The 72,089-nt window shown below is 45.1% G+C and overlaps 1 long non-coding RNA gene across 2 annotated transcripts; it reads left to right on the top strand.

Annotated features, from left to right (window-relative positions):
- Nucleotides 1-18,776: 18,776 nt before the first annotated feature.
- Nucleotides 18,777-53,751, top strand: LOC136594894 (uncharacterized). Of its 2 annotated transcripts, none has more exons than XR_010788626.1 (3): nt 18,777-18,899; nt 53,454-53,536; nt 53,638-53,751. It is a non-coding gene; the product is annotated as an uncharacterized lncRNA (long non-coding RNA). The 2 variants fall into 2 exon arrangements; XR_010788627.1 differs by lacking the exon at nt 18,777-18,899 and adding an exon at nt 51,802-51,842.
- The last annotated feature ends 18,338 nt before the right edge of the window (nt 53,752-72,089 follow it).

Genomic DNA, 72,089 nt, shown 5'->3' with positions numbered 1-72,089 from the left:
ACTGTAACCATGGCAGCAGTCATGTGATCAGTAACTGACCAATCACAGCCAACCATGATAAGTTTGAAAGCGTATGTCCGCCGATCCTGAGATGGGAGGAAGGACATTTACAGGAATATTATCACTGTTTTCCTCAAACTAATGACAATCTTTATTAGTAAAATGGGAGCTCGTCATATCCGTGTGCTGAAGCCGTCTAGGACTTGGTGGGGGGTGATATTTGGGGGCGACATTCACATACATACAGGTTGTCTTTCTTTCTGCCATTTACTATTATTTTCTACAACATCATTTCATTGTACAAAAACTTCAATCCGTCCACCATATTAAGCTTCTCATAGAGATGAACACCTGTAATAATCCGCTTTGCGGTGGTGTCCTTGTTTGGCAGATTTCCTGTTATGTCGCCATTTCCCCCATATGACATGGGGATACCTGAAATCCAGGCCGGGACTCTTGTATAGATATGGTGATTAATGATAATGTCTCTTTACAAGGTGCCTCAATAGATCCTCTTGTAGTTGGCGCACACACGTTCTGGGTGTCCACATCCGCAATCTGGATGTATGATAGCTGCAATTGTATCAGTATATCATCAGTAACCAGATACAGAAGAAGCCACAAACCCCTCCAGTATATCTTTATATATGTCCACTTACGGACACGATAATTCATGGAGTCAGGAAGGACATTTTTTCCTCTAAGTGAGCTAAATGGCTGTTTTTTTTTTTTGCCTTTTTTGACCAAAAGGGAGGGGGGGGGGGGGGGGTTGAAACAGACTGAACTAGAGAGACATGGTCTTCATTCAGCCTAACATACTATATATTTTATGTATAACATCATATATCATCAAGAGGGGGAGAGAGAACCACAAAACTAGCAGCAGTGCACAATGCCAGAGGACATATCAGCAAAAAGTCTATAGAATCTACGGAGAAGCAATGTCTGCAATAGAAGTAGTCAAAGAAGGGGGATAGAGGTAGAGAAACCCCTCGTATATCACCAGCTCACATTGGGAGGGCTTCCTAAGGGGTAACTGACAAAGGACACAGTGTACATATATAGCAAAATTACTAATGGCTAAATTTTACACATCTGAAGTAAGTCCGCAGCGTGGCTGCTCCGAACTGCATCCTAGGTGCGGCAGCAGCGCCTGCCCCATTATAAAGCAATGGAAGAGAGAACTCTGCAATCCTCTGTCACAGTAGCAGCAGGGGATTCCTTCATCCTCGCAGGTAATCCCTTCACCCCCAACGTGCTTAAAGGGATTTCCCCACAAGGATGAAGGGATTCCCTGCCACTTCAGAGTTGTCCTATTGATCTCAATGGGGCCGGCGCTGCTGCCATCACCCCCATTGCAAGCAGAGGGAGATATAGCAGGAAGATAGAACATGCTGCGATGTGTTTCTCTCATAGCATCTCATCGCGGTGCTATGCAGGAAAACATCGCTCATGTGTATTCCCCCATTCAAATGAATGGAGTTCATATTTCTGCGTCTTGTACCACACATATCCCGCATGATTTTGTCGCCTGTGTGAAACCAGCCTTAATGTCTGTTATCTTCAGTCAACTAAAGGCCCTTTTACATGGCATCATAATCCTGCTAACAGCTCATTAGATCAAGCAGTTTGCAGTATAATTGTGCAGTGAAAGACCAATCAGCCATAAATCACTGATCGTATCTTTCATGCAGGCCAAGAAATCATTGTTGGTCTGCCGCTGCATTGGCCATGTGAACAGGCAGTCTTTCATCTATGAACAACCGCCTGTATACTGTAGATGGAGGCAGATGGGTCGGAGTGGTCCCCTCCCACTCGGCCACCATTCACTAAGCGATGATTGCTCCTATTACTGTCCTCACTGTGATGGCTGTCGGTCGCTCGTCTCATGTACAATGTGCTAGATACATCCAACAGAGAAGATCTCGTCTTACGGACGACAGTATGCGATCTCTTCCACAGGGAGTCTCTGGACTCATCGCTCCTCATCTCTGCTCTGCAGCGGGTAAGCTCGTGCAACGGGCATTTACCTAACGGCTAGCCCCCCTGAGATGACCACCTGCAGCTCCCTGCAGGCAACTTTAGGGCGACCTCCGATTACAGGAGAGCCGCAGGCTGAAGCAGTATACCTACTGACAGCCAAATCGGGGACGATTACTCCCTACTGATCCTCCTCAACCTCTCCGCAGCATTTGACACTGTCGACTACAAACTCCTACTCAGTATGCTTCGCTCCATCGGCCTAAAGGACAAGGCTGGGTCCTCGGCCCCCTCCTTTTCTCTATCTACACAGCCCCTATTGGACAAACCATCAGGAGATTTGGCCTCCAATACCACCTGTATGCTGACGACACCCAGCTATCTCTGCACCTTTCCTCCAAAACATCACCAACTGTCTGTCTGCTGTCTCTAACACCATATCCTCTCTCTTCCTAAAACTAAACCTCTCTAAAACTGACTTACTGGTGTTTCCACCCTCCACTAACCGACCTCATCCTGACATCTCTATCTCAGTGTGTGGCGCCACCATAACTCCCAGACAGCATGCCCGCTGCCTTGGGGTCATATTCGACGCCGATCTCTCATTTACCCCCTAAATCCAATCTCTCGCCCGAACATGTCAACTGCACCTCAGGAACATCACAAGAATCCGCTCTTTTCTCACTGTGGACACGCTAAAAGCGCTTATTGTTGCCCTCATCCACTCTCGGCTTGATTATTGCAACTCGTTGCTGATCGGCCTCCCTTGCACCAGACTCTAGCCCCTCCAATCCACCCTGAATGCAGCAGCCAGGCTCATATTCTTGTCCAGCCGCTACTGAGATGCCTCTGCCCTGTGCCGGTCACTGCACTGGCTGCCCGTTAAATACAGATTTCAATTTAACCTTACTACCTTCATCCACAAAGCCCTCCACAGCACAGCTTCCCCCTATATTGCCTCCCTCATCTTAATCCATCAACCAGCCTGGGCTTTCCGCTCTGCTAACGAAACTAGACTGTGCATCCCTCTAATTCGAACTTCTCACTCCCGCCTCCAAGACTTCTCCAAAGCAGCACCAGTCCTCTGGAACGCACTATCAAAGGCTACCCGGGCAATCCAGGACTCGAAAAACTTCAAGTATGCTCTAAAAACGTACCTGTTCAGGGAGGCATACCGCATTCCCTAAACAAACTCCTCTGTACGCCACCTGATAACATGCTCCCTGACCTACTGACTGCAATCCCTGCTAGGCGTCATAAACCGCTCCTGCAGTCATAACGATTCTGCCGTCACACGGCTAAATGTCTGACCATTGTCTGTGTATAGCATCCTTCACTCTCCACCCCGCCATACTGTGCACATGTCCAGCCCTTTACCTTCTGTATCCCCCCTTTACTAGTAGTATGTAAGCTCGTTGGAGCAGGACCCTCACCCCTACTGTCTCCATCAACTGATTACTATGCAACCATGGTTCTGTAACTTTTGTACTTTTGTCTCTTTGTATTCCCCCTGTCTATGTAAGTGCTGCGGAATATGTTGGCGCAATACAAATAAAGATTATTATTATTACTATATTGGTCCCCCCACAGACGAGAGTGACGTGCAGCCAGAGAGCATCTTGTTTTTCCACACAGTCCAGACTTGTTGGCATCTAGTGGTGTTTCTGGGTCCCAACTCCGAAAGGGAGATGGGGGTTATAGGTATGTCTATGGGGCGCCCCTCCAGTCAGCTCTTTTCCATGCCGACCCACTGTGAGTCCGCTCCCTCTCGGGCAGTCTCGGAACTACAAGACATCTTGTGTTTCTAGGAACCTGGACTGCTAGTTCTATCAGCCGTGTCCGTACGGACGTGGGTAGCTTGTCGTCTGGACTACAGGCAAGATACCGGTTGAGACAGAGTCTCTTGCTGACCCTGATGGGTGCAGAACAGATCAGGTTTTTTCCTATATTGCCGACGGAGAGATGGTGGCCGTAAGGAGTACTTGGAACCAGAGCAGTCTCTAATTGCGGATCAGGTTTAGGGAGCTGATCCTCAGCAAAACTAGTTCATCCTATTCCCTTGTGAGACGAATCGTATAGTTAAGTTACCACGGTCAGTGGAGTTCAGGCGGACAGATCCAGAAGCACGCTGCGATCCTCCTGCATTGTTCTCCCTGCAGTATTGCTTGCAGGAGACTGTGAAACAGTCTATGTCGGTACTGTCTGTAAATTCTTTGGGTTCGTCCCTCTCTACTGCTGCTGTTTCCTAAAAGGGACCAGCGAGAGTCCCATACCAGTGTACCCTTGTAGCCTTGCTGCTAGGCAGCTAATCCTTTGGTGCCTAGTGGAGTCAGGCGGTTGCAATGAAACCATTCCAAAGGATAGACGTTTTCGAAAGTCTATGGTTTCATGCTGAAAGTGGATGCTGTGGATGTTGTCTCAGGATCACGGAGCTGAAGGATCTCTTCAGGCAGGTCTCTTTTGGCTTTTCAGCTATCAGTCGCCATCACGAACGGGGGTTGTTGGGTTACCCAGCATCAGGGTCATGCTGCGCTTCAGCTATGCGTCCTGGGGCCAGAGATCAGTCCTGGATCCTCCCACATTCTGGGGGTAGTCCGCTGCGTATACGACTTCTTCAAGATAATTGAACCGGGACCTTCACGCCGCAAGCCTTCCAGCCTTGGTCAACACGGAAAGCCGTTGTAAATTGCAACGAGTGACTTCTTTATTGGCATCTGGAATCGACCCACTTGCTTCCTCGTGGCAGGACTGTGAAGGTGATATTGACAACCTGGGGTATATCGACAACTAGGTCGACTGTTGGAAGGCACCCAACTGCCTGAAGTTTTGGAGCTGATGGCTCCACAGCTCTGTTTTGGATGTCTATTTGTACCGAAGGTTGTCATCAGGAGACTGTCGTTATCAACCTGTATATTCTCTCACTGCCGATGGTATTGGGATCCACTTCAGTGAAGTATTCGGTGGGCACCTTTCTCTGTAGTGCTGCGTCCCAAGGAATGCTCCGGTGGCAAGGGGGCTCGGTCTGACTACGCAAGAGTAACTCTTTCAGGTAGCATTCTTCAGTCGCGCTGGCTCACTGCTGGTAATCCTGGCAACTCCAAGTGGATTCCTGCTTTTCCAAGGTGGAGTACTTGCAATGGCTCTGCTTCGTGGCAGTACAGGGTTACAGTGCCAGGAAAGTTACACTCGCAGGCCGTGTTACGGCTCATATTACTCGGGCGGCGGGTGCCTCGTCGGAAGCTCCTTAACAGGAGTCTTTTTTTCCTCCCGGAGAATGGATGGGACCCTTACTCAGGCCCCTTCATGCTCCTTCTCTGAGCATGCTGGATGCCTAGGCATCCATTAACGCTAGTAGCAGTTTAAGCGCTGATACGCTGCTTTACACCTGCGCCTTCTTATATCGCCCCCCCCCACCTTGGGTACTAAAAGGTCCCAAGGTCTTTGCTGTGTCCCCCAATGATACAGACGAGAAAACGAGATTTTTGTAATAACTTAGCGTGAAATCTCTTTTTCGTCTTGTTCATTGGGGGACACAGCACCCACCCAGTTTGGGTCATTTGAATGCAAGAATACCATATGTGTAATTTTTTTTGTAATTCTTTATTTTTTACAAAGTAAAGGGAGAAAGGTGGGGTTGTGGTGTTTTTATTATTATTTTTTTTTTACTATTTTTTTTGTCCCTTTAGGGGACTTGCATAATTTTTTTTTTCAAATTATTCTAATACTCTGCTATGCCTCAGTTGTTTTGAATGATCGTCCAGTTTTAATCCTAAGTAGTCCAGTATTAAGATCAGAGGGGCAGCAGGTGACGGATGTGGGGCAAACTCCCCTCGAAGGGCATCCCAGACCTCGCATGCTCCTCCCAAAGGAGATCAAAGGATGACTTTCTGAATTTTTTTTTTGTGATGGGAGCCATAGGTCCCTGAGCAGGGATGTTCCATAAGAGGCTTGAGCTAAATGACTTACGATTCAATTTTGCGAAGAAATAGTTAATTCCATCAATCTGATTGGCTGGATTGACTTATAATATTGGGACACATCGGGTAAGTTTATTCTCCCACTCTGTCAGGAGACGGTGAGCTATACACGGTCTTTTATGCTTCCATGTGAACCTAGAAAAGCTTGACTTGGGATTCTGGGAGATATATCGGGAGCATTTGTAATTTATGAAGAATTTTGGGGACCATGTAGGTTTGTAGAAGGATCTTCTCAAACCAGAAGAGCACCGGTAGATTATAAATTTGTAAAAGTGAGGCTATTTCTTTGAGGAGGGGTGGAAAATTTTTGTCATAAAGGTGTGCTAGATTTTTAGCAATCTTGATCCCCAAGTAGTCAATGCAAGTTTCACCCCAGGTGTATTAAGTTGATGTTTGACGTTTTTTTTTTTGCAGTATCTGGGGGTAGAGTTATGTTGAGCGCAGTTGACTTTGAGATATTTACTTTGAAATGTGACACAGAGCCATAGGTTTGTAGAATGCTATTGAGATTCAGAAGGCCTTGTTCTGAGTTAGTTAGAATAAAGTGTCATCCACAAAGGCCTCAGAGTTAAGCGAAAGGTGATTTAGACTAATTCCCTCAATACCCCTACTCCGCCGTAGTAGTTGGAGAAGAATTTCTAATGAGAGGATGAATCGGGTCGGGGAAAGAGGGCATCGTTGACGTGTTCCTTTAGTGATGGAGAAGGGAGGTGAAAAGGAGTCGTTCATTTTAGCGTAGGGGTTGGAGTATAATGTAAAAATGGCTTTAATTAGAGATGGTGGGAATCTGAATTTTTCCAGGACTGACCGCATGAAGTTCCAATCTACTCTATTGAACGCTTTTTCAGCATCAATTTCAGTAAGATTAGTGGGATTTTGTTGTTTTGTGCGTATCTTATTACATGAAGGAGCTGTGCAGAGTTATCTTTTTTCCTTTCTACCAGTGAGGAAACCCAATTGTTCATCGTTAATCCATTTGGGTATGAAGATGTTAATCCGCCTTGAGAGGAGTTTCGCTCATATTTTGATGCCTAAATTTAAGAGGGAAATGGGTCTATAACTTCCACATAGGAGCGAGTCTTTCCCTTCTTTGTGTATGAGGGTGATGAAGGCTTCCTGTGTTTGTCTGGGTAGCCAGCATTCCTTCAAGCCAAAGTTAGACTCTTTATACAAGCCTTGTAACAATGACTGGGAATTCAAAACAAAGACAGACTCGATGTACATAGAGCTGTTTCAGGGTGTCTGCCCTTCATCAGTGTACGGTAGGAATCTGTGGAGGTATTATTCCGTCTCCCTTATTTGCATATTACCCAGAGGAGCATGAATGGCCTTTTGAGTCTCCTCACTCTCTGTCTGGGTGCTCTCCCTAAGGAGAAAAGATAGCGTTTCTGACCCCTGTCTGGGTAGCTGCGCACATTGCAGCAAAGCATTAAGTGACAGAGCCAGATATGGAAGGATTGTTTCCTGGAATTTTTAGTAATGCGCTAAGGGAAGTCCCTCCGGTCCCGGACTCTTGTGTAGTGGGAAGCTATTTAGTATGGATGTTGACTCTTCCAGGGAGATTGGAGAGGCCAGAGAGGCCGCCTCATCGTGACTCAAAGGGAGATCAAGCAAAGCCAACACACTCCAGTTTTTTGTCTTTCATTTCTTCCAAGTGTCTGGTGAGGTCAAGTTGTTCAGCTTTGAAGATTTGAGCTATCATCGTCGTTTCCTTGTGGGTCTTTCCCATCGGGTCATTTATTTCTGGGATGTGTTTTTCCTCTAGCTTCCTTTATTAAGGAGGACATAAGCCGACCTCCTTTGTTACCGCGTACATGAAGTTGGTGTTTGTAGTACAGAAGAGATTTTGTAAATCTACTGTTTAAAATATCTTTAAGCTTTTCTCTTAATTCAGTTCATTTCACCTTTTTTTGTTTCGACAGCTGTTCTAAATGAGAGATTTCAGTCAGAATGACTTCTTTCTGCTTGTTTTTTTGTTTTTTTCTGTGCGGCTCCTATAGCTATGAATATGCCCCTGATACATGCATTGTGCGTTCCCCACACTAATGGGTGTTTATCTGGAGTCTGTGTGTTTTCCTTAAAAGTTTTTTAGTTGGTTGGTTATGTTTTTAATTGCTTTTTGATTGTCTAGAAGAGACTTGTTCAGCCTCCAGCTCCAGGCCTTGTGGACTGTAACTGGACATGGTCAGGGACCGTTAAGTTTCCCATAGTAGATTTTTTAATTTGCTAAATCAATGAGGAGGAAATAAGAATGTGAGGTTTAGGGTGAGATTAAGGTCTGAACCTGCTACTATTTTGCCTTCTGCAAAGAGTGAAAGTTTCTTCAGGGCGTCTGTAAGCCGGGCCACCTGATTTTTGTTCGGGACATCTAGGTTTACCAATGTGACAGTTTCTGTTAAAATTTTGCCTTTTAAGAAAAGCCTTTATCCCCTTTATCAGACAGATGGCCATCTAATACAGATGGGACGGAGGAGTGCAGCGCTACAGCCACCCCCTTTAGCTGCGCTGGTAGGGTGGTTGCTAAAATACCACCTAACAAAGGGCCGTTGCATTCCAGAGGGTTTCCTGGAGAAACACAATAGACGTTTTTAGCTTCTTTAGGAGGCATATTACTCGGCTTCGTTTTTGTGGGGTATTTAGACCTTTAGTGTTTATGGCTGTGACGGTAAGTCCATTTATCATTTTAGTTTTCAGGTGAAGACTAGCGCCGGCGTAGGATGAGTCGGATGAGTATGTCGGGCCGGGACAGCCCAGCCTGCTTACCTCTCTTCAGGAAATCAGGGGTTTAGTTGGGGGTTAAACGGGGAAGAAGGGTAAAACCGTTATAAACTCGAGACAATTTTAAAAGTCTGACGGACTGCAACGTTTACTCACAGTAACACAGTCAGAACGATGGGTTAAAGTTGGAACCATGGTGGTGCGCACCAGCTTGATGCAACCAGCCACTACCCTAACTTAAGACACTTTTATTGTATTTTATTGTTAGTAATGCTGTATTTATTCTAATCTATTGTATTAAACAGGTCAAGTGTACTTAGAAGTTTAACGATTGATATTGAGGGAAGAGAGACTAGGTGCATCTCGGCCACAGGGGCAGGGCATACCAGCAAGGGCTGGGGAGTGCAGGGGGGGTGGTATTCAGCCCCACCTCCGCACGCTTAAACCATCTATGGCAATCATACGCGCAAGGGTCGTGTGTCTGCCAACCATAAACAAACTATGAACATAACTACTAGAATAGTACTAGCAGATTGATCCATTGACCTATAATGCGTATAAGGGGGAGGCCAGATCCAGGCAACATCCCTTCAATTAGTTGAGATCAAAGCAGACAGAAAAGTACATAAGATAAACTCCAGTATGACATAGCAGTGGTCATTCAAATATAAAACGTAAACAAGAAATATTATGATGAGGACTGTTATATATAATCAATAGTAACAGAGTACCAACAGCGTCACTTTTGTCCACATCAGTGGTAGGACTTACTGATTGCAAGAGCCGCTAGGGATCTGAACTTATTCCCAAGACGTATTCCAAAGAGCAAGAAGAGGCGGCAGCATCCAAGTTTAGCAAAGTAGAAAATGTTCTTTATTCCCCCATGACAATAAAAGTTGACAGCAACGTTGCTATCCTTGGGAAGTCTTGTTAAAGATCAGGTCCTGCAGTAAAGATGGTAATGATGCCCCGTCGCCAGTATGGGTGGAAGGTTGAGGAGCTTCAAGTGGCATGTGGTGACGAATACAAGACAGGCTGATCTCCTATTTTTTGGGAGATTTGGAGCAAGATATCTCCTTCCAAGGCGTCTCCATTACTGTTTTTGGGCAGGCTTCCTTTTCTCTCAGCGACATCCAGGAGGCAATGTGGATCGGTGTTAGGCCCGGGATAGGCCAAGCCCTTTCCAGATCGGCCGGGGTGTGTATGATGATGCTTTTGCCATCTTTGTGAAATGTTAGCCCAAATGGGAACATCCATGCATGTTGTAGATTTTTGGCCCTGAGGGCTTTCAGAAGCGGTCTCATTTGCCTTCTTTTAGCTAATGTAAAAGGGACTAAGTCTTGATACAGCTGGATAGTCGATCCTTGGTAGTTTAATGGGTCTTTTTCTCCAGTAATATTGCTTGTGTATCATTTAAGGAAAGGAGCATGAGCACCCGTCTGGAGCATGAGACTCAGGTGGACCCTCGATCCTGATATTGGTGCCTCCGACTTCTGTTCTCTTGTCTTTGATAGGATTTTTACTCATTATGGTTGTATTTTCTTTCTCCCTAGGTGAGAACGCTCGACTGCGATGTGTGGAGGTATTCAGCCCCGGAGTGTATCTGATGCTCTTTGTTTAGCATGGGGCGCTGTTTGCGGTCTGCGCTGGCAGTTAGACAGAAGTCTCCATGTTGTTAGCAGGATCAGACTCCACCGCCTGGTTCCCGCAGCTGTTACTGCACCAGCTCTCCTCTTGCTCCCTCCGGCCGGCAGTGCCTGCTTCCGGCTGGTGATGGTTCTGCTGAGAGAGCTTGTAAGGGACAAGTTAACTGTAATTGTGTAGGGAAGCGTGCTAAATTCTCTGGTTTGTGCCGTTTCCTGCGGAGCTCGCTCTCTGTGCGTCTACGCAGTATGGTGGTTTGGCCACGCCACTTGTGATGTGGTTTTTAACACAGAAATTACGCAGATTTTTCCCTGTTTAAAATTTGCATTATTTCTGCTATGTGAGAACGAACCGTGAGGGGCATTCTGTGAGACAAATAGGGGAGTGCAGAACCATAAGGGCCATCATGTGTTATGAGAGGGAGGAAAACCATAAGTGGCGTTCTTTGTCACGAGGGGGAAGGCCATGAAGGGTCATCCTATGTGATAAGTGGAAGGAAACCATATATGAGGGACAGCGCTCCAACAATCTCCACACCAAATGTATAGAAAAGGGAACAGGACTTACCCGGTGTCAGTGTGATGACCATACACTAGGTCCCCCACTGACCCCTCCACGTCCTTTATAGCATATGAAAAATGCACAAAAAGATCCACAAATCCTTTCCTTATATCCTGAAAAAACAGGAGAGCCGCCTGGCCAGTCGTCCCTCCTCCTCGAGAAGGTCAACCTGTGGGATAATGCAGAAAGGGACAGAACAAAAAAGGAGCTCGGCGCTCCAGCAGGAAAGACCCGATGTAATCCTCCGAATCAGCAGTAATGGTCTTTATTCCATAATAACACAGTACAAAGCGTTTCGTCACAAGAACCGCGACTTTCTCAAGTACAATGAACTTACACTTCTTTCATCTATTTATACAAAATTTAGAGACTCCCATATCGGCCGCCCTTTAGAAGAGCTCTTTCTATCGGGTAAGATATAAGTTCCAGAGTAGAATATATATAATCACTATTTTGTCTTTGGGGGGTTCTTAAAGGACTTCTTATAGTTTCAGGTATAGGGATAGGGCTCTCATTAATAATAGTACTACACACAATGGTGTCAATGGTAACCATAGAATGGAAATTAACCTCTGGATTGCATAAAGAATTGTCCACAGTTTGTGATAAGTTACGTTTAGCTATAGGTTCTTCTGATATTCTAAAGTTACTCCACCCCGTTTGTGTCATATTATCTCTATTTGTCCTATTGTTACCTTTGGGTAATTTGTCTATTTGTCTTAATCTAAATCTACTACCTTGTTCTCTATGGAAAAATTTAGATTTTTATCTTTACCATAATCTACTTCTCTTTCATTCTCTCTATTATTCTCAGTCCTTCCTACATGATCATACCTTTTGTCTTTCCTTTTCCAGTATGGATTCCTATTGGAGTGATTATAATTAGTATATACCCGAGTTTACCCTAACCAAATGCAGGGGAAAGAATGCAGAAGTTCTCCTTTCATTAGGATCTTCAATAATCATATCTCTAGATCTATGTGACCTCTGAGGTCGGCTACTTTGTACTTTTTTCTTTGTAAAATCCTTAGAGAGTCCAGATTTGGTATTGAAATCTCTCAAATCACGGATTAGTTTTTTCATCTTACACATACATATATTCTTTTCAGTTCTATACATATGGTTAATAGCATACAGTATTTCTTCTCTACTGCTGTGCATCCCAAAATCTAGGACTGATTTAAAACCAGAAATAGACAAGTCTATTCTTTTTGCAATCGACTTATCTAACATTAATGATGAAAAAGTGCCCAACATTAGACTCCATTCACCAGAGAATTCTTCATCCCTGGGAAATCTGACCCTATAGGCACTCTCAAGCCTCTAGGGGTCAAATGATTCTCTCTATAAACCTTAAGAAATATCCAATCCAATGTATGTCTCCATGTATCATATACAGAGCCTTTCAGAGAATAGGCTTCCTTGGGTAAGGATGAGCCAGAAGTTTCAATAGTCCATCCTAAATCGCCCTCAAACACATGGAGGATAGATGTCACATAGATTCCTTCAAGATCCTTATTATTTGCCACAAACAATATTTATGGATATATGAGTTTCTAAATGTTGTTTAAATAGATGAAAGAAGTGTAAGTTCATTGTACTTGAGAAAGTCGCGGTTCTTGCAACGAAACACGTTGTGCTGTGTTATTATGGAATAAGGACCATTACTGCTGATTCGGAGGATTACATCGGGTCTTTCCTGCTGGAGCGCCGAGACCCTTTTTTGTTCTGTTCCTTTCTGCATTATGTGATAAGTGGGGTACCATGAGAGTGCTGTGTGATGTGGAGGGGACAGAACCCTAAGGGGTTTCAGCAGTCTGTGAGAAAGCGTGGTACATGCAGTGGTCTGTGGTAGGAGAGGCTGGTGAACAGTGTGTGAGATTATTTATTAGGGTTAGCCGCTGGTTGGCACTGTTAAAAGGGGGCAGCAGAATTTGGGGTTTGCGCATATGTTGCGCATGTGCTGGGGAAGCGTGGAGCTAAAGAGGTCTGTTGCAAATTCTGCAGAAACAAATGATGGCTGGAAGAAATTGTCAAATTGTTCTGGGCCGACTACAGATGAAAACCAAAAGTGAACAACACTAATCAGATATGACATCACCTGTGATCCCTGGAGGTAATTGTGCTGTAAGACTGGGTTCACAAGAGACGGATTTGCCATAGAAATTCCATGCGGAAATTCTGTGCGACAAGTCCGCCTGCGGCACCTAATCCCAGGATTAGCCAGCCATCTGTACGAGATTGTGCAAAAATCTCGTCCACATGGGGCAGCCAATCCGTTGCGGCAAAACTGGGCCGAACTGGAGATGCGGGGCAAAATTGACAGCCGCAGCATCTCAATTCTTTTTTTTTTTTCCCCCACTGCAGCCTCACTCCTCTCTATGGGGAGAAAAAGCCGCAGCGGAATGCCAGCAGCCAGGGCAAAATGCCGCAGGCATTGGAGCTGCGGCTCTCCCACAGAAATCTTGCAGTTTTTCGGTGCGGCCAAACTGTGAGATTTGCAGACAGATGCAGACAGCAGAGGCCGGAGGAGGGGGACGCAGGTAAGTAATTGTGTTGTTTTTTTTAATGTATATAACGGGCAGCACTGCAAGGGGGCTAATAGGCATTCTTATTACCACAAAAGGGACACAAACGACATTATTACTATAACAACACCAGGAGGAGTATTATTAATAAATACGGGCCAGGGGCATTATTACTTATAGGGATTATTTGCCCATTTTTTTACTGTTGAAGTTTGCTCTGGACAAGTCATCCATAGTAGATAGATAGGGTCTACTGCTGTCCATCAGCTATTCATCCCGCCTGTTGTCCAGTGCAGCGGGCCAAATGTTGTCATAAGATGATGGGGAAGAAAGTGCGAACGCTGGCTTTATTTATTGAAATCAATGTGAGAGCCACACTGAGGCTTCACTTCCTGCTTCTCTTCTGCCAGTACTACCTCCCTGTGCTCTTATTACAGCATCCGGCCTGCTATACTGAGCAGAGGGCTGATGGACGGGGTTCCCTAGCGGCAGACCCCGTCCATCAACTGCTACTGATCTATACAGAGCATAGGCCATCAGTGAAAAAATGGGCAGACAAACCCTTTGAAAGGGGGCCGGGAGAGTCATTATTACTAAACGGACACCAGGAGGGGCATTATTACTGAGTGGTGGCATAACAGGGGGAACAAATTCTGTGTGGGGAGCATTAATATTGGCACTACTATGTGGGGATTACAATGAGCACAAAAAGGAGCTTAAATTACTAAGTGGCAGATATGGCATTATTACTGTCTGGAGCAACATGAATGGTGGCATTGTGTAGAGATATGGAAAGGTAAAATTAGAGTTAAAGTTGTCTGTCAAATTCTGCAGAGACAAATATGTGTGAAGGAGAAATCATGATTGTGGTCTGAGCGGGATGGAGAAGAAAAAGAAAAGTGAAACACCCCAATTAAAGGGGACATCACCAGTGATTAATGGAGCTAATATACTATAATCACTTACACAGCCTGTCGAGATCCATTATACTGGTGCTGTGAACTGGTATCTACCTCTCTATGGCCACAGTATGGGTGTAACATTGGTCCTTGTATACTTTTTTTCAGTAACACTTTAGGGGTATTATGTGGTCACAGTCTGTAGGTATTTTTTGGCTGTCATATATTGTTATTAGTTATATTAATCCTTGTAGTGGTTTTATTCAGTACCTCCGGTAGCTTAGAGGCGGGAGCTGTCACAATCCCAACCCCGGGGCTTTGCTCTACAGGGCCAGTGTGTTTTCACGGCCCTGCAGAATGAAGCCCAAACACCCAGGACATGAAAACAATAAGGGGTTAAGAGAAGCCAGCCGATGATGATCATTGATGTGGTGGAGGCCTAAAGGGTAGAAATAGGCTGCACCTTAATATATACCTGCAGCTCTAACATGTTCTGTGCTTCGTAGAAGATCTGCTGCAGTGAGCTATCCACGCCGCATAGATTTCTCCCCTCCTACAGTCAGCAGTGCTGCAGCTGGCGGTTTGCTGACGCCTGCCTACTTGTGTTCATCCCACTTGCTGCTAATTTGGCCCCAGCTACAATATGGGCCCACTTTATAGTTTTATTCCAGGGCCATTTTGTGTACCAAACCCACTCACACAGGGAGACATACAGATGACCAGTCAGCAATTTTATGCTTGTTGAAAGTCAAGGATCAGCGGACAAATGAGCGTTGACTTGTTTGTTGGCTGATGGTTGTACTTCTTACACTCCCCAATTGTGGGACAAGCCGTGTAAAAGTTCTTTACTTGGGAGGTGAGAGCTGTCACGTCTTGCTGCATGCTCAGCAGTTAACGATATAGATGGCCACTGGAGCCCTAGGCTTTATACACACACGGTGGGCTGCATACAGATATAGTATTGGGGGTCGTGAAAACACATATGGCTGCCTACTAAGGGATTTTCCTCTTAGGGAATAAGTCGTCATGGTCTCCAAGGTTTCAAAACATGATTATTGTGTAGAGATGTAGTAGAGCCAAGCGAGTTATCAATATTAAGGCTATGGTTACACGGCAGCATGGGTCACATGACCAAAGATCTTTGTGTAACCCTTCCACTTCAGTCTCTCATTAGTGCCAATGCGGTTGCAGCACATGTCACAAATTCTTGCCACCTGCAGCTCGCAAAACAATAGACACCAAGACTGGAACTTTTGTCGATCTGCGGCTCGCAGCAACTTGCCACCCGTGCCGCCACGTGGCCCTAGCCTTAATCGCACAACACGTTGGTGTGTTCAGTGAATTCAGCTCTGCTCCTTCAATGTATTTGTCTTCTCCGCAGTCGTAATCACTGGTTGCAAAGCAGATAATGGTCCTTATATTGTCCACAGTTGGTGTGCAGCTCCTGACAGCAGCGTGCTGGCACATTGTCCCGAATCTCTGCTTTTTTGTGATGACTGCCTCCTTGAATCCTTTATTCTGATGGTTGTTGGAGTCAATCTTACACTTGTTTTCATCAGAGATCATCATTGATGCAACAAGTCTACAGAATCCCTGCAGACCAACGTACAGAGACAGCAAAGTGGTCATCTTCCACGCAAACCCACCGCTCCCAAGAGGTCTTCTGTCCCAGTCCGTTTGGTCATATTATACATAGGAAGATAATTTGCTGTGTGGTGCTCAGCCAATCAGAGCCAGCGTTTCCTGGAGGCGGGGAATTTCCAATCCCCAGCCAGAAGACTTGCCTGAAGACAAGTGTCGGGGATCGGGGAGAAGATGCAGTGGAGCTGACAGCGCTTCTTAGGTGATGTAAGTGTTTTTGTTTTCTGCAGCTAGGGCTTAGTTTAGGGCTCTTCCAATAGGATTTCCTACTGTAAAAGGTTCATCACACCGCACATTTTCATACGATGCAACAGAGAGGAAGGCTCCTTAGGAAAACATGGGCTGCAAAACATCACAAGTTGCGGGCATTTCGCGAAGCCCGCAAGGTTCTTGACTCGCAATGTCGCATGCTACAAAACATCAAAAATGCGAAGAAACCCAAAGGAAAGAGATCAGAGGTGGGCAGGAAATATAATGTCACTCGCAGTCACCAATAACATGGTGGATCAGCCATCTGCAGCCGGCGGCTCTCCTGCTGTTCTTTAACCGCAGTGTGATGGGAGTTACATATCACAGTCCACTTTATGTAGTAGTACAAGTACATTGTTAGGGTTTTATATCATTGAAGCTTAATTTATATAAAACCCTAACAATATACTTGTACTACTACATAAAGTGGTCTGTGATATGTAACTCCCATCACACTGCGGTTACAGAACAGCGGGAGAGCCGCCGGCTGCAGATGGCTGATCCACCATTGTGTAACGAAAGTTCTACAATTTGTTTACTAACTCATTGTGTCAGATCATCGTTTTGCTGTCAGTAAAGGGGAACATTCTTCTTTACATCCAGTTCGGAAGGGGTAACATCACTCCTTAGGTAGAGAGCACCAAAAAGGTGAGTGAGGAGATGCATAAGGCCATCCATGCTCCTCTGGGCAATATGTACATAAGGAAGATGGAACAATACCTCTGCAGCGTCACCTATTGGATGGCAGCATTCCTTCAAATCAATGCTTAACCCTTTATATAACTATATATTACGGGTCAAGCATTCATTTAAAAGAATGCTGCCATCCAATAGGTGGCGCTGCAGAGGTATTGTTTCATCTTTCTTCTTTACATCCAAAGACTAAAAGCATGTACAAACGTAATACTTTCCACAGCTGTGTATGCAGTCTACTCAATCCTCTGTGTCCTAAATGTCAGTATCAATCTATCTTCTGTGCTGACAGTTTGCTACAATGTATCATCTTGGGGTCCAGACTTGGATTGCAGAGGATTGTATAGACTGAATTTAACTGTAGCAAAGCCTCAACTGTAGGAAATGTTGCGTTTGCACGGGTTTCAGCCTCTGGTTTCCAATCATTTATACCAATAACGTAGTGCAATTTACTTAAAGGGGTTGTCCATGTGTAAACTATTGCTGTCCTATCCTTGAGCTAGGCCACCAGTAGTAGATTGATGGGGCTCCAACTGATCAGCTATTCAGCGGCCGATGCTCACCTGCTCTCATATGACTTCTGCAGGAAGCAGACAGCTCTGTTCCCACTGCAGTGGGGAGGTTTGGTATTTAAGGCTATTCATTTCAATGGGAACTTAGCCTGCAATATGAGGCCGGGCCACTGCTGTGGAAACAGAGCTGTCTGCTTCTTGTAGAGATTAGCTAGTGTACAAGCATATCGTCCCAGCAAACAGCAGATTGGTGGGGGTCCGGGCAGCAGACCCCACTAATCTACTATTGATTGTCTATCTTAAGGACAGGTCATCAGTGGTTTACAACTGGACAACCCCTTTGTCTTCTCTTCTATTTCTACAGATTGAGGCCAGAAAAGAACAAATTTCATAAACAAAGAAGGCGCTGAAAGAAGCTGAGGGAAATGACCTGGAGAAGCTGGTGTAGTATGTAGGATGCCCTAATTGTCATCATAATAGGGTTACGATTGTGGTGTGCACCATGTAAATGAGCGTGCAGCTATTTCTAATGGAATTTTTCCTTCCAGATCCCCCTGTGTATTAATCCTTAGGATTCCGTATATCAGCTACCATTATGATCAGTTCATACGAGCTGTAATGACGACATGTGATGCTGGGAGGAAAATTCATCAAAACTGGTGCAGGTGAAAACTTTGACTGTGGGGATCCAACCACTGGGACCTCCACTGATCTCAAGAACTGGGGTCCTTATGGTCCCACCACAGCAGAGATCTTGCATGTCTACTATTAATTCATTTAAATGACAGCACTGGAGATTGCTCGGCGTTTATACAATTTCAGCATTGTCATTGAATGAATAGAATGGTACTGCACATGCGCAATCTCCTCTCCATTCATGTAGGGATTTTCAGAAACTCTATTTTCGGGCTGGGTGGGAGTCCAAGCGGTTGGACCACCACTGCAGTTATAAGGTTATTCCCTATCCAGGAGACGCGGGATAACTTTAGGTCTTGATACAATTCCTTTAAACGAAGGACTTAGATTCCTCCTTTCTACTGGAATCCATTACTGGGTTGGCCTCAAAGAACTGCAGTTGAGTTATTCCAAAAAGCTGTTGGCAAACCACCCTCAGCGTAAGGTCAGATGTAGAATACGCATTTACTGCTGCTGAATTGTGTGCGGTAAATCTGCGGTGTGTCACAGTACAAGCAATGTAGATGGGACTTCACAAAATCTTGGCACTACTTAGTGCAGATTTTGCCACTGCGGAAAATCAGTGTCAGATCCGTAATGTACGGCTTTACCCTAACAGTCACTTGGAGAAATCTTTCTATGGATGCGGCACCTGATGACTTCCTTTCATCTTAGACTTCTGGAAAGCAAGAAGAAAGTTGTCGTGAGAATGGAAGAGCAGCTGCTGAACTTGGAGGTACAGGAGACTGACAGAGAAGACAAGAAACAGATGGCCTCGTCCTCCAAGCTGAACTATCTGGATCCCCGGATTTCTATGGCTTGGTGAGTTCTTTTATTTCTTGTGGAAAGTTTGCATATTTTTCATGTCTGCAATTCAATTACGTATTGCATGTGTTTATGATGAAGGCTATCGCTGGTCTCACACCTTAGACAGTAGTTGACCAAATGGTTGCCTGGGTGACAGCTATTCCTTCTGACACACACGTAGGAAGTGCTATGTTGAGATCCATCATGCCTGATCGCACTTACCCTTGTCAGGGTAGAGTTGGGACATCCCCGTACACATGAAATAGTAGTCTGGTCCTGCTAAAATTGACCTTCACATAATATGTATGGGAACATTTTAAAGGGAATCTGTCACCACCTAAAAGCACCATAAACTAAGTTCTACTACTCGTAGGGTAGGTTCCGAGGGGCCCAAGAATGATATAATTACCTAGCTCCCTGTTCCCCTGCTGTTCCCCATGGAAGTCGGCACCAGCGGACTCATCTCTACAGCTGTGTGTCCACTTCCATAGAGAGCAATATGTATTTCCTTGCACAGTCTGCAGACATGAGTCTACTTGTGCCACTTCCACATATGATGGCGCAGAAACAAGCCGGGTGAGTTTAAAAACGACACCCCCGGACTCCTCAGAACCTGCCCTGTAAGCTCTATAATTTAGTTTAGTTTGGTTGTCCGGCGCTCATAAGGATAACGTAAAAACGGTCCGATAAATGGAAAACTTACTTAGATGGGAGCTCTCATGTCCTTGAGACCTCCCCAAATGGACTGCAGGCCAGGTAAGTTTATCCAAAACAATTGTCATCCAGAAAGGGGGATTTTAATTGACCAAATAGCAATAAATACAGGTAGGTAGACAAATCACTGGGTACAGGTAATAAAACAGACGATGCAACGTGGTTCAGGGCGGTATGTGCCCCTTTATCAAGCATACTAAAGAGGGTAACAGGACTTACTTTTATACTAGTTGGTATTTCCTTCATAGGGGAGTGGTGTACTGGCGCTGTTCTCGCGGTACGTCCCACATTGATGATGCCACGCATCATAACATGGTGACGCTGGCGTCCGTTACTGCTAGCCTTATATGAACGAGGTGTCTCCCCGAGCTTGCTCGCCTGGGTGCTGTCGCTGCATGTAGTTGTGATGTAACTATTGATATCAGACATATGGAACATTATCCCGAGTGGACGCTCTTAGTTCACGTCACACGGCGCCATGGAATGATGCTGCGTTCCAGCGTGCATTCCACTGAACATTGAGTGGCGTCCCTGGAGCGTCATGAACTCTAAACGGTGCGTTCCAGCGGGGTGTGTATATCTCTTAGCTATTTAGCCATCCTGAGAGTTAAAACTTGTACTGTTGTTGTTTGTACAGCATTGATAAGTAAAACAATATGTTTAATACCGGTATGGTCCATTCCTGGTCCAATAACTATAACATTGTTAAAATGCTGAGGATTTGGGAAACATTAACCTTTTCCCGCTATAGGATGTACAGTTACGTTCTGCGGGGTCGGGGTATGTATGAAGAGAGATCGCACGGCTATCTCTTTTAATACATCTCAGATGCAGGCTGCTTATTACACCCGACACTCGGCGGCAAGAGTTGCAATCGTCCAGGTGGCCGATCCCGGCTGTTACCCATTTAAATGCCACTGTCAATTCTGACAAAGGCATTTAAATCCGCCGAATGATCGCAGGGAGCCGTGCGGGTGTCATGGCAGCCCGGGGCCTTCTGAAAGGCCCCGTAACTGTCTTGGCAGTATGCCTGTCAAGCTATCCCCATGGGGGGGCTTGATAGACTGCCTGCCCAATCGCAGTATGATGTAATGCTATTACATTACATCATACTGCAGGAGCGATGGAAACATCACATGTTGTGGTTCTCTGTGGGGACCATAAAAAAAGCAAAAATAACAAAGTTTTACTAATTTTTTAACAACAAGTAATATAAGTTTTTAAAAAAACACCTTCTGCCATATTTTCAATAAAAGAATCTAAATAATGAAATAAAACTACATATTTGGTATCGCTGTGTTCGTAAAAGTGTGATTTATCAAAGTAACGCATTATTTACCCCGCATGGTTAACGTCGTCCAAGAAAAAGAAAAAAAAGAAAGTAAGCGATTAATGTACTTTTTTGGACACCCTGTCTCCAAGAAAAAATGCAATAAAAAGCGACTAAAAGGTCGTATCTGTTCCCAAGTGGTACCAACGTAAACTACAGGAAGTAGCAAAAAATGAGCCCTCGCACAACTATGTCGACGGAAAAATAAAAAAGTTATCGCACTCAGAAGAAAATAATATCAAAAAATGAAATGTCTTTGAATAAAAATACAAGTAGTACAGCAAAAAAAAACATACAAGTTTGGTATCATAGTAATCGTACTGAGCCATAGAATAAAGGTATCGTCTCATTTTTTTGCAGTTTTTGCGCCGTAGAAACAGGACACACCCAAGGATTTTTTTTTACGTTTTTCAGTTCATTATTTGGTACATTAAATAGTACCAATAAAAAATGCACCTCACCCCGTAAAAAACAAGCCCTCATACAGCTATGTCAATGGATTCAAAAAGGAGTTAATATTTTTTAAAAGGGATGATAAAACGAAAATAGGGGGAAACAAAGGCCGCGTCATTAAGGGGTTAAATATGAATAGTTGTAACATACAGAACCATTGAATATAAAAACTACACATAACTAATTACATATATTATTAGATAGGTATATATTATTGGGATTTATAACCTAACCAAAAAACCTAATTAATAGACTGATATAGAAGGATCACAAAATGACGCATGGCTAATAAAAATACATTTTAAAAAATGGACAATTTAGAATTCAGTAAAAAGTCAATATAAATGCAAAAAAGAATACTCAAATTTTTTTCCAGTAGTTTATTGAAACCATTTGTCGCCAGGCAGTCCAACCCAAATATCCCAAACCTTTCTTTCTCATCTGTATCATTGGGGGATACAGCAAAGACCTTGGGCATAGCTTCTGCCAGTAGGAGGGGACACTAAGCATAAAAAGTATTAACTCCTCCCACTAGCTACATCCCTCCTGCAGGCATAAGCTAGCTCAGTTTTATGGGCCTACTGAAACTTCTGCAGCCGCGGCAGGCTGGTTAGCTGTCGTGGCAGGTCTGTGGGCCTCATGAGTGGCGCCCCCACTCTGGTGTAAGGGGTGGCCGGTTACTAAATTAAAATAAATAAATAAAAAAGGGGCTCCTAGTTGGGCCTTCTGTGCAGTAGCCGTTTTGCCGCTACTGCGTGGTCTGTGTTCCATCAGCGGTCATTTTTAATTTTTCGCCGCCGTTCCAGCATGCCTTAATCGCTTTCCTTTACCGCCACCTCGCACCCTGGGTTGCACGAGACGGAAATTTCATTTGACAGTCAGCCGCCAGGTTCTATAGCCGTGGGCCGACATGTTTCTATGGCTGCGGTCCATTTTGTTTATATTGCCGCTGCAATGTGCCCTATTTATTAAGCGGCATGTAGGCGTAGCGCCAAGCAGCCTGTGAGGTATGCCGCTGTGTGGCGCGACGTGCGTTATTTTGCTACCGTTTGGCATTCCATACTGTGTGCCTGATGTGTTTTGCCACCATGCGACTTATCTATAGGTTTTGCTGCGCAGCTTGATATTCGGTCGCGCGTGTCTCCTGTATAATGCCGCCTGCGGTCTTTTTTGCTGTCAATGGCGGAGACCAGGAGGCAGCCTGTGTGTGTTCCAAAGTCGCCAGTGTTGGGCAATGCTGTGAGGTAGCTTCTCCTCCCCCACCCCAAACACTATGGCCCCCTACTACTACGCCATAGTCACGTTTCCTCCTTGCCCAATCCAACCTCAGCGTGATTCTGGGCTTGCTGTCGCCTGTAGTTCCTCCCATACCTGCAGTTCCCTGCAGCTAGCCACACCGCAGATGTTGGATTCCAGTATAACACATGGACAGGGAGGGCCAGAGCCACCGTCCAAGTACGCTCTCGCTAAAATACGAGATTTACATCCAGACGGAGAATATCTTGTGTCACGGACAACAGTGCTAGAACTGGTTGTCAGCTTAACTCCAGGCTTGCTGAGACCTGTGGTACCTTCCATATGGACAGAGTACTGGCACAGGGAGTCTTGGGACACATCGCTCCTCGTGTCTGCTCCACACCAGGGTGAGCCTTGCCTGTCAGTAGCTTCCCTGTTGTCCCTCCTGCAGTTGCCTGCAGGCAGACGTACCGCAGTGTCCGAGCTCAGGATGACACGCGGACAGCGGCCGGCGAGCGCCACTTACTAAGTACGCTGTCTACAGTACAAGATTACATCCAGCAGAGATTATCTCGTCTTCTGAACAAGAACGTTCAAACTATTTGCCGGCATTACTCCGGCCTTGTTGAGACCTGTGGTAACTTCCTTATGGATGGACACATAGTTTCCCTCGTCTGCTCCAGACTGGGTTGAGCATTACCTGTCGGTAGCTCCCGTTGCCCCTCCTGCAGCTCCCTGCAGGCAGCCCTGACGCAGTGTCAGAGTCGCCTTGGCTTTCGTCTGGCCCTCTTGTCAGTTCAAGTCGTGCCCTTCGTGGGCGCCTCACACTGACTCCGCTCCGCGGCGGTACAGGATCACCATGTCAGACACATTCTAGCCGTGTTCCGGCACATGTTACTCGGACAGCAGGTGCCTCGTCTGAAACTCTGCATTGAGAGCTTTCTCCCGGTGGGGGGTTGGGACCGCTGCTCCGGCTCCTTTATGCTCAGTCTCTGAGCTTGCTGGATGCTTAGGCTTCAGTTAACGCTGGTCGCGGTGAAGAAGCTGGTTATGCTTCTTGACACCTGCGGCTTCTTTTATTTTCCCATCCCCTTGGGTACTGCTCTAGAACATCCCAAAGTCTTTGCTGTGTCCCCCAATGATACAGATGAGAAAACAAGATTTTTGTAAGAACTTCTCATAAAATCTCTTTCTCGTCTTGTTCATTGGGGGACACAGCACCCACCCAGTCTGGTATTAGAACGGTAACGTATGCTTCTCTTGGTTGGAGTGTTCTCAGTTCGGTCGCACTTGGTGTTAGATTGATTATTGTTATTTATTATCTATTATCATATCCTACTGGCCGCTCCTACTGCTTGCATACAAGCTGAGCTAGCATGATGCTTGGAGGGGGTTATAGCTCGTGGGAGGAGTTAACACTTTTTATGCTTAGAGTCGCCTCCTAGTGGCAGAAGCTATACCCAAGGTCATGCTGTATCCCCCAAAGAAAAAGACAAAAAAGAGATTTTATGATAAGTTCTTACAAAAATCTTGTTTGTTTTTTTTTGTTTGTTTTTTTTAAACCTTGAGAAATTACCATATGCTCGAATAATCAAGTTCCCACCAGGCGTCAGTGCTGACACTTATGTTCCTTATGCTTGGTTTCTCTGTGCGACAGCAGAGTGCCGACCACAACTACATTTACCCTTATAATATCCAGGTGGATACAGAATTACATGTCTAGTGTTAATAAGTTCCCCACTAGGGAATTATTTTGTACATTGGTTGCTTAGTACCGTCCAACCAACTGGTTTTGCCAATCCTAGATGGTTGGAGTCCTTTTACTTCGGCCAAATTTTTGACCAGATGTAACAAGTTCTGATCCCGAAGCAGGTTGATCGGCATTTGTATACTTTTGTTTTACACATGCCGAATATCTCTGTTAGGCCTTAGTCACACGGGCGTTTTTTACCGCGATTTGCGGATCGCATGACGGATGCACATCCGCAAATCACGTGACCGGGGCCGAAAAATCACCCAAAAAAACTGCTCCTAGCCGCGTTTCAATAGAAACGGGCCGGAGCTGTCCAGCGCATTGAATTCAACGGAGCCGGCAATACAGCCGGCTCCATTGAAAGCAATGCGCTGCGGGCGATCGCGGGATGAATTGTCGGAAAGGGCTTAAATATATAAGCCCTTCCCTGCAATTCATCCAGAAATGTGTAAAAATAAAAAAAATATATATACTCACCTTGTCCCGGCAGACGGAGTTCAGCGCGGCCGGCCTGCAGTGGGTGTGAGTGGGTGTGAGTGAGAGCTGCCTCTGATTGGCTCAGCGCTGAGCCAATTAGGGGCAGCTCTCACTCACACCCACTGGAGGCCGACCGCGCTGAACTCCGTCTGCCAGGACAAGGTGAGTATATATTTTTTTTTTAGAAGTTGGAATGAGTCTTGTGTGACGCAGACAGCAGAGTCCGAGAGATGGGAGAAGAGACGCACGTCAGTATGTGCTTTTTTTTTTTCCAAATGCATATAACAGATAGCACTGCAAGGGGGTCTAATGGGCATTATAACTGTAAGAGGGTCACGAGGGGCATTGTTACTAAATAGGGAGGAGGCTCCTTCTGTATCCTGAATGGCCCCTGTGATGAGATCATGGGGTACCGTTCGGTAACCAGGATAGCTTTGGGCCTTGTGAAGGTCTCCCAGGATTGCTATGGATTTCTTCCTTTCAAAGTCCTGCATGTGGCAAGGCTTAATAGGAAGACATTAAAGGGATTGTCCAACTTAAGCATGTTAGAAAAGAGCAAACAACCCGAACCACTTAAGCTTTTCTGACTAATAATTACACCAATCTTTACCCAGTACCCAATATGAACCAAAAATATACTGTACAGACATTAAATGCTGCATAGACCAAATGCATTCAGGAAAGTGGGGTTCAGTTACTTTCTCTAATGAGGATGTGGGACACATGGGTGGAGAGGGTGCATGAGAAATATGGAGGCAGCCACCGCTTTAAATATATCAAAAAACAGATTTACTCTGCACTTCCTACCAACAAATTGAACGCGCAGGTTCATATATGCCGTGGCTGCGACAATACAAGCAGCTGCAGCACTACTGCAAGTAATTAATATCTGAATTTAAATGACATTATTGTTATATCTACTGACACATAAACTCGTGAGGTTCTTAGCACACATTTTGATCAAAACATGTGAGCCCATCTGCCACGACAAGGCGACCTCTTGTAGATGGGACCTACACTACACTAACCTCTCTTTGGGCCTATTGGGCTAACCCCTTCAAGTTCTCACTGTGGCAGGGAGAGGAAAACACATTACAATATTGATACTTTTGGTAACTTATGATCTAACTGATGCTTGGGGTCTAAGTTGAAATCCATTTTTCCATCAGTGTAGATTTCTGATGGCTTGTTTTTTACAGGACGATTTTTATTTTTCAATTAGTGGACCATAAAATGTATTGAAAAACTTCCTGCAGATTTTTAAGTGAAGTTAAATGGAAAAAAAGCAATTACACTATTTTTGTCTGTTTTTTACAATGTACACATTGCATCAAAAATGAGATGATGACTTTATTCTGTGGGTCGGTATGATTGTGATACTAAATTTAAATAGCTTTTTGTTGGGCGACATTTAAAAAATGAAATAGTTTTTTAAAAATAATTTTGAGTTTTTTTATTTTTCTATTGCTGCAGCTGTGTGGAGGCTTGTTTATTGTCATTGACCGACGGTTTCTATTTCTACTATTTTGGAGTATGAACGACTTTTTGACTGCTTTTTATAATTTTTTTTAGTAAATATATATATATATTTTTATTAAAAAATACTTTTTCACTTATTTTGAAATCTTTTTTTTAGGCCGCTCAGGAGACTTGAACTTGTGATCATTGGATCACTTTAAAAAAAAAAAAATCCGGCCTCCTCCACCCCTTAATAGCCGGCCATCACTCACCTCATTTCCCCATCGCTCATTACAATACTGTGATGGACGGGAGGAAATGCAATTACCAGTAAATGTGAAATAATCATAGACATGTGCTACGATGTCACTAAGAAAAAAAAAAAATCCGGCCTCCTTCCACCCCTTAATAGCCGGCCATCGCACACCAATGTGTTTCCCCCTCACCCGTGGCAGCACCATCAGCTGCTGCTGTCATTGGTTGGGGGAAATCCATCTACTGGTAAAAAAACAAAAGCAATTTTTTTAAGGTGTTTAGTATAATGCACATGCCTATGATTCTACAGGGCGCAGATGTTGTGGCGCCTGTACTTACCGCCAGCTGGGTGGTACTGCTGGCACACTCCTAAGGGGTCCCTCGGCGTCCTTCCTCTTGATGTTCTCTCGGGGGCTCAGGAGGGCCGCTCGCTCTGGTGGTGGTAGAGCCGGTGTCTAAGAGGGTCTTCAAGGTGGAGAATGAAAACCCTCTGAACATGGCCTGTTCTTTAGATGACGGATGGAAGTCCTTGGCCTCTGCTGCTTCCACGGCGTCCAGATGGAATGGCTCTAGATGTTCAATTTCTGTTGATTTACTTACCTCAGGGATGTGCGGTGGGGGCACCCTCAGGGATTCCACAGAGATCCAGTCGATTTGCTGGAAGAAGCGGTGCTTTCGGATGTCTCCGTTGACTCCGAGACGCTTTGCTGGGTTTTTCTTAAGGAGCTGAAATAAGAAATGTAGTTGTGATTACAGACTATAATTACAAGAATCTGACTAGAAAAGACAATAAAAGCATCACAAATTATTCCAACACCATTAGCAAAAAGAATAAATAAAAGTGACCTGCTCACCTGTAAGATGATGTTCTTCGCTCCGGAGGTGGACTCATTGAAGAGTTTGTGATGATACTTACGCTCACCGGTAATCATCTGATTCATGATGACTCCAAATGAAAACCAATCGACGGCGGCGTTATATTCCTCTCTGGCGTCCATCTGCCATAAACAGAAAACAGTTAGTAAGCTGGTAAATACGTTCTACATCATCTGCTGTCTCCACGATCCACAACCCAAGAACATGATTACATTTATGTAAAAAAAATGGTAGGAAGAGTCTATTCCTCTCACCTCAGGAGCAACATAGTCTTCGGTTCCAGCATAATCGTTGGCCGTTCGGTCTCCATACATGTTCTCTAAGGCCAGACCGAAATCGGTGATCTTCACGTGGCCCGTCTCAGCCACCAGGATGTTCTCGGGCTTCAGATCTCTGTGGATGATCCCCATGGTGTGGAGGTGCTGGATGCCGCACACCATCTCCGCAGCGTAGAATCTGGTGCTGTTGACATCAAGCCGTCCCTTCACCTGCAGGAGTTGGTCCAGGTCCCCGCAGCTCAGGTACTCCAATCCAAGCAGAACGTGTGTCTGTAATGTAGAAGAGATATGTAAGAGGTTGGTTAATAGGAAGATATACTACAATGTCCACATCTACGGGGCACATAGCGGTGGAGTTTGGAGATGTGTGATAATAACTATACCTTGGTCTGAAATGCAAATTCTGCATGGACGAGGAAGGGACTCCCAGACGTCAGCTGCAACACGCGGTGCTCCACCATCACATCCGCCAGCTCCACTTCCGCTAGCAGGGCTCTCTTCTTGATGACCTTTACAGCAAACTGCTGGCACGTAACGGTGTCTTCTGCCAGCACGACTTCCCCGTAGGCTCCCCGGCCGAGCACATGGTGGAATCGTAGTCTCTTTCGGATGGTCTTAGAGGTGGTGCTTCCTGATCTTGTTGGCCGAACACCACTGGGTCCTCCTAACAGGGGGCAGAATAGTAGAAGTGATGATGTACCATGCGCTGCACATTATTCACACTGACCGGAATAATGCACATGTGTAATGTATATGTGGTGTAGATAGTTTTGAATATATATAGAAGCAACAACTGTTACCTTAAGGGCGGCTTCACACGACCGTATGTACAAAAACGAACACCCCAGTACAACATATTTTTGCATGAAGAAGATTGTTGAGGTTGATTTACACGCGTGTCTGCGCACAGTACTGTACTTATTGCACACGTGGTGCCAGTTTACATGCGTTCCTTACACCCTCTTCCATGGATTAACCAGCTATTTAGCCTAATGAGATCCAAATGTGTTCTTTTTGTTACGTTTTGCACTGTGTTTCACGCGTCGTCTAGAGTCTTTGCACATCACCTGTGGAATTCTATGGGGACCTTTGGTGCAACAAAGATAGAGAGGGGCCTAATTTTTTGTGCAGTTTTATGTCCAGCAAGATGGCGCACCACCGCACTACCACCGAGCTGTGAGAGACAATCTCCATGGCGCTCTGCCAGGATGCTGGGTAGGATGGAGAGGTGCTGTTGAATTCCTTCCCCATTCCCGTGATGTAACACCCCTCGATGTTAATCTGTGGGAAACCCTAAAGTATGTGATATATCATAGAAAGGGTATGCGGTATGCCTCCCTGAAGAGGTGCGTTTTTAGAGCACGCCTGAAATTCTGCGAGTCCTGGATTGCCCGGGTAGCCTTTGGTAGTGCGTTCCAGAGGACAGCGGGAATGAGAAGTTCAAATTAAAGGGGTTGTCCCGCGCCGAAACGTTTTTGTTTTTTTTTCAACAGCCCCCCCATTCGGCGCGAGACAACCCCGATGCAGGGGTTAAACAAGAACACCGCACAGCTCTTACCTGAATCCCCGCGCTCCGGTGACTTCTTACTTACCTGCTGAAGATGGCCGCCGGGATCTTCTCCCTCGGTGGACCGCAGGGCTTCTGTGCGGTCCATTGCCGATTCCAGCCTCCTGATTGGCTGGAATCGGCACGTGACGGGGCGGAGCTACCAGGAGCCGATCTCCGGCCCCATTGAGAAAAGAAGAAGACCCGGACTGCGCAAGCGCGTCTAATCTGGCGATTAGACGCTGAAAATTAGACGGCTCCATGGAAACGAGGACGCTAGCAACGGAACAGGTAAGTGAAAAATTTCTGATAACTTCTGTATGGCTCATAATTAATGCACAATGTACATTACAAAGTGCATTAATATGGCCATACAGAAGTGTATAGACCCACTTTGTTTCGCGGGACAACCCCTTTAAGGGGGCGCTCAGTCTGGTCGTTAGCAGAGGGGAGAGCCCGAGCTGGGTGATGGATTGAGATGAGAGAGGCAATATAGGGGGGCGCTGCGCTGTGGAGGGCTTTGTGGATGAGGGTAGCGAGTTTAAATTGTATTCTGTATTTAACGAGCAGCCAGTGCATAATAATTCTATGTACATAGTAGATGATGCAGGAATATAACACACAGCGGTGTTGTGCACATTATGTTCTGCCATAGAGGGATATATGAGGTGTGACCGCTGCCGGGACACATGCTTGTAGGCACCTGAAGGGAGCGGCACTTTGTCTGGATTGCACTTCCATGAAAACCCCATCACCAAAATCCACATTAAACCGCGTATCATCAGTGCGGATCTAAAGCCGACTTCACCCCTTCGATTGAAAAGGTGAAATCTGCATCAGATCTGCATAAAAAACTGCAGAATTTGATGTGGTTTTTAATGCAAATTTTGGTGCAGATTTCCCACTACAGAAACTCTGCACCATTTCCATGATGTGTGACTGAACCCTAAAACACATTTTAACCTCCAAAGGTTCTCCGCTGTAAAGCATATCCCGGTGTAAACGTCCTACAGACCGGCGGCCAATAACATCACAGCTGCTTATTGTTCTAGAACTTCTTAGAGACTTTCCTTCCCGTTTATAAACAGATTACAGTTACAAATGTCAGGGGTCATTCACACAGCGTATTCAGCTTCAGTCCGTGAATAACACAGCATTTTCACAGTTTAGGTAAGCTGTCCAGACAACGCGATATAGGCAGTACAATCCCACTCTGGGACCCTGTATCCCACTTTTTCCCGGGACCCCAGCGGGACAGCCTTTTTCAATTTTTCGGGACGTCTGGTCACCATTACAGTGATTACCAGCCGGGTTGCCGCAGCTTCCCAGCTGGTAATTACTTTGCTGTGCCGCTGCTGGATTCCACTGACTGTAGTGTGTGCTTCCAGGATCTTATGTCCCCATCTCCCCTGACCTCTTCTCCTTAGTTCCGCAGGAGAAGAGGAGAGGGGAGGAGGTGCTGCTGCGGGCACTGAGAAGAGGAGCAGTGGCTTTCTTAAGACCAGGAGAAGGTAAGTATATGGGGCGGCTCTATTACTACTGGGGATACTGTATGGGGTCATGAGCTTCATCGCTCATCATTTATGTAGCAATAAAGATCAGCGATGATCGGCTGGATGACGTGATGGGGGTTAGGGTCGCAGATTCACGCAATACTTCCGCTGTGCTAGCGTGACGGCAAATAGAGCATGCCACGTTTTCTTTCACACTGCGAAATTCCGCGGTGGAATTCCGCATCGTGAACATTGAGCTATTAGGTTCAATAGAACCTAATAGCTCTGGGGTAATACCGCGGATTTCCGCCGCATAAAACGCGGCAGAAATTCGGGCGTGGGCATTATCCCTTAATCGTAGCTTCAGGATGTCCAAAGTGCGTCAGCTGTTCTCTGGTGTGCGTACATCTGCTGGGCCGTCATATTAATGGGTTTAAAACTAGGCATTTCATCTGTTCCTTGCACGCTGGTCATGTGACTTTAGTTACTATAAAAGCCTGCTTATGGTGGTGGATAATATTTTTTCTGAAGGAGGCAAATGTAAGCCTGGTTCTGGGACTGTGGCTATATAGTAAGTTTGGTGCTGGCAATGTCTAGGTCAGTGGTTCCCAAACTTTTTTAGCCATGGAGCCCTTTTTGAATGAAAAATTTCTCGTGGAGCCCCAAGGTGTGGTCTGGGGAGGGGTTGGGGGCGGGGCTTATTACAACATATGATTTTTACCTCCATCATTAGAAAAAGTACATTATAAAAGGCGGTTTAAAAAAACAACTAGGGAGGAACGCTGGAGTGCTGGAAGGGCTATTGATATACATTATATTTAAAATTAATATGCTGCAGAATTAACTCCCCCACCGCATGTCAATATCCACACGGGTTTTGTGCTCATTTTTTCCACAGTGTGTGGATGAGATTTTTAAAATGTCATCCACTTTGCTGCTACTGTAAATTCTGCAGCAAATCCGCCTCGTGTAGTAATAGTGACTCCTTATATTGGTGGTCCCAGTAGTACTGGTAGCAGCATGCCCTATATTGACCCAGTAGTAATAGCTTCCCCCATATTGGCCACAGTAGTAATAGTATCCCCTAATGCAGACCCAGTAGTAATAATGTCCCCTATTGCGGCCCCAGTACTAATAGGCTGCCCCATTGCGGAACCAATTGTAATAGTGATCCCCTATATTAGTGGACCCAGTAATAATAGCAATCCCTATACTGGCCCCAGTTGTAATAGCATCCCTTATATTGGCCACAGTGGTAATAGTGACCCCCATTGTGGCCCCAGTAGTAATAGGCACCCTCAATGCGGACCCAGTAGTAATAGTGTCCCCTATATTGGCCCTAGTACTAATAGTGTCTCCTATATTGGCCCCAGTAGTAATAGTGACCCCCACTGCGGCCCCCATAGTGATAGGCTCCCACAATGCAGTCTCAGTAGTAATAGTGCCCACCTGTTGCAGCCCCAGTAGTAATAACATCTCCTATATTGGCCCCAGTAGTAATAATGACTCCCATTGCCACCCCAGTAGTAATATCATCCCCTTTTTTGGCCCCAGTAGTAATAGTGTCCCCTATATTGGCTCCAATAGTAATAGCGTCTCTTATATTGGCCCCAGTAGTAATAGTGATCTATATTTTGGCCCCCGTAGTGATACGTTGCCCCATTGCCATCCCAGTAGTAATATCATCCCCTTTTTTGGCCCCAGTAGTAATAGTGTCCCCTATATTGGCTCCAATAGTAATACCGTCCCTTATATTGGCCCCAGTAGTAATAATGACCTATGTTTTGGCCCCCGTAGTGATAGGTTTCCCCATTGCCATCCCAGTAGTAATAGGCTCCCCCATTGCGGCCCCAGTAGTGATAGCACCCCACATTGTCACCACAGTAGTAATAGAGTCCCCAATTGCCATCCGAATTGTTATAGGGTCCCCTATTGCGGCCCTAGTAGTAATAGGGTTCCTCATTTCCGCTATGCTCTTTAGATGCAGGGATATGTTTAGCAGTGTAGATTACAATAGGAGTGATTGGGACAGCCATGGGCCCCCTTCCCTTGGAGTCTCGGGTCGCCCCTATTGTAATCCGCCATTGATCCCAGCTCTAATTACCCCTGTAGCGGTGTCTCGACAGCCTGTACTAAGGAAATCAGCATGCAGGACCTGTGGTCGGCATAGCAACACGGATCACATGACCGGAGACGGCTCATTGATACGTGTTGCTACGCCGACTTCAGGTCCTGCATGCTGATTTACTCTGTACAGTCTACCCAGACACTGCTCCAGGGGTGAGTATAGCGGGGACCTAGACCCTCCATCGGAGCTGCTAAGAAGCTCTTGGGGCTCTGCGGAGCACACTTTGGGAAACCCTGTTCTAGGTAATAATCTTGGTTCTTGTATGGTATTTATTTAGTAAGCTTACTTCTGTTATTGTATCTATGTAGTAAGCTCGGTTCTGGTACTGTGTCTATATAGTAGGTTTGGTGCTGGTAATGTCTATATAATAAGCTTGCTTCTGGTCTTGTATTTATGGAGTAAGATTAGTTCTGTTATGACATCTATACAATGAGCTTGGTTCTGGTACTGTATTTATACAGTAATCTTGTTTCCGTTGTTGTATGTTCCCATTGGAGATAAGCCTTGCCAGTGGTGTTTGGCAGCAGCCTATGGTACTTCTACATGGGATAATTTTCAGGTGATGAAGCGTTCTTATACTCGTCCCAGCAATAATTGTTCCTTTGCTTTTACACAGGAGTGATGATGGCTTAGTGACTGAAGGCGGAGCGGGCCGGCGATCGCTTCCATCCCCCTCCACTGACAGTAAACAGACAGTCATTCATAGATGAGCAGCTGCCTGTTTCCACGGGCCGATTGCAGTTAGTTTTTATACCTACAAATACCGAACAATAAACGAATGAATTATTGCTTGTCGTTCAGTCGCCGGCAGCATTTACAGCGAACGATTATCTTCAGGTTACCACGATCCAGCGACAATCTGAACAATAATCGTTCCACATAAAAGGGCCCAAAGTTCTTCTTCTCCCCAATGGAAACTCCTCCACTCTCTGCCGAGTGTGTACATGTATGGGGAAGTTGGGAGTGATAGCTATCGTCTTAATGAGGGTTTGCCTGACTAACAGCAAAAAACAGATTAATGGTAAAAGGGACGGTATGGTGGAGAACGAAGCAATGGGTGATGGGTAGAAGCCAAGGGGTTAATGTAGTTCTTGTAGTCTCTCCTGTGTTTGATGCCATATATTACCAATCATGTAGCTTATAGACATAGATTTCCTTAGTGGCAGACCAGCAGACAGAGGAGGCTGTTGTTTAACATACATTACTAACGTCCATAAATTAAGGGCACTTTAGATAAAACACACCGGAGTAAATGGTTGTATTTATTTCACTCATTTGTATAGCACATACATACTCCACAGCGCTGTACACAGTTATCATTTACATTGGACTTTGTCCCCGTGGGGGCTCACAATCTATATGAACACATGGCGGTAGATATGAATCCTGGACGCAGTGCTTAAAGGAATTGTCCAGTTGCAAACTATTGATAGACCCATTTGCAGGATAGCAGATCAGCAGGGATCCGCTGCCCAAAATCTCTACCGGTCAGCTGTCTTCTGTGTCAGTTCACACATACACGGAGCTGAATTCTGGAGGTAGCAGACAGCTCCGTTACCACTTCAGTGGCTAAGTTGCCATTAAATTAAATAGCAGCTTTGCCTGTAATACTAAGTCCAGCCACTGCAGTGGGAACGTAGCTGTCTGCTTTTTGCAGAAATTTGCTAAATGCATGTGCACATCGGCTCAAAAAAACAGCTGATTGGTGGAGATCCTAGGTGGTGGAGCCCATTAATCTGTAATTCGTAGCCTTTTCTGCAGATAGGCCCATCAATATTTTGCAACTAAACAACCCCTTTAAAAGTAACAGTAGTAGTAATACTCCTATCTGTAGGAGAATACTAAAATAAGAAAAGCCTTACAAATGTTGTATTTATAGTAATGACGCATTTTCTCATTTTTACAGTCTTTTGAGTTCATGTAGTTGTTTTGGCGAATGGCCGCCTGTATTCTGCTATTGCTCCTTAGTGGAGGTATTCACAGACCTCTGCCGCACTTACAGCGGGGTCATCACTTGTCTGTAAACTCCACTAATCTCTGTGGCTGTCATGTTGTATCCAGTAGCACAGTGGGCGGGCGGCGATGGCGCTGTGATCACCTCTGTTGGGGAGCAACGGATGGATATACACATTTCCTTATACCCACAGTAAGGCTGCGTTCACAAGTCGCTGATTTGGTGAAGATTTTGTCACAGATTTCTGTGTGGATCTGCAGCAGATTTCATCCTTTTAATTGCCTTCAAATCGCATGGGTGAATTCTGCGGCAGATCTGCAAGAAAATCCGCAGCTAATCCGCAACGTGTGAACACACCATAAAAACACGTCATCTAAACATGAACTGGAAGAAGACAACTGACCAAAAACTGTACATTTCAGAAGCAGATTAATAAATCACAGTAATATCTGGTATTTTCCATAATACAGTGTACATAAATACAGTATAATACAATGTACATAAATACAGTATAATACAGTGTACATAAATACAGTATAATACAATGTACATAAATACAGTATAATACAGTGTACATAAATACAGTATAATACAATGTACATAAATACAGTATAATACAATGTAACATTTGTATCACTTTCCCCTCTTTCTCCCTGGCAGACAACATATAAATCCTCAGACATGGCGGGTACAGTGTGTGGGACCCTGAGGGTGCGTTCACAACCAGCAGATTTGGTGCCGAAAACCACACCAAAATCTGTGTCAAACCTCATGCCAAAATCCGCCTCACAATCTGTACCGTTTACATGGATTTGGACACATATTTTGTAGCGCATCTGCACCAATATCTGCCACATGTGAACGCTTCCCAGACCTCCAGCGGTACCTGAGCCTCCCGGGTCTTCTTTCTGTATCTTTACAGGTGGATCCTTTTCTTCCTCTGAAGAATCCAGATGCCTCTTCTTGGGTTTCTGCTTCCCTCTGAGGCCTTTCTTCACCGAATCAGTCGGTGGAACGATGGACTTCATGGCCCTTGATGTTGTCTTCCTCTTCTTCCTCCTTTGGCCTTTGGTTGAAGCCATCTCTGAGTCCAAGACACGTCTTGGTCTTTTCTCTCCTTTCTCCCTCCGAATTTGCTCCATAAAATCGCTCTGCCCTGGTCCAGCAGACATCGCCTCCTTCTCCATCGCCAGTCTCCAACACTCTCAACTGCCCACTGCCGTGACAACACAATTGCCCTGACTGTAACCATGGCAGCAGTCATGTGATCAGTAACTGACCAATCACAGCCAACCATGATAAGTTTGAAAGCGTATGTCCGCCGGTCCTGAGATGGGAGGAAGGACATTTACAGGAATATTATCACTGTTTTCCTCAAACTAATGACAATCTTTATTAGTAAAATGGGAGCTCGTCATATCCGTGTGCTGAAGCCGTCTAGGACTTGGTGGGGGGTGATATTTGGGGGCGACATTCACATACATACAGGTTGTCTTTCTTTCTGCCATTTACTATTATTTTCTACAACATCATTTCATTGTACAAAAACTTCAATCCGTCCACCATATTAAGCTTCTCATAGAGATGAACACCTGTAATAATCCGCTTTGCGGTGGTGTCCTTGTTTGGCAGATTTCCTGTTATGTCGCCATTTCCCCCATATGACATGGGGATACCTGAAATCCAGGCCGGGACTCTTGTATAGATATGGTGATTAATGATAATGTCTCTTTACAAGGTGCCTCAATAGATCTTCTTGTAGTTGGCGCACACACGTTCTGGGTGTCCACATCCGCAATCTGGATGTATGATAGCTGCAATTGTATCAGTATATCATCAGTAACCAGATGCAGAAGAAGCCACAAACCCCTCCAGTATATCTTTATATATGTCCACTTACGGACACGATAATTCATGGAGTCAGGAAGGACATTTTTTCCTCTAAGTGAGCTAAATGGCTGTTTTTTTTTTTTGCCTTTTTTGACCAAAAGGGAGGGGGGGGATGAAACAGACTGAACTAGAGGGACATGGTCTTCATTCAGCCTAACATACTATATATTTTATGTATAACATCATATATCATCAAGAGGGGGAGAGAGAACCACAAAACTAGCAGCAGTGCACAATGCCAGAGGACATATCAGCAAAAAGTCTATAGAATCTACGGAGAAGCAATGTCTGCAATAGAAGTAGTCAAAGAAGGGGGATAGAGGTAGAGAAACCCCTCGTATATCACCAGCTCACATTGGGAGGGCTTCCTAAGGGGTAACTGACAAAGGACACAGTGTACATATATAGCAAAATTACTAATGGCTAAATTTTACACATCTGAAGTAAGTCCGCAGCGTGGCTGCTCCGAAACTGCATCCTAGGTGCGGCAGCAGCGCCTGCCCCATTATAAAGCAATGGGAGAGAGAACTCTGTAATCCTCTGTCACAGTAGCAGCAGGGGATTCCTTCATCCTCGCGGGTAATCCCTTCACCCCCAACGTGCTTAAAGGGATTTCCCCACAAGGATGAAGGGATTCCCTGCCACTTCAGAGTTGTCCTATTGATCTCAATGGGGCCGGCGCTGCTGCCATCACCCCCATTGCAAGCAGAGGGAGATATAGCAGGAAGATAGAACATGCTGCGATGTGTTTCTCTCATAGCATCTCATCGCGGTGCTATGCAGGAAAACATCGCTCATGTGTATTCCCCCATTCAAATGAATGGAGTTCATATTTCTGTGTCTTGTACCACACATATCCCGCATGATTTTGTCGCCTGTGTGAAACCAGCCTTAATGTCTGTTATCTTCAGTCAACTAAAGGCCCTTTTACATGGCATCATAATCCTGCTAACTGCTCATTAGATCAAGCAGTTTGCAGTATAATTGTGCAGTGAAAGACCAATCAGCCATAAATCACTGATCGTATCTTTCATGCAGGCCAAGAAATCATTGTTGGTCTGCCGCTGCATTGGCCATGTGAACAGGCAGTCTTTCATCTATGAACAACCGCCTGTATACTGTAGATGGAGGCAGATGGGTCGGAGTGGTCCCCTCCCACTCGGCCACCATTCACTAAGCGATGATTGCTCCTATTACTGTCCTCACTGTGATGGCTGTCGGTCGCTCGTCTCATGTACAATGTGCTAGGTACATCCAACAGAGAAGATCTCGTCTTACGGACGACAGTATGCGATCTCTTCCACAGGGAGTCTCTGGACTCATCGCTCCTCATCTCTGCTCTGCAGCGGGTAAGCTCGTGCAACGGGCATTTACCTAACGGCTAGCCCCCCTGAGATGACCACCTGCAGCTCCCTGCAGGCAACTTTAGGGCGACCTCCGATTACAGGAGAGCCGCAGGCTGAAGCAGTATACCTACTGACAGCCAAATCGGGGACGATTACTCCCTACTGATCCTCCTCAACCTCTCCGCAGCATTTGACACTGTCGACTACAAACTCCTACTCAGTATGCTTCGCTCCATCGGCCTAGACTGTGCATCCCTCTAATTCAAACTTCTCACTCCCGCCTCCAAGACTTCTCCAAAGCAGCACCAGTCCTCTGGAACGCACTATCAAAGGCTACCCGGGCAATCCAGGACTCGAAAAACTTCAAGTATGCTCTAAAAACGTACCTGTTCAGGGAGGCATACCGCATTCCCTAAACAAACTCCTCTGTACGCCACCTGATAACATGCTCCCTGACCTACTGACTGCAATCCCTGCTAGGCGTCATAAACCGCTCCTGCAGTCATAACGATTCTGCCGTCACACGGCTAAATGTCTGACCATTGTCTGTGTATAGCATCCCTCACTCTCCACCCCGCCATACTGTGCACATGTCCAGCCCTTTACCTTCTGTATCCCCCCTTTACTAGTAGTATGTAAGCTCGTTGGAGCAGGACCCTCACCCCTACTGTCTCCATCAACTGATTACTATGCAACCATGGTTCTGTAACTTTTGTACTTTTGTCTCTTTGTATTCCCCCTGTCTATGTAAGTGCTGCGGAATATGTTGGCGCAATACAAATAAAGATTATTATTATTACTATATTGCTCCCCCCACAGACGAGAGTGACGTGCAGCCAGAGAGCATCTTGTTTTTCCACACAGTCCAGACTTGTTGGCATCTAGTGGTGTTTCTGGGTCCCAACTCCGAAAGGGAGATGGGGGTTATAGGTATGTCTATGGGGCGCCCCTCCAGTCAGCTCTTTTCCATGCCGACCCACTGTGAGTCCGCTCCCTCTCGGGCAGTCTTGGAACTACAAGACATCTTGTGTTTCTAGGAACCTGGACTGCTAGTTCTATCAGCCGTGTCCGTACGGACGTGGGTAGCTTGTCGTCTGGACTACAGGCAAGATACCGGTTGAGACAGAGTCTCTTGCTGACCCTGATGGGTGCAGAACAGGTCAGGTTTTTTCCTATATTGCCGACGGAGAGATGGTGGCCGTAAGGAGTACTTGGAACCAGAGCAGTCTCTAATTGCGGATCAGGTTTAGGGAGCTGATCCTCAGCAAAACTAGTTCATCCTATTCCCTTGTGAGACGAATCGTATAGTTAAGTTACCACGGTCAGTGGAGTTCAGGCGGACAGATCCAGAAGCACGCTGCGATCCTCCTGCATTGTTCTCCCTGCAGTATTGCTTGCAGGAGACTGTGAAACAGTCTATGTCGGTACTGTCTGTAAATTCTTAGGGTTCGTCCCTCTCTACTGCTGCTGTTTCCTAAAAGGGACCAGCGAGAGTCCCATACCAGTGTACCCTTGTAGCCTTGCTGCTAGGCAGCTAATCCTTTGGTGCCTAGTGGAGTCAGGCGGTTGCAATGAAACCATTCCAAAGGATAGACGTTTTCGAAAGTCTATGGTTTCATGCTGAAAGTGAATGCTGTGGATATTGTCTCAGGATCACGGAGCTGAAGGATCTCTTCAGGCAGGTCTCTTTTCGCTTTTCAGCTATCAGTCGCCATCACGAACGGGGGTTGTTGGGTTACCCAGCATCAGGGTCATGCTGCGCTTCAGCTATGCGTCCTGGGGCCAGAGATCAGTCCTGGATCCTCCCACATTCTGGGGGTAGTCCGCTGCGTATACGACTTCTTCAAGATAATTGAACCGAGGCGGGACCTTCACGCCGCAAGCCTTCCAGCCTTGGTCAACATGGAAAGCCGTTGTAAATTGCAACGAGTGACTTCTTTATTGGCATCTGGAATCGACCCGCTTGCTTCCTCGTGGCAGGACTGTGAAGGTGATATTGACAACCTGGGGTATATCGACAACTAGGTCGACTGTTGGAAGGCACCCAACTGCCTGAAGTTTTGGAGCTGATGGCTCCACAGCTCTGTTTTGGATGTCTATTTGTACCGAAGGTTGTCATCAGGAGACTGTCGTTATTAACCTGTATATTCTCTCACTGCCGATGGTATTGGGATCCACTTCAGTGAAGTATTCGGTGGGCACCTTTCTCTGTAGTGCTGCGTCCCAAGGAATGCTCCGGTGGCAAGGGGGCTCGGTCTGACTACGCAAGAGTAACTCTTTCAGGTAGCATTCTTCAGTCGCGCTGGCTCACTGCTGGTAATCCTGGCAACTCCAAGTGGATTCCTGCTTTTCCAAGGTGGAGTACTTGCAATGGCTCTGCTTCGTGGCAGTACAGGGTTACAGTGCCAGGAAAGTTACACTCGCAGGCCGTGTTACGGCTCATATTACTCGGGCGGCGGGTGCCTCGTCGGAAGCTCCTTAACAGGAGTCTTTTTTTCCTCCCGGAGAATGGATGGGACCCTTACTCAGGCCCCTTCATGCTCCTTCTCTGAGCATGCTGGATGCCTAGGCATCCATTAACGCTAGTAGCAGTTTAAGCGCTGATACGCTGCTTTACACCTGCGCCTTCTTATATCCCCCCCCCCCACCCCACCTTGGGTACTAAAAGGTCCCAAGGTCTTTGCTGTGTCCCCCAATGATACAGACGAGAAAACGAGATTTTTGTAATAACTTAGCGTGAAATCTCTTTTTCGTCTTGTTCATTGGGGGACACAGCACCCACCCAGTTTGGGTCATTCGAATGCAAGAATACCATATGTGTAATTTTATTTTTAATTCTTTATTTTTTACAAAGTAAAGGGAGAAAGGTGGGGTTGTGGTGTTTTTATTATTATTTTTTTTTTTTTACAATTTTTTTTGTCCCTTTAGGGGACTTGCATAATTTTTTTTTTCAAATTCTTCTAATACTCTGCTATGCCTCAGTTGTTTTGAATGATCGTCCAGTTTTAATCCTAAGTAGTCCAGTATTAAGATCAGAGGGGCAGCAGGTGACGGATGTGGGGCAAACTCCCCTCGAAGGGCATCCCAGACCTCGCATGCTCCTCCCAAAGGAGATCAAAGGATGACTTTCTGAATTTTTTTTTTGTGATGAGAGCCATAGGTCCCTGAGCAGGGATGTTCCATAAGAGGCTTGAGCTAAATGACTTACGATTCAATTTTGCGAAGAAATAGTTAATTCCATCAATCTGATGGATTGACTTATAATATTGGGACACATCGGGTAAGTTTATTCTCCCACTCTGTCAGGAGACGGTGAGCTATACACGGTCTTTTATGCTTCCATGTGAACCTAGAAAAGCTTGACTTGGGATTCTGGGAGATATATCGGGAGCATTTGTAATTTATGAAGAATTTTGGGGACCATGTAGGTTTGTAGAAGGATCTTCTCAAACCAGAAGAGCACCGGTAGATTATAAATTTGTAAAAGTGAGGCTATTTCTTTGAGGAGGGGTGGAAAATTTTTGTCATAAAGGTGTGCTAGATTTTTAGCAATCTTGATCCCCAAGTAGTCAATGCAAGTTTCACCCCAGGTGTATTAAGTTGATGTTTGACGTTTGTTTTTGCAGTATCTGGGGGTAGAGTTATGTTGAGCGCAGTTGACTTTGAGATATTTACTTTGAAATGTGACACAGAGCCATAGGTTTGTAGAATGCTATTGAGATTCAGAAGGCCTTGTTCTGAGTTAGTTAGAATAAAGTGTCATCCACAAAGGCCTCAGAGTTAAGCGAAAGGTGATTTAGACTAATTCCCTCAATACCCCTACTCCGCCGTAGTAGTTGGAGAAGAATTTCTAATGAGAGGATGAATCGGGTCGGGGAAAGAGGGCATCGTTGACGTGTTCCTTTAGTGATGGAGAAGAGAGGTGAAAAGGAGTCGTTCATTTTAGCGTAGGGGTTGGAGTATAATGTAAAAATGGCTTTAATTAGAGATGGTGGGAATCTGAATTTTTCCAGGACTGACCGCATGAAGTTCCAATCTACTCTATTGAACGCTTTTTCAGCATCAATTTCAGTAAGATTAGTGGGATTTTGTTGTTTTGTGCGTATCTTATTACATGAAGGAGCTGTGCAGAGTTATCTTTTTTCCTTTCTACCAGTGAGGAAACCCAATTGTTCATCGTTAATCCATTTGGGTATGAAGATGTTAATCCGCCTTGAGAGGAGTTTCGCTCATATTTTGATGCCTAAATTTAAGAGGGAAATGGGTCTATAACTTCCACATAGGAGCGAATCTTTCCCTTCTTTGTGTATGAGGGTGATGAAGGCTTCCTGTGTTTGTCTGGGTAGCCAGCATTCCTTCAAGCCAAAGTTAGACTCTTTATACAAGCCTTGTAACAATGACTGGGAATTCAAAACAAAGCCAGACTCGATGTACATAGAGCTGTTTCAGGGTGTCTGCCCTTCATCAGTGTACGGTAGGAATCTGTGGAGGTATTATTCCATCTCCCTTATTTGCATATTACCCAGAGGAGCATGAATGGCCTTTTGAGTCTCCTCACTCTCTGTCTGGGTGCTCTCCCTAAGGAGAAAAGATAGCGTTTCTGACCCCTGTCTGGGTAGCTGCGCACATTGCAGCAAAGCATTAAGTGACAGAGCCAGATATGGAAGGATTGTTTCCTGGAATTTTTAGTAATGTGCTAAGGGAAGTCCCTCCGGTCCCGGACTCTTGTGTAGTGGGAAGCTATTTAGTATGGATGTTGACTTTTCCAGGGAGATTGGAGAGGCCAGAGAGGCCGCCTCATCGTGACTCAAAGGGAGATCAAGCAAAGCCAACATACTCCAGTTTTTTGTCTTTCATTTCTTCCAAGTGTCTGGTGAGGTCAAGTTGTTCAGCTTTGAAGATTTGAGCTATCATTGTCGTTTCCTTGTGGGTCTTTCCCATCGGGTCATTTATTTTCTGGGATATGTGTTTTTCCTCTAGCTTCCTTTATTAAGGAGGACATAAGCCGACCTCCTTTGTTACCGCGTACATGAAGTTGGTGTTTGTAGTACAGAAGAGATTTTGTAAATCTACTGTTTAAAATATCTTTAAGCTTTTCTCTTAATTCAGTTAATTTCACCTTTTTTTGTTTCGACAGCTGTTCTAAATGAGAGATTTCAGTCAGAATGACTTCTTTCTGCTTGTTTTTTTGTTTTTTCTGTGCGGCTCCTATAGCTATGAATATGCCCCTAATACATGCATTGTGCGTTCCCCACACTAATGGGTGTTTATCTGGAGTCTGTGTGTTTTCCTTAAAAGTTTTTTAGTTGGTTGGTTATGTTTTTAATTGCTTTTTGATTGTCTAGAAGAGACTTGTTCAGCCTCCAGCTCCAGGCCTTGTGGACTGTAACCGGACATGGTCAGGGACCGTTAAGTTTCCCATAGTAGATTTTTTAATTTGCTAAATCAATGAGGAGGAAATAAGAATGTAGTCTATTCTGTGGTATGTATCGTGTACGGGGGGGAATATAAAGAGAAGTCCCTATCTAAAGGGTTTGATGTTCTCCAACCAGGGGCGTAACTATAGTGGGTGCAGGGGATGCGGTTGCACCCGAGCCCAGGAGCCTTAGGGGGCCCATAAGGCCTCTGTTCTCCATATAGGTAGCCCAGTACTATTAATAAAACATTATAATTAGGGGCCCTGCTACACATTTTGCATTGGGGCCCAGGAGCTTTAAGTTACGCCTCTGTCTCCAACCATCAGAGAGCTGTAGGTTCTGCAGCATTTTATGGAGTTTTCTACATGCTTCTTGTAAGTTCTGAGACTTCTCCAAGGAAGAGTCCAATATGAGGTTTAGGGTGAGATTAAGGTCTGAACCTGCTACTATTTTGCCTTCTGCAAAGAGTGAAAGTTTCTTCAGGGCGTCTGTAAGCCGGGCCACCTGATTTTTGTTCGGGACATCTAGGTTTACCAATGTGACAGTTTCTGTTAAAATTTTGCCTTTTAAGAAAAGCCTTTATCCCCTTTATCAGACAGATGGCCATCTAATACAGATGGGACGGAGGAGTGCAGCGCTACAGCCACCCCCTTTAGCTGCGCTGGTAGGGTGGTTGCTAAAATACCACCTAACAAAGGGCCGTTGCATTCCAGAGGGTTTCCTGGAGAAACACAATAGACGTTTTTAGCTTCTTTAGGAGGCATATTACTCGGCTTCGTTTTTGTGGGGTATTTAGACCTTTAGTGTTTATGGCTGTGACGGTAAGTCCATTTATCATTTTAGTTTTCAGGTGAAGACTAGCGCCGGCGTAGGATGAGTCGGATGAGTATGTCGGGCCGGGACAGCCCAGCCTGCTTACCTCTCTTCAGGAAATCAGGGGTTTAGTTGGGGGTTAAACGGGGAAGAAGGGTAAAACCGTTATAAACTCGAGACAATTTTAAAAGTCTGACGGACTGCAACGTTTACTCACAGTAACACAGTCAGAACGATGGGTTAAAGTTGGAACCATGGTGGTGCGCACCAGCTTGATGCAACCAGCCACTACCCTAACTTAAGACACTTTTATTGTATTTTATTGTTAGTAATGCTGTATTTATTCTAATCTATTGTATTAAACAGGTCAAGTGTACTTAGAAGTTTAACGATTGATATTGAGGGAAGAGAGACTAGGTGCATCTCGGCCACAGGGGCAGGGCATACCAGCAAGGGCTGGGGAGTGCAGGGGGGGTGGTATTCAGCCCCACCTCCGCACGCTTAAACCATCTATGGCAATCATACGCGCAAGGGTCGTGTGTCTGCCAACCATAAACAAACTATGAACATAACTACTAGAATAGTACTAGCAGATTGATCCATTGACCTATAATGCGTATAAGGGGGAGGCCAGATCCAGGCAACATCCCTTCAATTAGTTGAGATCAAAGCAGACAGCAAAGTACATAAGATAAACTCCAGTATGACATAGCAGTGGTCATTCAAATATAAAACGTAAACAAGAAATATTATGATGAGGACTGTTATATATAATCAATAGTAACAGAGTATCAACAGCGTCACTTTTGTCCACATCAGTGGTAGGACTTACTGATTGCAAGAGCCGCTAGGGATCTGAACTTATTCCCAAGACGTATTCCAAAGAGCAAGAAGAGGCGGCAGCATCCAAGTTTAGCAAAGTAGAAAATGTTCTTTATTCCCCCATGACAATAAAAGTTGACAGCAACGTTGCTATCCTTGGGAAGTCTTGTTAAAGATCAGGTCCTGCAGTAAAGATGGTAATGATGCCCTGTCGCCAGTATGGGTGGAAGGTTGAGGAGCTTCAAGTGGCATGTGGTGACGAATACAAGACAGGCTGATCTCCTATTTTTTGGGAGATTTGGAGCAAGATATCTCCTTCCAAGGCGTCTCCATTACTGTTTTTGGGCAGGCTTCCTTTTCTCTCAGCGACATCCAGGAGGCAATGTGGATCGGTGTTAGGCCCGGGATAGGCCAAGCCCTTTCCAGATCGGACGGGGTGTGTATGATGATGCTTTTGCCATCTTTGTGAAATGTTAGCCCAAATGGGAACATCCATGCATGTTGTAGATTTTTGGCCCTGAGGGCTTTCAGAAGCGGTCTCATTTGCCTTCTTTTAGCTAATGTAAAAGGGACTAAGTCTTGATACAGCTGGATAGTCGATCCTTGGTAGTTTAATGGGTCTTTGTCTCCAGTAATATTGCTTGTGTATCATTTAAGGAAAGGAGCATGAGCACCCGTCTGGAGCATGAGACTCAGGTGGACCCTCGATCCTGATATTGGTGCCTCCGACTTCTGTTCTCTTGTCTTTGATAGGATTTTTACTCATTATGGTTGTATTTTCTTTCTCCCTAGGTGAGAACGCTCGACTGCGATGTGTGGAGGTATTCAGCCCCGGAGTGTATCTGATGCTCTTTGTTTAGCATGGGGCGCTGTTTGCGGTCTGCGCTGGCAGTTAGACAGAAGTCTCCATGTTGTTAGCAGGATCAGACTCCACCGCCTGGTTCCCGCAGCTGTTACTGCACCAGCTCTCCTCTTGCTCCCTCCGGCCGGCAGTGCCTGCTTCCGGCTGGTGATGGTTCTGCTGAGAGAGCTTGTAAGGGACAAGTTAACTGTAATTGTGTAGGGAAGCGTGCTAAATTCTCTGGTTTGTGCCGTTTCCTGCGGAGCTCGCTCTCTGTGCGTCTACGCAGTATGGTGGTTTGGCCACGCCACTTGTGATGTGGTTTTTAACACAGAAATTACGCAGATTTTTCCCTGTTTAAAATTTGCATTATTTCTGCTATGTGAGAACGAACCGTGAGGGGCATTCTGTGAGACAAATAGGGGAGTGCAGAACCATAAGGGCCATCATGTGTTATGAGAGGGAGGAAAACCATAAGTGGCGTTCTTTGTCACGAGGGGGAAGGCCATGAAGGGTCATCCTATGTGATAAGTGGAAGGAAACCATATATGAGGGACAGCGCTCCAACAATCTCCACACCAAATGTATAGAAAAGGGAACAGGACTTACCCGGTGTCAGTGTGATGACCATACACTAGGTCCCCCACTGACCCCTCCACGTCCTTTATAGCATATGAAAAATGCACAAAAAGATCCACAAATCCTTTCCTTATATCCTGAAAAAACAGGAGAGCCGCCTGGCCAGTCGTCCCTCCTCCTCGAGAAGGTCAACCTGTGGGATAATGCAGAAAGGAACAGAACAAAAAAGGAGCTCGGCGCTCCAGCAGGAAAGACCCGATGTAATCCTCCGAATCAGCAGTAATGGTCTTTATTCCATAATAACACAGTACAAAGCGTTTCGTCACAAGAACCGCGACTTTCTCAAGTACAATGAACTTACACTTCTTTCATCTATTTATACAAAATTTAGAGACTCCCATATCGGCCGCCCTTTAGAAGAGCTCTTTCTATCGGGTAAGATATAAGTTCCAGAGTAGAATATATATAATCACTATTTTGTCTTTGGGGGGTTCTTAAAGGACTTCTTATAGTTTCAGGCATAGGGATAGGGCTCTCATTAATAATAGTACTACACACAATGGTGTCAATGGTAACCATAGAATGGAAATTAACCTCTGGATTGCATAAAGAATTGTCCACAGTTTGTGATAAATTACGTTTAGCTATAGGTTCTTCTGATATTCTAAAGTTACTCCACCCCGTTTGTGTCATATTATCTCTATTTGTCCTATTGTTACCTTTGGGTAATTTATCTATTTGTCTTAATCTAAATCTACTACCTTGTTCTCTATGGAAAAATTTAGATTTTTATCTTTACCATAATCTACTTCTCTTTCATTCTCTCTATTATTCTCAGTCCTTCCTACATGATCATACCTTTTGTCTTTCCTTTTCCAGTATGGATTCCTATTGGAGTGATTATAATTAGTATATACCCGAGTTTACCCTAACCAAATGCAGAGGAAAGAATGCAGAAGTTCTCCTTTCATTAGGATCTTCAATAATCATATCTCTAGATCTATGTGACCTCTGAGGTCAGCTACTTTGTACTTTTTTCTTTGTAAAATCCTTAGAGAGTCCAGATTTGGTATTGAAATCTCTCAAATCACGGATTAGTTTTTTCATCTTACACATACATATATTCTTTTCAGTTCTATACATATGGTTAATAGCATACAGTATTTCTTCTCTACTGCTGTGCATCCCAAAATCTAGGACTGATTTAAAACCAGAAATAGACAAGTCTGTTCTTTTTGCAATCGACTTATCTAACATTAATGATGAAAAAGTGCCCAACATTAGACTCCATTCACCAGAGAATTCTTCATCCCTGGGAAATCTGACCCTATAGGCACTCTCAAGCCTCTAGGGGTCAAATGATTCTCTCTATAAACCTTAAGAAATATCCAATCCAATGTATGCCTCCATGTATCATATACAGAGCCTTTCAGAGAATAGGCTTCCTTGGGTAAGGATGAGCCAGAAGTTTCAATAGTCCATCCTAAATCGCCCTCAAACACATGGAGGATAGATGTCACATAGATTCCTTCAAGATCCTTATTATTTGCCACAAACAATATTTATGGATATATGAGTTTCTAAATGTTGTTTAAATAGATGAAAGAAGTGTAAGTTCATTGTACTTGAGAAAGTCGCGGTTCTTGCAACGAAACACGTTGTGCTGTGTTATTATGGAATAAGGACCATTACTGCTGATTCGGAGGATTACATCGGGTCTTTCCTGCTGGAGCGCCGAGACCCTTTTTTGTTCTGTTCCTTTCTGCATTATGTGATAAGTGGGGTACCATGAGAGTGCTGTGTGATGTGGAGGGGACAGAACCCTAAGGGGTTTCAGCAGTCTGTGAGAAAGCGTGGTACATGCAGTGGTCTGTGGTAGGAGAGGCTGGTGAACAGTGTGTGAGATTATTTATTAGGGTTAGCCGCTGGTTGGCACTGTTAAAAGGGGGCAGCAGAATTTGGGGTTTGCGCATATGTTGCGCATGTGCTGGGGAAGCGTGGAGCTAAAGAGGTCTGTTGCAAATTCTGCAGAAACAAATGATGGCTGGAAGAAATTGTCAAATTGTTCTGGGCCGACTACAGATGAAAACCAAAAGTGAACAACACTAATCAGATATGACATCACCTGTGATCCCTGGAGGTAATTGTGCTGTAAGACTGGGTTCACAAGAGACGGATTTGCCATAGAAATTCCATGCGGAAATTCTGTGCGACAAGTCCACCTTCGGCACCTAATCCCAGGATTAGCCAGCCATCTGTACGAGATTGTGCAAAAATCTCGTCCACATGGGGCAGCCAATCCGTTGCGGCAAAACCGGGCCGAACTGGAGATGCGGGGCAAAATTGACAGCCGCAGCATCTCAATTCTTTTTTTTTTTTCCCCCACTGCAGCCTCACTCCTCTCTATGGGGAGAAAAAGCCGCAGCGGAATGCCAGCAGCCAGGGCAAAATGCCGCAGGCATTGGAGCTGCGGCTCTCCCACAGAAATCTTGCAGTTTTTCGGTGCGGCCAAACTGTGAGATTTGCAGACAGATGCAGACAGCAGAGGCCGGAGGAGGGGGACGCAGGTAAGTAATTGTGTTGTTTTTTTTAATGTATATAACGGGCAGCACTGCAAGGGGGCTAATAGGCATTCTTATTACCACAAAAGGGACACAAACGACATTATTACTATAACAACACCAGGAGGAGTATTATTAATAAATACGGGCCAGGGGCATTATTACTTATAGGGATTATTTGCCCATTTTTTTACTATTGAAGTTTGCTCTGGACAAGTCATCCATAGTAGATAGATAGGGTCTACTGCTGTCCATCAGCTATTCATCCCGCCTGTTGTCCAGTGCAGCGGGCCAAATGTTGTCATAAGATGATGGGGAAGAAAGTGCGAACGCTGGCTTTATTTATTGAAATCAATGTGAGAGCCACACTGAGGCTTCACTTCCTGCTTCTCTTCTGCCAGTACTACCTCCCTGTGCTCTTATTACAGCATCCGGCCTGCTATACTGAGCAGAGGGCTGATGGACGGGGTTCCCTAGCGGCAGACCCCGTCCATCAACTGCTACTGATCTATACAGAGCATAGGCCATCAGTGAAAAAATGGGCAGACAAACCCTTTGAAAGGGGGCCGGGAGAGTCATTATTACTAAACGGACACCAGGAGGGGCATTATTACTGAGTGGTGGCATAACAGGGGGAACAAATTCTGTGTGGGGAGCATTAATATTGGCACTACTATGTGGGGATTACAATGAGCACAAAAAGGAGCTTAAATTACTAAGTGGCAGATATGGCATTATTACTGTCTGGAGCAACATGAATGGTGGCATTGTGTAGAGATATGGAAAGGTAAAATTAGAGTTAAAGTTGTCTGTCAAATTCTGCAGAGACAAATATGTGTGAAGGATAAATCATGATTGTGGTCTGAGCGGGATGGAGAAGAAAAGGAAAAGTGAAACACCCCAATTAAAGGGGACATCACCAGTGATTAATGGAGCTAATATACTATAATCACTTACACAGCCTGTCGAGATCCATTATACTGGTGCTGTGAACTGGTATCTACCTCTCTATGGCCACAGTATGGGTGTAACATTGGTCCTTGTATACTTTTTTTCAGTAACACTTTAGGGGTATTATGTGGTCACAGTCTGTAGGTATTTTTTGGCTGTCATATATTGTTATTAGTTATATTAATCCTTGTAGTGGTTTTATTCAGTACCTCCGGTAGCTTAGAGGCGGGAGCTGTCACAATCCCAACCCCGGGGCTTTGCTCTACAGGGCCAGTGTGTTTTCACGGCCCTGCAGAATGAAGCCCAAACACCCAGGACATGAAAACAATAAGGGGTTAAGAGAAGCCAGCCGATGATGATCATTGATGTGGTGGAGGCCTAAAGGGTAGAAATAGGCGGCACCTTAATATATACCTGCAGCTCTAACATGTTCTGTGCTTCGTAGAAGATCTGCTGCAGTGAGCTATCCACGCCGCATAGATTTCTCCCCTCCTACAGTCAGCAGTGCTGCAGCTGGCGGTTTGCTGACGCCTGCCTACTTGTGTTCATCCCACTTGCTGCTAATTTGGCCCCAGCTACAATATGGGCCCACTTTATAGTTTTATTCCAGGGCCATTTTGTGTACCAAACCCACTCACACAGGGAGACATACAGATGACCAGTCAGCAATTTTATGCTTGTTGAAAGTCAAGGATCAGCGGACAAATGAGCGTTGACTTGTTTGTTGGCTGATGGTTGTACTTCTTACACTCCCCAATTGTGGGACAAGCCGTGTAAAAGTTCTTTACTTGGGAGGTGAGAGCTGTCACGTCTTGCTGCATGCTCAGCAGTTAACGATATAGATGGCCACTGGAGCCCTAGGCTTTATACACACACGGTGGGCTGCATACAGATATAGTATTGGGGGTCGTGAAAACACATATGGCTGCCTACTAAGGGATTTTCCTCTTAGGGAATAAGTCGTCATGGTCTCCAAGGTTTCAAAACATGATTATTGTGTAGAGATGTAGTAGAGCCAAGCGAGTTATCAATATTAAGGCTATGGTTACACGGCAGCATGGGTCACATGACCAAAGATCTTTGTGTAACCCTTCCACTTCAGTCTCTCATTAGTGCCAATGCGGTTGCAGCACATGTCACAAATTCTTGCCACCTGCAGCTCGCAAAACAATAGACACCAAGACTGGAACTTTTGTCGATCTGCGGCTCGCAGCAACTTGCCACCCGTGCCGCCACGTGGCCCTAGCCTTAATCGCACAACACGTTGGTGTGTTCAGTGAATTCAGCTCTGCTCCTTCAATGTATTTGTCTTCTCCGCAGTCGTAATCACTGGTTGCAAAGCAGATAATGGTCCTTATATTGTCCACAGTTGGTGTGCAGCTCCTGACAGCAGCGTGCTGGCACATTGTCCCGAATCTCTGCTTTTTTGTGATGACTGCCTCCTTGAATCCTTTATTCTGATGGTTGTTGGAGTCAATCTTACACTTGTTTTCATCAGAGATCATCATTGATGCAACAAGTCTACAGAATCCCTGCAGACCAACGTACAGAGACAGCAAAGTGGTCATCTTCCACGCAAACCCACCGCTCCCAAGAGGTCTTCTGTCCCAGTCCGTTTGGTCATATTATACATAGGAAGATAATTTGCTGTGTGGTGCTCAGCCAATCAGAGCCAGCGTTTCCTGGAGGCGGGGAATTTCCAATCCCCAGCCAGAAGACTTGCCTGAAGACAAGTGTCGGGGATTGGGGAGAAGATGCAGTGGAGCTGACAGCGCTTCTTAGGTGATGTAAGTGTTTTTGTTTTCTGCAGCTAGGGCTTAGTTTAGGGCTCTTCCAATAGGATTTCCTACTGTAAAAGGTTCATCACACCGCACATTTTCATACGATGCAACAGAGAGGAAGGCTCCTTAGGAAAACATGGGCTGCAAAACATCACAAGTTGCGGGCATTTCGCGAAGCCCGCAAGGTTCTTGACTCGCAATGTCGCATGCTACAAAACATCAAAAATGCGAAGAAACCCAAAGGAAAGAGATCAGAGGTGGGCAGGAAATATAATGTCACTCGCAGTCACCAATAACATGGTGGATCAGCCATCTGCAGCCGGCGGCTCTCCTGCTGTTCTTTAACCGCAGTGTGATGGGAGTTACATATCACAGTCCACTTTATGTAGTAGTACAAGTACATTGTTAGGGTTTTATATCATTGAAGCTTAATTTATATAAAACCCTAACAATATACTTGTACTACTACATAAAGTGGTCTGTGATATGTAACTCCCATCACCCTGCGGTTACAGAACAGCGGGAGAGCCGCCGGCTGCAGATGGCTGATCCACCATTGTGTAACGAAAGTTCTACAATTTGTTTACTAACTCATTGTGTCAGATCATCGTTTTGCTGTCAGTAAAGGGGAACATTCTTCTTTACATCCAGTTCGGAAGGGGTAACATCACTCCTTAGGTAGAGAGCACCAAAAAGGTGAGTGAGGAGATGCATAAGGCCATCCATGCTCCTCTGGGCAATATGTACATAAGGAAGATGGAACAATACCTCTGCAGCGTCACCTATTGGATGGCAGCATTCCTTCAAATCAATGCTTAACCCTTTATATAACTATATATTACGGGTCAAGCATTCATTTAAAAGAATGCTGCCATCCAATAGGTGGCGCTGCAGAGGTATTGTTTCATCTTTCTTCTTTACATCCAAAGACTAAAAGCATGTACAAACGTAATACTTTCCACAGCTGTGTATCCAGTCTACTCAATCCTCTGTGTCCTAAATGTCAGTATCAATCTATCTTCTGTGCTGACAGTTTGCTACAATGTATCATCTTGGGGTCCAGACTTGGATTGCAGAGGATTGTATAGACTGAATTTAACTGTAGCAAAGCCTCAACTGTAGGAAATGTTGCGTTTGCACGGGTTTCAGCCTCTGGTTTCCAATCATTTATACCAATAACGTAGTGCAATTTACTTAAAGGGGTTGTCCATGTGTAAACTATTGCTGTCCTATCCTTGAGCTAGGCCACCAGTAGTAGATTGATGGGGCTCCAACTGATCAGCTATTCAGCGGCCGATGCTCACCTGCTCTCATATGACTTCTGCAGGAAGCAGACAGCTCTGTTCCCACTGCAGTGGGGAGGTTTGGTATTTAAGGCTATTCATTTCAATGGGAACTTAGCCTGCAATATGAGGCCGGGCCACTGCTGTGGAAACAGAGCTGTCTGCTTCTTGTAGAGATTAGCTAGTGTACAAGCATATCGTCCCAGCAAACAGCAGATTGGTGGGGGTCCGGGCAGCAGACGCCACTAATCTACTATTGATTGTCTATCTTAAGGACAGGTCATCAGTGGTTTACAACTGGACAACCCCTTTGTCTTCTCTTCTATTTCTACAGATTGAGGCCAGAAAAGAACAAATTTCATAAACAAAGAAGGCGCTGAAAGAAGCTGCGGGAAATGACCTGGAGAAGCTGGTGTAGTATGTAGGATGCCCTAATTGTCATCATAATAGGGTTACGATTGTGGTGTGCACCATGTAAATGAGCGTGCAGCTATTTCTAATGGAATTTTTCCTTCCAGATCCCCCTGTGTATTAATCCTTAGGATTCCGTATATCAGCTACCATTATGATCAGTTCATACGAGCTGTAATGACGACATGTGATGCTGGGAGGAAAATTCATCAAAACTGGTGCAGGTGAAAACTTTGACTGTGGGGATCCAACCACTGGGACCTCCACTGATCTCAAGAACTGGGGTCCTTATGGTCCCACCACAGCAGAGATCTTGCATGTCTACTACCAATTCATTTAAATGACAGCACTGGAGATTGCTCGGCGTTTATACAATTTCAGCATTGTCATTGAATGAATAGAATGGTGCTGCACATGCGCAATCTCCTCTCCATTCATGTAGGGATTTTCAGAAACTCTATTTTCGGGCTGGGTGGGAGTCCAAGCGGTTGGACCACCACTGCAGTTATAAGGTTATTCCCTATCCAGGAGACGCGGGATAACTTTAGGTCTTGATACAATTCCTTTAAACGAAGGACTTAGATTCCTCCTTTCTACTGGAATCCATTACTGGGTTGGCCTCAAAGAACTGCAGTTGAGTTATTCCAAAAAGCTGTTGGCAAACCACCCTCAGCGTAAGGTCAGATGTAGAATACGCATTTACTGCTGCTGAATTGTGTGCGGTAAATCTGCGGTGTGTCACAGTACAAGCAATGTAGATGGGACTTCACAAAATCTTGGCACTACTTAGTGCAGATTTTGCCACTGCGGAAAATCAGTGTCAGATCCGTAATGTACGGCTTTACCCTAACAGTCACTTGGAGAAATCTTTCTATGGATGCGGCACCTGATGACTTCCTTTCATCTTAGACTTCTGGAAAGCAAGAAGAAAGTTGTCGTGAGAATGGAAGAGCAGCTGCTGAACTTGGAGGTACAGGAGACTGACAGAGAAGACAAGAAACAGATGGCCTCGTCCTCCAAGCTGAACTATCTGGATCCCCGGATTTCTATGGCTTGGTGAGTTCTTTTATTTCTTGTGGAAAGTTTGCATATTTTTCATGTCTGCAATTCAATTACGTATTGCATGTGTTTATGATGAAGGCTATCGCTGGTCTCACACCTTAGACAGTAGTTGACCAAATGGTTGCCTGGGTGACAGCTATTCCTTCTGACACACACGTAGGAAGTGCTATGTTGAGATCCATCATGCCTGATCGCACTTACCCTTGTCAGGGTAGAGTTGGGACATCCCCGTACACATGAAATAGTAGTCTGGTCCTGCTAAAATTGACCTTCACATAATATGTATGGGAACATTTTAAAGGGAATCTGTCACCACCTAAAAGCACCATAAACTAAGTTCTACTACTCGTAGGGTAGGTTCCGAGGGGCCCAAGAATGATATAATTACCTAGCTCCCTGTTCCCCTGCTGTTCCCCATGGAAGTCGGCACCAGCGGACTCATCTCTACAGCTGTGTGTCCACTTCCATAGAGAGCAATATGTATTTCCTTGCACAGTCTGCAGACATGAGTCTACTTGTGCCACTTCCACATATGATGGCGCAGAAACAAGCCGGGTGAGTTTAAAAACGACACCCCCGGACTCCTCAGAACCTGCCCTGTAAGCTCTATAATTTAGTTTAGTTTGGTTGTCCGGAGCTCATAAGGATAACGTAAAAACGGTCCGATAAATGGAAAACTTACTTAGATGGGAGCTCTCATGTCCTTGAGACCTCCCCAAATGGACTGCAGGCCAGGTAAGTTTATCCAAAACAATTGTCATCCAGAAAGGGGGATTTTAATTGACCAAATAGCAATAAATACAGGTAGGTAGACAAATCACTGGGTACAGGTAATAAAACAGACGATGCAACGTGGTTCAGGGCGGTATGTGCCCCTTTATCAAGCATACTAAAGAGGGTAACAGGACTTACTGTTATACTAGTTGGTATTTCCTTCATAGGGGAGTGGTGTACTGGCGCTGTTCTCGCGGTACGTCCCACATTGATGATGCCACGCATCATAACATGGTGACGCTGGCGTCCGTTACTGCTAGCCTTATATAAACGAGGTGTCTCCCCGAGCTCGCTCGCGTGGGTGCTGTCGCTGCATGTAGTTGTGATGTAACTATTGATATCAGACATATGGAACATTATCCCGAGTGGGAGCTCTTAGTTCACGTCACACGGCGCCATGGAATGATGCTGCGTTCCAGCGTGCATTCCACTGAACATTGAGTGGCGTCCCTGGAGCGTCATGAACTCCAAACGGTGCGTTCCAGCGGGGTGTGTATATCTCTTAGCTATTTAGCCATCCTGAGAGTTAAAACTTGTACTGTTGTTGTTTGTACAGCATTGATAAGTAAAAGAATATGTTTTTTTTTTTTTGATTGAAAATATTTTTATTCAACTTTTCATCTTTTACATGTCTTTGTAGCATTTTTGTACTTATAACTGTTTCCCCTGTCCCCCCCCCTCCCACCCCCGCCCCTAAAGTCTCTCTCTCGACATTTAGTCCTTTAAATGACAGGGGTCTGTATCTCCTCAGTCTATCTTAGGTGGTATTAGCAGTTTCTAGTGTCGTCGTTTGTTCTTCATTCTTCGTTGTTTGTTCTTCATTCTCCGTGCCGCTTATCTTCTTTTGTCTTCTTTTTCTTGTCATCCTATTGGTTCGGTGATTGTTTTTGCTACTTACAAGGGGTAGCAGTATATCATTGCCCGTTGTCTGGTCTCTCCTTCTCCCCTTTATATTATCTTATCCTGTCCTCCCAATTCTTTCTAGTTTGTTTTTCCAGTATACTAGTCTTGTGAGCAGCTCTATTTTGTTCAATAAACGTTATATATGGCATATGCCTGTTTTACTGTGTCTTATTTACCTCTTCTCCTCTCCCCGGTCAGATCCCCAACCCGTTGGTGCCAACCCACACGGCTCACCCCCCCACTTCTCATATATTGGTTCCATCATTCCTCGTCTGGCTCTGGGCGTGTATCCATCTCAGCCATATATCATAGTATTTTTGGCTGGTCTTGCGTTTAGTATATATACTTTTTTCCCATGGTAAAATTTGATTGACCTTATTTTTGAATTCCCCTAGCGTAGGCGGCTCTACATCTAGCCAGTGTTGAGCTATTGTCTTTCTAGCTATATATAATAGTCTGGATACCGCCAGTTTTTCATTATCATCTAACACGAGGTCATGCGTATATCCTAGGATACACACGTATGGTGTGAAATCCATGTCTATGCCGAATGCTGCGTTTATTGCATCCCGTACTTCCGCCCAGTATCTGTGCAGTTTCGGGCATCTCCATAGCATGTGGATTAGGTCCGCCGTGTGGGCCCTGCACCTTACACATATTGGGGAGGTTCTTATACCTATGTTATGCAGAAAGGCCGGAGTACGGTAAACTCTATGTATTAGGAATATTTGTGATATTCTGTGCGCTTCACTTAAAGATAGTTTGGGTGTCATTTGCAGGATCTCCTCCCAGTGCGACTCCTCAATGGGACCTATGTCTGCTTCCCATTTTGCTTTTGTTAGTATCGGGTTGTGTGCATTAACCGTATCCTGTATATAGGAATATAATATAGATATTTTCCCGGCTGTGGTGGTAGCCTTCCCTATTATGTCCGCCACTGCATTTGTTGACACTGTTATCTCTGCCGTGCTCTTCTCTGCTTGTATAGCATGCCTAAGCTGTAAATATTTGTAAAAGTCCCTATTAGGAATGTCGTAGTTCTGTCTTAGCTGTTCAAGTGTTTTCAGCTCTCCCCCCTCCAGTATCTGTCCCATCCTTCTGACTCCCCTGTTTTTCCATCCCTGGAAGCCTTGTAGCTTGTTAATCTCTGGTAGATGTGGATTGTTCCATATGGGGGTGTGTTGTGTACAGCCTGTTATACCAAGCATATCTCTGGCCTTCCACCATACTTTGTGTATAAGTAATAGTGTGGGGGCGTTCTGGCCATCTCTTTTAAATGTTCCACATTCCAGAGTTTCAAACAAATGTGACCCATCAAAGAAGTCTTTAAGGATCCCGAAACTGGCTTCCTGTACCTCTTCCGTCTCCCACCCCCTAAGGCAGGGGTGGGCAATTAATTTTCCCATGGGGCCACATGAGAAATTGGAATGGTTTTAGAGGGCCAGACCAACATACGAAGGCTCCATGCACATTGCCTTAATGGGGCCGTATTCCAGCCGCCCGATTTGCGGCCAGAATACGGCCGCCATTGAAAATGAATGGCGCTGTAATATCTAGCAAATCTTCAGATACCCGTGCCCGCTCTGCCTCCGTCAAGTTCTTGTATTTCTCTCCGTGTTTAGTCTCATAATGGCGATGCAAATTGTAATCTTTAAATACAGCTATCTGCTCTCCACAAACTAAACACACAGCTTTACCTTTGGTTTCAGTAAATAGATATTTAGAAGTCCATTCTTTGTTAAAAACTCGGCATTCTGCATCAATTTTTCTTTTTCTAATGTTAGCCGCCATATTTAAGGGTTAACAGCTAACCTCGGAAAATAGATTTTTTTAATACACAGTAGTATGCTCCTAGGAGAGGGCACAGAGAGCTGCCCCAAGAAGAGAGATTAAAAAGTGAATATTATTAGTATTATTATTCTAATTACAATGCAAAGGGAAAAGTCCTGACACTTACCAATGACGAGCGTGGAACGATTGTCCTGGCACTCCCCAAGGTCCGCAACGAGCATCCTGGCACTCAGAAGTTACAGTGGCATCACTTACTCAGCATCGGGAAGCAGTGAAACTACAAACTCCGAAGCCTTGTCCATTTTGTTAACTTATGTGCTGTTTAATAAAGTTATTCAAGCCTACGTCATTGGTAGAGGTGCTTGAATAAGTAAGGCCTGAATAACTATTAGCACAGCACAGAAGTGAACAAAATGGACAAGGCTTCGGAGTGCATAGTTTCGCTGCTTCCCGTTGCTGACACCGGACTCATTGGTGAGTCACCAGGACACTCTTTGCGGGCCGGTCCGAGCTATTCAGCGGGCCGGATGTGGCCCGCGGGCCGTGCTTTGCCCAGGTCTGCCCTAAGGTGTTGTAGCTGGGAGGCCATGAGATACGCAAACGGATTGGGTAGGGCCAGTCCGCCTTTTTCTTTGGAATTATATAGCAATTCCAGTTTAATCCTAGGCGTCTTCCCCCCCCATATAAGTTCCCTGAATAGTCCCCTGACTTTATAAAAGAATTTTTGTGTTATCCCGTGGGGGGCATTGTGTATTAGATATAGCAGTTGCGGCATCCATATCATTTTTATTAAATTCGCTCTTCCTATAATTGTCATAGGCAGTTTGCGCCATATGTGTAACTTTTGTTTCCACTTTTCCATGAGTGGTTCTAAATTTATTTTTGCGTATTCGCTGACTTTTCTGGTGATTTTAACTCCCAGGTATTTAATTGTTGGTGTACATTTCAGGGTTATTTCTCTGTTAGTGATTTGCATCTCGGGGTTATCTATTGGGAGTATTTCCGATTTATTCCAGTTGATGGATAGTCCCGAGAAAGTCCCAAATTCTTTTATTGTTTGCATAGTTGTTTCTAGGGACTCTCCACTATCCCCCAGGAACAGCAGCATATCATCTGCGTACAGGGCAATTTTCTCCTCTGTGTTTTCTCTTTGAAACCCCGTTATTCCCTGGTGTGTTCTTATTTTGCACGCTAGGGGCTCTATTGCTAGTGCGAACAAGAGAGGTGACAATGGGCACCCCTGTCTTGTCCCTCTGTATAATGGAAATATCTCTGAGGACCCCCCGTTAACGAGTACATCCGCCTCCACTCCAGTGTATAGGAGTTTTACCCGTCTCACAAATGTTGTGCCGCATCCCATTTTTTCTAAGACTTTCCATAAGTATTGCCATTCGACGCTATCAAACGCCTTAGCTGCGTCTAATGAACATAGGATTCTATCTCCGGTGTTGTCTACTGGTATTTGTAAGTTTAGGAATACTCTGCGGATGTTTGTTGCTGTTGATCTTGCTGGTATAAACCCGCTCTGATCCGGGTGCACCAGGGCGGGGGCCACTCTAGATAGTCTATTAGCTAGGACTTTAGCTATTATTTTAACGTCTGCGTTCAGCAGCGATATTGGCCTATATGAGTCCATCAACAGGGGGTCCTTTTCTGGTTTTAATATAATTGTTATTTTGGCCTTTCTCATTGTTTTTGGTAGTTCTCCTTTCTGTTCTGCCTCCTCCATTGTCTCTAACAGGTGTGGCAATAGAATATCTGCGTATTGTTTATAGAATTCTATGGGGAAGCCGTCCTCCCCTGGGGCCTTGTTGTTTTGCATATCTTTAACTGCCTCTTGTAGTTCCTCTAAGTCTATTGGTGCATCTAAGAATTCTCTCTGTTCTTCCGTCAGCCTCCGTGTTGCTATCCCCTCCAGATATTCCTCAATTTGTTCTGTTGGTTTATCCAGCTTTGAGGAGTATAAGGAGGAGTAATATTCCCGCGCAGTCTCTCTTATGGATGCTGTGTCCCTAACAATTTCGCCTTGTACGTTTTTCAATTCAATAATGTATGTGGGGCTAGTTTGTGCTCGGGCTATGACTGCCAGCATGTGCCCTGTTCTTTCTCCTTCCTCATAGTATGCCTGCTTCCAGAACCCATTTTTGGTGGCTGCTGCTTCTAGTGTATATTTATGAAGTGCCTCCTGGGCTTCTTTCCATATGTTAAGTGTTGTTATGGTATTCTCTTTTATGTGATTTTCTTCCGTTTCCTTCATTTTTACCTGTAGTTTCTGCCCTCTCTCTCTGTGTCCCTTTTTTGCCTGTGTGATCTGCTGTATATAGACCCCCCTCATGTATGCTTTCATGGCCTCCCAGCTGACCGTCACACTTGTAGTGCCTTTATTTAGTTCAAAATATTCCGTTAGGGCTATTTTCCCATTTTCTTTATTTAATAGATTTAGCCAGTGCGGGTTTAATTTCCACCGTCTCTGGGTGTAGTTGGCGGCGTTGCTATGTTGTAGATCTAAGCGTAGCATGGAGTGATCAGAAACAACCCTCGGCAGGTATTCTATTGCGGTTATGTCACTGTATAGCCTAGTGTTCCCTATTGCTAGGTCTATCCTGGATAGGGATTGATGTGTGGACGAATAACATGAATATTGTTTATTTGTGGGGTGTCGTGTTCGCCATATGTCTATTAGTGATATTTCGTTTAACAATCGGCCCAGTGATGTTAGGTTCCTTTCCTCATTTATATTTTCTGTCCTTAGTCTATCCTGTGCGGGGTTAATTACCGAGTTAAAGTCGCCTATTATTAGGATTGGGGCATCTGGTATGTCATTTGTAAATCCTACTATTTGCCGCATTACTGTGTTGTTATATGGGGGCGGGATGTATACCGAGGCCAGGATACATGTGTAATTGTATATCCTACAGTGTAGGCATATGAATCGGCCCTCTGGGTCTATTTTTCGCGCGAGGCATTTAAACGGTATGTTTTTGTGCACTACTATGCTGACCCCCCTGGAGTATCTTGTATGTGTAGAGTGGAAGTTTTGTCCCATTCCCCCCACTTTGAGTGTATCTATGGTTTCTTTAGACAAGTGCGTTTCCTGCAGGCATATAATAGCCGGACCCTGCTCCTTAATTACCTGTAATATTGCCGAGCGTTTCGTCTGGTCACTCATGCCCCGCACATTCCACGAAACAATCCTGACTTTCCTACTCATTGTTCTTGCTCTTTACCTTCCTCAGGGTTTTTATTTTCTGGTGTTTGCTGTTCTTTATTATGTCTGTGAGTGAGCCGCACTGGGAGGATCCATATCTCTGTATCAACATTACGCCCGTATCCCTCCCCACATATATGCATACAGTTTTACCCATTCTCCGTCTCCGCCTCCAGCATTTGCATGTATCTTCTTTTACCTTACATATTTCTGTTATTTCCAGTATTCTTATCATCTGTACATTTATGCTAGCATTCTTTCCCCTTACCCCCCCCTGTCCTATGTTTCTACCGCCTATCATTACCTCTTCTACCTGTATATTATTTAACATTTCCCCAACATACGAGAGAGAGACCAAACAACGAACATCCCCAACATATAACTCACTGATCCGTTGTCTTCCACTCGGATCGGGGTACCAGTCCTTCATTCTTCCGAACGATGTGTCCTGTCTTCCCAGAAGCTCCTCTCAAAAATTTTGGGGTCCCTTAAATTAAACATTTCTTTAAGTATTATCTCTTCGCGGTGATTTGCGCTGTGTTTGTCCCCTTCGGATTTCCATTTCGTTGTGATCTATCCAGGTGCCGGCTTCCTTTGGGCTTTCGAAGAAGTGTGTTGCGCCCAGTGCCGCCACCCTCAATTTGGCGGGGTATAACATCGCGTATGGCACTTGTAGATTTCGCAGTCGGCGTTTTATTTCTATAAATGTTGCGCGTTTCTTTTGAATCTCCATAGAAAATCCGGGAAGAAGGAGACTTTTGCGCCATTAAATTGGATTTCGCCCTTCTCGCGGGCTTTTTGGAGTATGATGTCACGATCTCTGTAGTGTAATATTTTCATAATCATTGGTCTTGGGGGAGCCCCTGGGGGGAGGGGCCGTGTGGGGACACGATGGGCTCTTTCAATTGCGAACATCGCGGTGAGGATGTTTCTTCCGAATAGTTCAGTCAGCCATGTTTCCATGAATTCTGCTGGGTTTCTTCCTTCCGCTTTTTCTGGGAGGCCCACAATTCGCACGTTATTCCTTCTTGACCTATTTTCTAGGTCGTCTACTTTGTTCTGTAGATATTGTATATCTTGCAGGTTTTTCTCCATATCTCGTTGCATTGGCTGTATTGCGTCTTCCACGTCGCTTACACGTTGTTCGGTTTCTGTCAGACGCTCTGCTATTTTTTGCACGTCGTGTCGCAGCAGGTTTACATTCGTTTGCATCGCACCCATTTGCATGTTGAGATTATTCAGCGATGCATTGCATTTGGTGATTTCTCCAAAAATGTCTTTTAGCGTGGGTTCTCTGACGCCTCTTGCATCTTTTGGTTCTTGGTTATTTGTGTCAGGGTCACCTGCGTTATTTATGGTATCTTGTGCGCAGCTGGCGGTTGTACTTGCATAGTTTTTGCTGTTTTGCATGCGGTTGTCTGTAGTACTCATATTATTTGTCTTGTCTTGTGTACTTTTATTGCATGTTCTTGCATTATCTATGCCTTTTTGTGCCCTGTTTTCAGGTATGCTTGTGATGCGCATGCCATCTTGTATTTCTTGGTCTGTTTCATTTATGTTGCTTGCATCATCCTGCAGGCAGTATTTTTCTGTGTTTGTACTGTTTATTTCTCTGCTGCTGGAGTTTATCATTTTGGGCACAGTGTCTTGTCTTTTATTTTCAGATGTTTGTGCAGTACTGTCTTGCTTGCTTTCTTCTAAATTAGGGTCTGTTATTCTGCTTGCTTTGCCCCCTCTCCCCTCTACTTTGCCTTCTTGACATATGGCTCCCTCCTCTCTTTCTGCTCCCGCCGTTTTCTTTCTTATCTGTGGGCTCCCCCGCTCCTCTGTGTCTCCCCTCTGCTGCCCCGGGCTTATTTCCTCTTCTTCTCCATCTCTCTCCTCCCTGGCATACCGTGCTAATTTCCTCGCTGCCTCCGTGTTGGCTGTACTGAGGCGCGGTATGAGTGTCCGCGGCTCTCTCCCGCCGGCACCATCTTGTTTTTGGCGGCCGCCGGCTTCTTCTATCTTTCCCCGCTCTTTGCCGCGCGGCATCTTCTCCTCTAGTGCCCGCTCCTTCTCCGATGGTCTCCGCTGTGCTGTCGCTTTACTTGTGGCCGTTTTTCGGCCGTTCTGAGTCCCGCTGACAGGATCTTTTGCAGGGTTCTCTGGGAGCTGCTCGGAGTTGCGGCCGTCTACATCGCCGGTCAGACTCCGCCCCGTGTGGTAGAATTTACTTATGTGATATCACATTGTGCAGTTCACATTTAATAGGTACTGGTGCATCTTGTCTCCACGGGAACTAGGGGTCAAAACAATATGTTTAATACCGGTATGGTCCATTCCTGGTCCAATAACTATAACATTGTTAAAATGCTGAGGATTTGGGAAACATTAACCTTTTCCCGCTATAGGATGTACAGTTATGTCCTGCGGGGTCGGGGTATGTATGAAGAGAGATCGCACGGCTATCTCTTTTAATACATCTCAGATGCAGGCTGCTTATTACACCCGACACTCGGCGGCAAGAGTTGCAATCGGCCAGGTGGCCGATCCCGGCTGTTACCCATTTAAATGCCACTGTCAATTCTGACAAAGGCATTTAAATCCGCCGAATGATCGCAGGGAGCCGTGCGGGTGTCATGGCAGCCCGGGGCCTTCTGAAAGGCCCCGTAACTGTCTTGGCAGTATGCCTGTCAAGCTATCCCCATGGGGGGGCTTGATAGACTGCCTGCCCAATCGCAGTATGATGTAATGCTATTACATTACATCATACTGCAGGAGCGATGGAAACATCACATGTTGTGGTTCTCTGTGGGGACTATAAAAAAAGCAAAAATAACAATAAAGTTTTACTAATTTTTTAAAAACAAGTAATATTTTTAAAAAAATTTTTTTAAAAAAACACCTTCTGCCATATTTTCAATAAAAGAATCTAAATAATGAAATAAAACTACATATTTGGTATCGCTGTGTTCGTAAAAGTGTGATTTATCAAAGTAACGCATTATTTACCCCGCATGGTTAACGTCGTCCAAGAAAAAGAAAAAAAAGAAAGTAAGCGAGAAATGTACTTTTTTGGACACCCTGTCTCCAAGAAAAAATGCAATAAAAAGCGACTAAAAGGTCGTATCTGTTCCCAAGTGGTACCAACGTAAACTACAGGAAGTAGCAAAAAATGAGCCCTCGCACAACTATGTCGACGGAAAAATAAAAAAGTTATCGCACTCAGAAGAAAATAATATCAAAAAATGAAATGTCTTTGAATAAAAATACAAGTAGTACAGCAAAAAAAACCATACAAGTTTGGTATCATAGTAATCGTACTGAGCCATAGAATAAAGGTATCGTCTCATTTTGTTGCAGTTTTTGTGCCGTAGAAACAGGACACACCCAAGGATTTTTTTTTACGTTTTTCAGTTCATTATTTGGTACATTAAATAGTACCAATAAAAAATGCACCTCACCCCGTAAAAAACAAGCCCTCATACAGCTATGTCAATGGATTCAAAAAGGAGTTAATATTTTTTAAAAGGGACGATAAAACGAAAATAGGGGGAAACAAAGGCCGCGTCATTAAGGGGTTAAATATGAATAGTTGTAACATACAGAACCATTGAATATAAAAACTACACATAACTAATTACATATATTATTACATATACATATTTTAATTTTTCGCCGCCGTTCCAGCATGCCTTAATCGCTTGCCTTTACCGCCACCTCGCACCCTGGGTTGCACGAGACGGAAATTTCATTTGACAGTCAGCCGCCAGGTTCTATAGCCGTGGGCCGACATGTTTCTATGGCTGCGGTCCATTTTGTTTATATTGCCGCTGCAATGTGCCCTATTTATTAAGCGGCATGTAGGCGTAGCACCAAGCAGCCTGTGAGGTATGCCGCTGTGTGGCGCAACGTGCGTTATTTTGCTACTGTTTGGCATTCCATACTGTGTGCCTGATGTGTTTTGCCACCATGCGACTTATCTATAGGTTTTGCTGCGCAGCTTGATATTCGGTCGCGCGTGTCTCCTGTATAATGCCGCCTGCGGTCTTTTTTGCTGTCAATGGCGGAGACCAGGAGGCAGCCTGTGTGTGTTCCAAAGTCGCCAGTGTTGGGCAATGCTCTGAGGTAGCTTCTCCTCCCCCACCCCAAACACTATGGCCCCCTACTACTACTATGCCATAGTCACGTTTCCTCCCTGCCCAATCCAACCTCAGCGTGATTCTGGGCTTGCTGTCGCCTGTAGTTCCTCCCATACCTGCAGTTCCCTGCAGCTAGCCGCACCGCAGATGTTGGATTCCAGTATAACACATGGACAGGGAGGGCCAGAGCCACGGTCCAAGTACGCTCTCGCTACAATACGAGATTTACATCCAGACGGAGAATATCTTGTGTCACGGACAACAGTGCTAGAACTGGTTGTCAGCTTAACTCCAGGCTTGCTGAGACCTGTGGTACCTTCCATACGGACAGAGTACTGGCACAGGGAGTCTTGGGACACATCGCTCCTCGTGTCTGCTCCACACCAGGGTGAGCCTTGCCTGTCAGTAGCTTCCCTGTTGTCCCTCCTGCAGTTGCCTGCAGGCAGACGTACCGCAGTGTCCGAGCTCAGGATGACACGCGGACAGCGGCCGGCGAGCGCCACTTACTAAGTACGCTGTCTACAGTACAAGATTACATCCAGCAGAGATTATCTCGTCTTCTGAACAAGAACGTTCAAACTATTTGCCGGCATTACTCCGGCCTTGTTGAGACCTGTGGTAACTTCCTTATGGATGGACACATAGTTTCCCTCGTCTGCTCCAGACTGGGTTGAGCATTACCTGTCGGTAGCTCCCGTTGCCCCTCCTGCAGCTCCCTGCAGGCAGCCCTGACGCAGTGTCAGAGTCGCCTTGGCTTTCGTCTGGCCCTCTTGTCAGTTCAAGTCGTGCCCTTCGTGGGCGCCTCACACTGACTTCGCTCCGCGGCGGTACAGGATCACCATGTCAGGCACATTCTAGCCGTGTTCCGGCACATGTTACTCGGACAGCAGGTGCCTCGTCTGAAACTCTGCATTGAGCGCTTTCTCCCGGTGGGGGGTTGGGACCGCTACTCCGGCTCCTTTATGCTCAGTCTCTGAGCTTGCTGGATGCTTAGGCTTCAGTTAACGCTGGTCGCGGTGAAGAAGCTGGTTATGCTTCTTGACACCTGCGGCTTCTTTTATTTTCCCATCCCCTTGGGTACTGCTCTAGAACATCCCAAAGTCTTTGCTGTGTCCCCCAATGATACAGATGAGAAAACAAGATTTTTGTAAGAACTTCTCATAAAATCTCTTTCTCGTCTTGTTCATTGGGGGACACAGCACCCACCCAGTCTGGTATTAGAACGGTAACATATGCTTCTCTTGGTTGGAGTGTTCTCAGTTCGGTCGCACTTGGTGTTAGATTGATTATTGTTATTTATTATCTATTATCATATCCTACTGGCCGCTCCTACTGCTTGCATACAAGCTGAGCTAGCATGATGCTTGGAGGGGGTTATAGCTCGTGGGAGGAGTTAACACTTTTTATGCTTAGAGTCGCCTCCTAGTGGCAGAAGCTATACCCAAGGTCATGCTGTATCCCCCAAAGAAAAAGACAAAAAAGAGATTTTATGATAAGTCCTTACAAAAATCTTGTTTTTTTTTTTGTTTTTGTTTTTTTTAAACCTTGAGAAATTACCATATGCTCGAATAATCAAGTTCCCACCAGGCGTCAGTGCTGACACTTATGTTCCTTATGCTTGGTTTCTCTGTGCGACAGCAGAGTGCCGACCACAACTACATTTACCCTTATAATATCCAGGTGGATACAGAATTACATGTCTAGTGTTAATAAGTTCCCCACTAGGGAATTATTTTGTACATTGGTTGCTTAGTACCGTCCAACCAACTGGTTTTGCCAATCCTAGATGGTTGGAGTTCTTTTACTTCGGCCAAATTTTTGACCAGATGTAACAAGTTCTGATCCCGAAGCAGGTTGATCGGCATTTGTATACTTTTGTTTTACACATGCCGAATATCTCTGTTAGGCCTTAGTCACACGGGCGTTTTTTACCGCGATTTGCGGATCGCATGACGGATGCACATCCGCAAATCACGTGACCGGGGCCGAAAAATCACCCAAAAAAACTGCTCCTAGCCGCGTTTCAATAGAAACGGGCCGGAGCTGTCCAGCGCATTGAATTCAACGGAGCCGGCAATACAGCCGGCTCCATTGAAAGCAATGCGCTGCGGGCGATCGCGGGATGAATTGTCGGAAAGGGCTTAAATATATAAGCCCTTCCCTGCAATTCATCCAGAAATTTGTAAAAATAAAAAAAATATATATACTCACCTTGTCCCGGCAGACGGAGTTCAGCGCGGCCGGCCTGCAGTGGGTGTGAGTGGGTGTGAGTGAGAGCTGCCTCTGATTGGCTCAGCGCTGAGCCAATCAGGGGCAGCTCTCACTCACACCCACTGCAGGCCGACCGCGCTGAACTCCGTCTGCCAGGACAAGGTGAGTATATTTTTTTTTTTTTAGAAGTTGGAATGAGTCTTGTGTGACGCAGACAGCAGAGGCCGAGAGATGGGAGAAGAGACGCACGTCAGTATGTGCTTTTTTTTTTTCCAAATGCATATAACAGATAGCACTGCAAGGGGGTCTAATGGGCATTATAACTGTAAGAGGGTCACGAGGGGCATTGTTACTAAATAGGGAGGAGGCTCCTTCTGTATCCTGAATGGCCCCTGTGATGAGATCATGGGGTACCGTTCGGTAACCAGGATAGCTTTGGGCCTTGTGAAGGTCTCCCAGGATTGCTATGGATTTCTTCCTTTCAAAGTCCTGCATGTGGCAAGGCTTAATAGGAAGACATTAAAGGGATTGTCCAACTTAAGCATGTTAGAAAAGAGCAAACAACCCGAACCACTTAAGCTTTTCTGACTAATAATTACACCAATCTTTACCCAGTACCCAATATGAACCAAAAATATACTGTACAGACATTAAATGCTGCATAGACCAAATGCATTCAGGAAAGTGGGGTTCAGTTACTTTCTCTAATGAGGATGTGGGACACATGGGTGGAGAGGGTGCATGAGAAATATGGAGGCAGCCACCGCTTTAAATATATCAAAAAACAGATTTACTCTGCACTTCCTACCAACAAATTGAACGCGCAGGTTCATATATGCCGTGGCTGCGACAATACAAGCAGCTGCAGCACTACTGCAAGTAATTAATATCTGAATTTAAATGACATTATTGTTATATCTACTGACACATAAACTCGTGAGGTTCTTAGCACACATTTTGATCAAAACATGTGAGCCCATCTGCCACGACAAGGCGACCTCTTGTAGATGGGACCTACACTACACTAACCTCTCTTTGGGCCTATTGGCTAACCCCTTCAAGTTCTCACTGTGGCAGGGAGAGGAAAACACATTACAATATTGATATTTTTGGTAACTTATGATCTAACTGATGCTTGGGGTCTAAGTTGAAATCCATTTTTCCATCAGTGTAGATTTCTGATGGCTTGTTTTTTACAGGACGATTTTTATTTTTCAATTAGTGGACCATAAAATGTATTGAAAAACTTCCTGCAGATTTTTAAGTGAAGTTAAATGGAAAAAAAGCAATTACACTATTTTGGTCTGTTTTTTACAATGTACACATTGCATCAAAAATGAGATGATGACTTTATTCTGTGGGTCGGTATGATTGTGATACTAAATTTAAATAGCTTTTTGTTGGGCGACATTTAAAAAATGAAATAGTTTTTTAAAAATAATTTTGAGTTTTTTTATTTTTCTATTGCTGCAGCTGTGTGGAGGCTTGTTTATTGTCATTGACCGACGGTTTCTATTTCTACTATTTTGGAGTATGAACGACTTTTTGACTGCTTTTTATAATTTTTTTTAGTAAATATATATATATATTTTTATTAAAAAATACTTTTTCACTTATTTTTAAATCTTTTTTTTAGGCCGCTCAGGAGACTTGAACTTGTGATCATTGGATCACTTAAAAAAAAAAAAAATCCGGCCTCCTCCACCCCTTAATAGCCGGCCATCACTCACCTCATTTCCCCATCGCTCATTACAATACTGTGATGGACGGGAGGAAATGCAATTACCAGTAAATGTGAAATAATCATAGACATGTGCTACGATGTCACTAAGAAAAAAAAAAAATCCGGCCTCCTTCCACCCCTTAATAGCCGGCCATCGCACACCAATGTGTTTCCCCCTCACCCGTGGCAGCACCATCAGCTGCTGCTGTCATTGGTTGGGGGAAATCCATCTACTGGTAAAAAAACAAAAGCAATTTTTTTAAGGTGTTTAGTATAATGCACATGCCTATGATTCTACAGGGCGCAGATGTTGTGGCGCCTGTACTTACCGCCAGCTGGGTGGTACTGCTGGCACACTCCTAAGGGGTCCCTCGGCGTCCTTCCTCTTGATGTTCTCACGGGGGCTCAGGAGGGCCGCTCGCTCTGGTGATGGTAGAGCCGGTGTCTAAGAGGGTCTTCAAGGTGGAGAATGAAAACCCTCTGAACATGGCCTGTTCTTTAGATGACGGATGGAAGTCCTTGGCCTCTGCTGCTTCCACGGCGTCCAGATGGAATGGCTCTAGATGTTCAATTTCTGTTGATTTACTTACCTCAGGGATGTGCGGTGGGGGCACCCTCAGGGATTCCACAGAGATCCAGTCGATTTGCTGGAAGAAGCGGTGCTTTCGGATGTCTCCGTTGACTCCGAGACGCTTTGCTGGGTTTTTCTTAAGGAGCTGAAATAAGAAATGTAGTTGTGATTACTGACTATAATTACACAAATCTGACTAGAAAAGACAATAAAAGCATCACAAATTATTCCAACACCATTAGCAAAAAGAATAAATAAAAGTGACCTGCTCACCTGTAAGATGATGTTCTTCGCTCCGGAGGTGGACTCATTGAAGAGTTTGTGATGATACTTACGCTCACCGGTAATCATCTGATTCATGATGACTCCAAATGAAAACCAATCGACGGCGGCGTTATATTCCTCTCTGGCGTCCATCTGCCATAAACAGAAAACAGTTAGTAAGCTGGTAAATACGTTCTACATCATCTGCTGTCTCCACGATCCACAACCCAAGAACATGATTACATTTATGTAAAAAAAATGGTAGGAAGAGTCTATTCCTCTCACCTCAGGAGCAACATAGTCTTCGGTTCCAGCATAATCGTTGGCCGTTCGGTCTCCATACATGTTCTCTAAGGCCAGACCGAAATCGGTGATCTTCACGTGGCCCGTCTCAGCCACCAGGATGTTCTCGGGCTTCAGATCTCTGTGGATGATCCCCATGGTGTGGAGGTGCTGGATGCCGCACACCATCTCCGCAGCGTAGAATCTGGTGCTGTTGACATCAAGCCGTCCCTTCACCTGCAGGAGTTGGTCCAGGTCCCCGCAGCTCAGGTACTCCAATCCAAGCAGAACGTGTGTCTGTAATGTAGAAGAGATATGTAAGAGGTTGGTTAATAGGAAGATATACTACAATATCCACATCTACGGGGCACATAGCGGTGGAGTTTGGAGATGTGTGATAATAACTATACCTTGGTCTGAAATGCAAATTCTGCATGGACGAGGAAGGGACTCCCAGACGTCAGCTGCAACACGCGGTGCTCCACCATCACATCCGCCAGCTCCACTTCCGCTAGCAGGGCTCTCTTCTTGATGACCTTTACAGCAAACTGCTGGCACGTAACGGTGTCTTCTGCCAGCACGACTTCCCCGTAGGCTCCCCGGCCGAGCACATGGTGGAATCGTAGTCTCTTTCGGATGGTCTTAGAGGTGGTGCTTCCTGATCTTGTTGGCCGAACACCACTGGGTCCTCCTAACAGGGGGCAGAATAGTAGAAGTGATGATGTACCATGCGCTGCACATTATTCAGACTGACCGGAATAATGCACATGTGTAATGTATATGTGGTGTAGATAGTTTTGAATATATATAGAAGCAACAACTGTTACCTTAAGGGCGGCTTCACACGACCGTATGTACAAAAACGAACACCCCAGTACAACATATTTTTGCATGAAGAAGATTGTTGAGGTTGATTTACACGCGTGTCTGCGCACAGTACTGTACTTATTGCGCACGTGGTGCCAGTTTACATGCGTTCCTTACACCCTCTTCCATGGATTAACCAGCTATTTAGCCTTATGAGATCCAAATGTGTTCTTTTTGTTACGTTTTGCACTGTGTTTCACGCATCGTCTAGAGTCTTTGCACATCACCTGTGGAATTCTATGGGGACCTTTGGTGCAACAAAGATAGAGAGGGGCCTAATTTTTTGTGCAGTTTTATGTCCAGCAAGATGGCGCACCACCGCACTACCACCGAGCTGTGAGAGACAATCTCCATGGCGCTCTGCCAGGATGCTGGATAGGATGGAGAGGTGCTGTTGAATTCCTTCCCCATTCCCGTGATGTAACACCCCTCGATGTTAATCTGTGGGAAACCCTAAAGTATGTGATATATCATAGAAAACCCGCTACACTGGCTGCACTCTGGGGAGAAATTGTGACGTCATGCAGATCAATCCCTGCGGAAACTGTAACCAATGTCGTTCATGCAGAACTTCACCGAATCAGAAGTGTCTGGATGTTAATGGTGGACCATGAAAGGAAAGACAAAAACTGGTAGCGACACAAACTGCCAAGACACTGATATTAGACTAGAGAGAATTAGTCCAAACTTCTCTTTTATTGGTGACCGCCCAGCATACAGAACGCGTTTTGGGGTAAATGACCCCTTCCTCAGTTTAGCTGGGGGCGCACTAACAATTC

Source organism: Eleutherodactylus coqui, unplaced genomic scaffold (genome assembly GCF_035609145.1).
Source record: "Eleutherodactylus coqui strain aEleCoq1 unplaced genomic scaffold, aEleCoq1.hap1 HAP1_SCAFFOLD_109, whole genome shotgun sequence".
Classification (NCBI taxonomy): Eukaryota; Metazoa; Chordata; class Amphibia; order Anura; family Eleutherodactylidae; genus Eleutherodactylus; species Eleutherodactylus coqui.
Note: the sequence above shows the minus strand (reverse complement) of the source record. Positions and strands in the feature narration are given on the sequence as shown.